This window comes from Petaurus breviceps, unplaced genomic scaffold (genome assembly GCF_028583685.1).
Source record: "Petaurus breviceps papuanus isolate PSGF00001 unplaced genomic scaffold, PetGlider_PUasm1.0 90919, whole genome shotgun sequence".
NCBI classification, from domain to species: domain Eukaryota; kingdom Metazoa; phylum Chordata; class Mammalia; order Diprotodontia; family Petauridae; genus Petaurus; species Petaurus breviceps.
The window spans coordinates 48985294-49057382 of NW_027187378.1; the positions used below are offsets into that span (position 1 = coordinate 48985294).

Consider the following 72089-nt stretch of genomic DNA (forward strand, 5'->3'; position numbering starts at 1 on the left):
TAGGTGGAATAGAGCTTATTTCCTCACCAAATCCTAGTTCCCCTGGGTCCCATGAGAAACTCAATTTATGATTTTCTAGCAAATTAGTTCTCCTTGATGACTTATCTCCAAAATTAGATAAGGCTTGTGATGCTCATAATTGATTAGCTATATACACTGGGCATATGGCTCTATCTCAGAGATTAGGACCTGCTTTATATGAAGGTGATGAAACTATCATTCATTAAACAATTTGGAATTGTACTAAAAAAAAGTCCTTGAAATCAACATACCCTTTGTACTGTGACTAGAGGCACCACTGTACAGTGGTGTAGACCAAGGAGGCCAGAGGCAGAGGCTCTTCCTCCAAGGAGATGAACATATATGTACATACATACATATATGTATATATATGTATGAGAACTAGAAAGAGAATTAGAGGCCATGGATTGTGGTATAGCTGAATACACTGCAACATACAACTATAACAGAAATAACAACAACAAAACAGAAACCAAAGTAACATTTAAATATGAAAAACCATCAGTACATAGGACAGCATAAGGAATGGCAAGCAAAATCTTAGCTTTAGGGCTGGGAGGGCCGTTAGTGTTTATCTAGTCCAACTCCCTCCTTTTATAGATGGTAAGACTGAGGCCAAAGAGGTTAATCCTGGGCAATCCTAGAACCTTTCTGGCAGCTGGACCATAGGAATTATGTTTCTAGTTCTAAAAGTGACTCAGGAATTATGGTGATGGGTGCACTTTGGGGGATATATAGAACAGACTTGTATATAGGGGTCATTTTTGTCTCTGCAATTTACATTGGGGGAAGATGGAAGTAAATCTTGTTTGGACTTCTGGCCTTTGGAGGATTACAGGATTGCCACCGCATAAAGGCCTATTTTGAAACACTTTGAGGGCAAGACCCTGTCTGTTTAGTCTACTTCAGTTTCACGCCTATCTCTTTATTCTTGGAACAGAAACTGTTTTTTCTTCTTGGGACATCTCATTTTGGCCTTGTTGATGATTCCAGAGAAGGAACATTGGGAGGATTACAAGTTCATGTTACAGCATCTCTTAACCACTGTCCCTTCCTGGAAGCCCCGGGATTAATGTTCCATCTAGGGACTCTCTGAAATGCTTTCCAACTTGGGCTGCTGGAGGTTTGAGGTGGTGGGGGAGGAGGAGAGGGACAGAGGAGGAGAAAGATGTTGTCCACACTGGCCAGTTTCTCAGTACCCACACATCTTCCTTCAAATTCCTGCAGTTTACTTCTTAATCATCCATTTGGCATTTACCACAATACCATCCTGAATCATTACTTAACTGGTTCATACTTTATTTCTTTTCTTCTTAACTTTCTGAAAGGTACACACTGTGTTCCTAACAAAGTGCAATACAGGTGCTCAATTAAAAAAATTCTTGCATAAATGAATTCACTCATAATGTTACTAAAGTTTAGATTTAGACTAGATGTCCTTTGAGGTCTATGACAATAACTTATTTTTATATCTTGCTTTAAGATTTACAAAATATTTTGCATATGCTAACTCATTTCATCCTCACAACAATCCTGGGGGTAGGTGCTATTATTTAACAGATCTGCGTTGGACAGATGTGACTTTTCCAGGGTCATACAGCTGGTAAGTGTCTGTGGCAGGATTTGAACTTCTCAGTTTAGGGAGGTTTTAGTGGGGAGAGGAGATATGAGAGGTGTAAAAAGGGAAAGTTGAGAAAATCTTTTTGTGAGATGTGAGATAGGGAATCAGGGAAGAATAAAAAGATGGTCCTGTAGCAAGGAAGGTCACATTGAAATTAGATAATATGAATTTATATTGTACCCAGTCATCACGGTTTTGATTCTTTACCCATCTCTGTTCAGCCAGCACATGAGGAAGAGTAGGATGGCAGAACTAATTCAAGGCTAAGGATTGACAGGGGATGAGTGAAGTTTGGAAAAGGAGCCGGGGACTTGAGAGTAAAGGATAGGATAGAGTTGAATTGGCTAACTATAAGGTCAAGAATGGAGAAGCAGAGAAGTGAAGTAAGAGAAGGGATAATGGCCTGAAAGAGTACTAGGGAGCAGAGGGATTGGAGATCTCATCGAGAGCGAAGAATCCACTGAAGAAATGGTAAAGCATAAGGAAAGAGGAAATGATAAAAGACTTAGAGTCAGATGGAAACAGACAGAATTCTTGGGCTGTTATGTCCAAGGAAACTGATCACCTGGTGAATGCTTTATGATAATGAGCCTCTGAGATCTGGGATCGAAGCTGATTACGATCCTAAATAGCTGTATGACCACAGGCAAGTCACAACTTCTGTGTCTGTTTCTTCATTTATACAATGGGGGTGATAATTCCTGTAATGCACTGTCATAGAGACAGCATGGCAGAGTGGATCAAAACCTGGCCCCAAAGCCAGGAAGATCTAGGTTCAAATTCTGTATCTGACACATACTGGCTGTGGGACTCTGGGCAAGTCACTTTGATGGGGTGATGGGATGTGGTCCCATCATCCCATAAACTTAACTCTTAGTGCTCTAGGGACTTCCTTAAAATGGTAAGTTGCCAATTTGCATTGCTAGAAGGAGTTTCCTCATCTAGGAATTCTCTATATACCAATAAAATCATGGGTCTAATACCTATCACATCCCTGCCTCACAGGGTTGTTGTGAGAAAATGTAGGGGATGTGTTTTGTAAACTTTAAAGAGCTCGATGGTATAAATATCGGCTGTTACTATTAGCAACTAGACTGTTTTTTAGACAAAAGAAACCTGGTCTGTCACTAGGCCTACACTAAATTAGATTCAGTAAATATTTATTTAGTACCTACCATAGATACATAGATAGAGCTGACATAGAACCTCTTCTTTAAAAGGGGTCAGGGTGGGGAAGACAAGCACATAAATAAACATGATGTTAGGGTGTATGATATTTGCAAAGGGGAGGTCAGGAAAACTTAGGAAAAGTTGAAGGGAGACTTCATTACTTTCAATTGGGGGAAGGAAAAAGGAGGTCAGGTAAAACTTCACAGAATAAGCAATATCTAACTTGGACCTCAAAGGAAGTGAGGGGTTCTAATAGACAGAGACTGGGGTAGAAAGTCCATTATGGGGGATGACATAAATAAGTCGAGGGAGAGAGAGAGGGCAAGAAAGAGAGAGACAGACAGACAGACAGAGAGACAGAGACAGAGAGAGAGAGAGAGAGAGAGAGAGAGAGAGAGAGAGAGAGAGAGAACGCACAGGACCCATGAGACAGTGGAAATAACACTGGATTTGGAGCCATGAGATCCAGATTTTAATCTTGACCAAAAGGGGCATGACCTTTGGCAAGTCTCTTAAACTTTATGAGCATCAATTTCTTCTTCTGTAAAAGAACAGCCTAGTTGGTCCCATACTGTTCTAAATTCTCTGAGAATTAGGGATGAAGAATAGTTCAAGTTTTCTGCAACATAGGTAGATGATTATGTAGGTAGATAGCATAAGGTAAACTTGGAAAGGCAGGATGGAATCAAATTATAGTGGTCCTCAATTGTCAGGATCAAAAGTTTATGTTATTCAGTAGGCAATAGTGGATTACTTCTTGTTGGTCATCCTTTGTTTTCAAAGAGGACCGATGGCATCACAAGGGTGATATCTTGACTTTTGTGTGAATTGGATTTGAGTGAGGTGGAGCTAGGCAAAGTCATCAGACTCCTTCTCTCCTCCAAAGTCATTGAAGTCCAGTGACAAGACATAAGTCAAGATGACTGGTGATGACCCAGGATGTAGTGGGTAGGTAACTTTGGTCTTTCTAAATTTTGATCTTGGCTAGGTCTCAATTTGTCTAAGGTAACATTCAATGGCTAAGGACTAGGCAAGAAGTGAGAAAAACGTTGGTCCAATTTATCATCACAAAATTATCAATATGGTGGGAGAAGAACCTTAAACTTTCTGGCCAGAACAGAAAACAATTGCTATTTATACTCATTCTAAGCTATCAGCTCTTAAACAATGAGCCACAAAGGCTTAGGTTAGGGGTTATTATTGATCATTCAATGAGAACCAGAGTGATTTGGGTATAAAGGCTTAGTCAAGTGACTTCATTTTAAACACAATGGATTTTTTTTCAGAGCAATATTTCAAGAAATCATAAATGAAAATTGCAGAGGACAAAAAGCAAATTGTCCCAATTTTTTGAAAAAGAAAAAAAATGAATGCATAAACATAAACATTTTTTTTAAACCTAGGCCCCTGACCCCCAACTGTCTTAGAAAATATAAACAACCAAAATTATTCACACAAATGTCACACAAATTTCATGGAAACATCATGCCAATTACATAATAACTTACACGCTAACATTATGGAACCATCACACCATGCCAATATCACAGACATATTATGCCAACATCATGCAAGTTACATGCCAAAGCCACTCCAATGTCACACCAATAGCCATGCCAATATTAAAAATAATGCTAAAATCACAAAACATCATGATATTGTCATGCTAAAACATAACACCAATATTACACATCTTGCCAACACTACACCAATGCCATGCAAACATCATGCCAATGCCACACCAATACCGCAAATCACCATAGCAACACTCTGCTAATATAACACAAACATCATGCCAATGCCATGACAAAACATTACAAATCACACAAATATCATGCCAATATTGTGTCATCACATTACCGTCAAGATAACATGTGGAGAACACTATGTCAACGTCACACCAACGTCAAGCCAACACCACTTGATCGTCATGTCAACGTTATGGTAATAATCTCAAAACAACACACCAATATCATGCCAATGTCACACCAATATTAAAAGTCATGCCAATATCACACCAAAATACCATGCCGATGTTATGTGAATATCACACCAATTTTTTTGTAGAGTAAGCAGGAAGAGAGTAAGGTGTTAAGGTTATAAAAGGTTTTAAAGACAGTCAAACAGTGTATTTTATATTTGATCATAGAATAGAAAGCCAGTGGAGTTTATTTGAATAGAGGAGTTGACATGCTTGACTTGCACCTTAGGAAAATCACTTAGAGAGCTGAATTGAGAAAGGATTAGAATGGGGAGAGAGACTCGAGGCAGGGAGATCAACCAGCAGGCTATTGAGGTGAGGGCTTGCATCAGGTTGGTGAGAATATACTAGCAATGTTAAGGAGGCAGAATCCACAGAACTTGGTAACAAATTGTATTATGTGGGGTGAGAGAGAGGGAGGAGTCAAGGATGACACCACATTTGGGAACCTAGGTGACTGGGAGGATGGTGATACCCTTGACAATAACAGGGAAATCTGAGTTTAAGACATCTCCAGGACACCCAGGTCAAGCTATCTGACAGATATGTAGGACGGGAGGTTAGGAGAGAGGTGAGGACTGGGCAATAAAATCTGAGTGTCATCTGCATAGAAACCATGGAAATTGATAAGATTACCAAGTTACCTCCTTCATCTCCAGAGGCAGAAGAGGGCCCTTGACAGAGCCTTGAGGGATGTCTAAGGTTAGCAGGCATGACACAGATGAAGATCCAACAAAGGAAACAGAGAAGGCACATTCAGATGGGTAGGGGAATCAGGAGAGAACAGAATCAGGAAAAGCAACAGAGAAGAGAGTGTCAAGGAGAAGAGGGTGACAGTGTTAAAGGCTTCAGAGAGATTGAGAAGGATTAAGAAGGTATTGGATTTGCTACTTACTACCTAATTGATTTTAGACTAGTCACTTAATTTCTCTGGAGTCCAAATCCTATGGCTCTATGTATATGATAGAGGTTATACTGGGGCAGCTAGATGTTGCAATGGATAAATTACTGGGCGTAGGGTCAGGAATACCTGAGTTCATATCCACTCTTAGATACTTACTGGCTGTGTGACCCTCAATAGTTCACTTAACTTCTGTTTGCCTTAGTTTCCCCATCTGTAAAATGAGGCTAATAATAGAAACTACCTCTCAGGGTTGTTGTGATAATAATTACATTTGTTGTTGAGATAATAATTATAAAGCACTTAGCATAGTGCCTGGCACAAAGTAAGTGCTATATAAATGTTAGCTACTAATATTATTACTGATGCCTGCCTGCATTGACTATTCTATAAGACAGGACTGTTCGCACTTCACATCTTATTAGTCTGCTTCACATAATTAAAGATTACATTACTCTTCTAGGTAAATTCTTGAAATTGACTTAATTTTTAATAAATAAACAGCCTTTCCTCCAGATATCATTTTGCTTAAAATTTAGACTACATATCTGTAGTTACATATTTTGTCCACAAGATGGTGGTCATCTATATAAAGTAGAATTTAGTTTCTTAAGTTTTTTGTTTGTTTTTAATTTTTGGTAGAGGGAGGAAAGAGGCCTGAGCTTCTAGGGAAGTCAGGAAGATAAAAGTAGAAATTGATCAATCAACAGATTAAGACAGGGAGAAGTGAAAGACAGGCACATCTCCACTTGACACCAAGTGGTTTACAAAAACAAGTTCAGATAAAACTAGGGGAGGTGGGGAGAGGTAGGCAATTAATGTCATAGAAATATATATATATATATATATATGTATGTATGTATATTTTTAGAAATATAGATTTAGGGCGGCTAGATGGCACAGTGAGTAGAGTGCCAGCCCTGGAGTCAGGAGGACCTGAGTTCAGATTCGGCCTCAGACACTTAACACACACACACACACACACACACACACACACACATACACACACACACAAAACCTAGCTGTGTGACCTTGGGCAAGTTACTTAACCCCAATTGCCCTCCAAAAAGCAAAAAAAAAAAAATTAGAAATACAGATTTAGAGTTGGAAGGTACCATAGATGTCATACAGTCCAGCCATCTAGTTTTAAAGATCAAGAGGTAGCTCCTGTTTCTTGCTCATGTTCATATAACATCTAGTGCTCTTCCAAATCAGCTACTAAGGAAAAAAAATTAATAATAAATGAGTAATTTGCAGAATGACTTTGTAAATTAATTGGTTATTGTGTATAAATGATATTATTGAGAAATGAAGTTAAGTCAGGTTAATTTTATGTTGGAAAGGAAATGTAGCATAGTAAAAATAACCTTGGATTTGGAGTAGAGGGACAGGGGTTTAAATTCATTTGCCACTGAATGAGTAAAATTATAATCATTTTATAGCCAGAAGAAGCCTGAGAAATCATCTTATTCTGCCCCCTCTTTTTACAGAAGAAACTGAAATCCCAGACTAACAAGGGTAGTAAAAGGCAAAGAGGTAGGATTTGAACCTAGGTCCCATGATTCCAAATGACAAGAGGTAAAAAGTGAGAAGGGTAGCTGGGTGGTGCAGTAAATAGAGTTCTGGGCCTGAAGTCAAGAAGACCTGAGTTCAAATCTGGCCTCTGACACTATCAGTGTGATTTTGGGCAAGTCACTTAAGCCTGTTTGCTTCAGTTTCCTTATCTGTAAAATGAACTAGAGAAGGAAATGGCAAACCACTCCAGTATCTTTGCTAAGAAAACCCCAAATGGGGCCATAAAAAGTGGGACACAATTGAAAAACAACTGAACAACAAAAAGTGAGAACCTCATGTAGATAATTCTCAGGAGCTAAAGAAACATTTCATATTTTAATTTAAAGATATATTTTACAAAGCTCACTCAATTTATTCTCCATTCCAAGAGGGAAATAGTTTGCTACTGTCTTGATTGTGCCCCACTTGGACAAATCAAACCCCTAGAAACTGGAGTGTAGAATCTTTGAGTCTTGAATATAAAGTCCTCCCTTCTCAGACAGAATCTAGAACTTCAAATAGAATTTCTTATGAATTCTTCAACAATCCATTTTCTCAAGAAAAATTTGCATAGATATCCAGGAAGTTCATCCCTTCCCTTTCTCTGAGTCTTTGTATGATTTTACACTTTCAATATCATGAGTCTCAGCTTGGCACACAGCAGGATTTTAATCCCTGGCCTGACATTAGCTTGGAACACTGTGGCCTTGTCAAGTCAGTTAATCCATCTGGGTCCTAGTTTCTTTATCTACAAAGTAGAGATATTAATAACTGTCCTACATGCTTCATGGAGTTGTTTTGATTGTAAAGATTTTAGGATAAAATTTCCAGAGAGCACACGGCTCCCTGGACATGCTGTGAAGCTACCATGCAGAGGCCAAATCTAATGGCAAACACTAACTTTGACTTAATCTATCACCCCCAAGGCCATCCCTAATGTTGTATCACTGCCTTACACCAAGGTATTCACAGGGCAAGATTCCCATGCCACTAAAGAGACATTATTAATGCCAGAACTAAGTTTCAAATGTTGTTGATGCGGATGTTCATACTTTCTGTGGAGAGATTATTCTCAATACCAGGAAAAAAAGTTTCATCCTTTATACTTGTTAATTATGACCAGGTTCCACCTTGATCATACTCCTTTCACTAGAGATTACTAACTGGGGATATGTATACACTCACTGGACTATGTTCTGATAAACATTAAGCAACTTTATAATACTAAAAAAAAAAAGTTATATAACAAATACAGTACTTTAATGAAAACTAATTGCTTTATTTATTATGTGCATATGCATGGTACATACTATGAATTACTTCTTTTCATATTGAATAGACAGTATGGGAAAGGTTTGCTGAAATATAGATATGAGAACAAAAAAAGTTTGGGAACCTCTTTTCTACATAGATAATAAAGGTGAAAGCACTTTGAAAAAAAATAGTAATTGCCACAAGATGTGAGGTATATGTGATGATAATTTCAAGATTTATAATTTCTTTAATGGGGTACCCTTAACAGTGTAGCTAGTAAACAGCATTACTTTGCAATAGCGCCTCTGATGGAATTGTGATGCTGGTTCAATTGTTCATTTATAACATTGTTTTCATGAGACTAACTTTATACTTATAATAATAGCTAGCATTTATATAGTATTTTAAGGTTTGTGAAACGACTTCCTTAGCGAAATCTCAGTAGATAGTTTCACAAGGTGCTGTGGCCAAAAAAACAAAAAACAATAGAGGCCACCTCGTGGCTAACTAACCCTTCGGAGATTAGACCTCTCTTCACTTTGCTAGGCTAGTCCTTGGACAAAGGGCACAGAGTCTATCAGCAGGGTCCTACTGAAAGCCTCACAAGCCTAGAAGAATTGGACAATTGAAAATCCAGAATAATTTTCATGCCATGTTAAGATGGGACATCAGAAAATGACTTTAATGAAAAATTATTAATAATAAGATATTGAAGTAGCATTATTTTTTTCTTTCTCCAGGTGGAAGATGATTTGGTGATTATGAGCAGATTCCAGGAACACTTACTGAGTAAAGGGAGACAATTAATACATTCAGCTCCCTACTCTCATGATGTCCTATGATTTGTGCTCCCATCAGCTCCCTACATCAGAGAATATGGAGATAATTGTAGAGGGGAAGCATATAATTCTTTTTTAAATAAATAATTTATTTTTTGTTTTCAACATTCACTTTTATAAGATTTTGAGTTCCAAATGATTCCCTCTCCTTCTTCTCCTCCCTCCCCAACACTGCATGCAATCTGATACAGGCTATACATGTACAATCATAATAAATATATTTCCACATTAGTTATGTTGTGAAAGAAGAATCAGAAGCATATAAATTCTTAAAGCTAAAAGGGACTATTTTATAGATGGAAAAAAATGTTGCCTCAAGAGGTTAAGAAGCTTGTAAAAGGTTACACGACTTGTTAGTGGCAGAGTTAGGCTAGGACTCAGGTATTCTGACTCCCAAACTAGTCCTCTATACTATTAAGTACTTGTCTCGTTATCAGACGTCTTGTCTATATAGAGTCCACTCCATGAGAAGGACAAAAGTAGTCAAGGAGTTGCCAGATAGCAAAGATTTTGGATTATCTTATTTTGATTTGTGTATATATTTTGCCTTTATGTATCTTCTATGGTAAATTTTGAAACTAAAGATGGCTTCTCCTTCTTACCCAACATATTTCAACAGCGCCTCCTTCTGCTGTCAGCTAGTATTTGCTCAGGGAAAGAAAACTAATTTAATACTGCAGAATCATAAAATCTCAGAGACCCTAGAACTCAACTAGTTGCCCCTTACCTGGATGGGAAGCTCCTCTATAAAATCCCCAAGTGGTTATCTAGTCTCCGCTTAAAACCCTCCATTAATGGAAAGTCATCTAAGGGAGAATACGCCACCATTGGACATTCTAAATGTGGTGAAGTTATTCCTCAAATTGAGCCCAAATCAACAGCTTTCCAACTTCCATCCACTATTTCTGGTTTGCCTGCTAGAGTCAAGAAGGACATATCTAATCTCTTACTTAATAAATATTTTTTTCAAATTAATTAAATTCTATATGAAAGAACTTCAGTTGTTAGAAGACATGTTATCATCCCCCAATCACCACACTTTTTCTCAAGGTTAAACTCACCTAGTCCCTTTGATCAGTCTTTTGATGACATGATCTCTGGGCTTCTTATACTTCTGATTACCCTTCTCTGGATATGTGCCAATTTGCCGATGGCATGTTCCTTATAATTCCATACAGACTTCTTTTAATATGATATAGCTATAACAGAAATGTTTCCAAAGCCAAAGATAAAGGCAGTGCTATATATTGGAAAGAGACCTGGCTTCTAACTGCAGATCTGCTATTAACTAAAAATTACCTTCAGCAAGTCATTTAACCTTTCTGGTCCTCAATAAAATGATGAGGTTGGACGAGATTGCCTCTAAGATTCCTCTAAGCCTTAAAAGTCCATAAGAAAGAAATTATTTTTTGGATTACGTTGTCTGACCTACAGCTTCCTTCTATTTGTATGGATAATTGAGAGTTTACTATAATTGCATAATGTCAGTCTCCAAGGAGATCATCCTTGGTTAATCAATATTTGGCTAATCAACACCATCAAATACCTATTAATGTCCATGGATACATAGCACTATCTAGGATCCTATACAAAGGCTTTTCTTTTTAAAGACTATAACTGGTCATAGGCAAGTTAAATACAATCAACACATCTGTTTCTTATCCAATTGCTCTTAATCGCCAAAGTCCGAGTCTGACTTCTTGATTCATTTGACAATAAGGGTATTCAGATTCTCCTCACACCATCCTAAGAAAGGACAAATATCCAGAAGGAGCAGAATGTTGATTATATTCCTTTTCCGGGATGGGGGTGGACAAGAAGTGGAGAAGACTAGGGGAGAGTGGGAGGGGGTAAAATGTTTCAGGCTGATAAAATGTGAATACTTATTTGCAAGGCTAACAATTTATTACCTAACTTTTTCTCTGGTTTACAAAGCTGATTTGCGATGTGTGTGGGCAGCAAAGGAAGCTTCCAATTCTTTATATTTCCACAACAACCACACTGTGAGGAGCATGCAGGTGGTAATAGATTAATAAATGCCTTTTGATTTGAGTTGAATGTGTAGTCCACAGTTTTGGGGATCATGATGACCACGAATTTGTTCAGTGCTGTTCTTAAAGTAGTATGACACAATGCATAGATATAAGTGGGAAGTCTTCCTACCCTACTCAGTTCTGGGATAACAGTATGTTTCTATGGAATTTTAAGGTTTAGAAAGCACTTTTCTTACAAATGTTGTGATTCTCGTTTTACAAATATGGAGACCGAGGCTCACAGAGTGATTTACCCAGACCATATGACTTAGGGTTGGGATACAAATCTAGATCTCTCTTAATTCCATACCCAGCACCCTTTATACTTTATCATTTTCTTTTTCAAAAAAGGTGGCATATTGACTTCTTACATAGAATCATTGACTATCAAGAGATTGAAAGAATCTTAGGAGGCATCTACTTCAATATCTGATAAAGAATCCTTTCTACAGTATTGCCATCTGCTGGTCATTCAGCTAGGAAAACTTCACCTGGAACCAGATGGAAGAGGGAATCCCCAATCTCTTAAGGTAATCACATTTACTCTTGGACAACTCTAATTATTTGGAAGTTTTGCCCTATAATTTGGACAGCTAGGTGGCACAGTGGATAGAGTGCTGGACCTGAAGCCAGGAAGACCTGAGTTCAAATCTGACCTCAGAAACTTATTAGCAGTGTGATCCTGGGCAAGTCACTTAATATTTTTTAGTTTAAATTTATTGTACTTAAAAGACATCTTGCAAATATATTCTTACCACAATTTACTCAACCACTCCATAATTAGTGGGTATCCACTTAAAATGTTTACATTTCTTTATCACTACAAAAAGAGCAACTATAAATATATTTTTTGTACATATAGGACCTTTCTCTTTTTCCTTTGATCTATTTGGAGGTAGTAGTGATATTGCTGGGTCAAAAGGTATGCACAATTTAGTAACTTTGGGGGCATAGTTTCAAATAGCTTTCAAAGGTAGCTATAGGAATTCTCAGCACCACCAAAAATGAATTAATGTACCTGTTTTCTAATTGCTCCTCCAATATTTTTCCTTTCCCTTATAAATCTGAGTCAGGTCCTTATACATCTTAGAAAGGAGGCTTTTACTAGAAAACTGTTGGGGCATCTACATGGCACAGAGAATAGAGAACCAGCCCTGGAATCAGGACCTGAGTTCAAATCTGGCCTCAGACACTTGACACTTACCATCTGTGTGACTTTGGACAAGTTATTTAATCCTAACTGCCTTGCCTTCCCCCCTCCAAAAAAAAAGAAAAGAAGAAAGAAAACTAGAGATTCCCCTTTCCCCTTGCCCCCAGTTAACAACAATTTCCCTACTAATTAGCATTTATGTGGCATTCTAAAATTTGAAAAGTGCTTTAAATATGTTGCTTTATTGGATCCTCACAACAACCGTGTGAGGTAGAGGCTATCATTGTTGCCATATTACAGAAGGAGAAACTGAAGCTAGGAAACATTAACTAACTTGCCCATGGTCACAGAGCTTGTAAATATTAGAGGCAGGATTTGAACTCTGAGCTTTCCAACTCTTAAGTCAAACATTCTATCTACCGTACAACCTACCTGCCTCTTAGCTGCAAAAACTTTTTCAAATCGTCCATTTTATCTTATGTGATCCTCTCTAGTCCTTTTTGGTCATGAACTCTTCCCCTAGTCATAGATCTAAAAAGTAATCCCATTTTCTCCTTACCTTGTAACTCTCTTATTTCCTGCTTATTGACTCTAAAGAAAATCCATCTCAGCTTGGAGAAGAATTGGGCTAAATCCTTACTTGACCCTGGCACCCAGGGATATATGAGTTCCTGTTTTCAAGCTTCTGAGGCCTGTGAATGATTGGCTAATTTACAGGAAGCCCTATAGAGACTCAGCAGAACTGAGGATTGTTACTAGATTTTATAATTTTGTAAAGTTTTTTTGTTTGTTTGGGTTTTTTGCTTTTTGGAGGGCAATTGGGGTTAAGTAACTTGCCCAAGGTTACACGACTAGTATTTTTGTGTGGTTGTTAAGTGTCTCAGGCCAGAACTGAACTTGGGTTCTCCTGACTCCGGGGCCGAAGCTCTACTCATTGCGCCACCTAGCTGCCCCTGTTGTAAAGTATTTTAATATCACATCTACTTGGATTTTCCACTATGATGCAATTTCATCCATTTGGAACAAAAACAAGAATGAGGAAATAAACATAAAAGACACTTGAAGTCTTGTACAACATTTTTGGAATCTCATATTTAAAATCCACACATTAAACTCACTTTATTCATAAATCTCTTGGACCAATCTTCACAGCCTGCTTACTCTCACTTTATATACCATTCTAATAAACCTGTTTATCACGTGTGTGAAGCCCAGTAGAATAGAAACCCAAATAAAAAGTGGAAGAAAAGCAGGCACAATGACAGTGAAATGCTAACAGTAATAAACATTTGTTAAGGATCAACTGTATGCAGAGAACATTAGGCTATATATATATGAGAGATACCAAGTTCAGACACAGACTCTGTCATTAAGGACTTTACAGTTAATATTTGAGTGATAGGATTTCAACACACAAAGGTAAGATAGGTAATAATAACTGTATGAGAAGTGCAAATGAAGTACCATGTGAGTCAAGTACCATGAAAGTCAAGTCATTATTGTTTGGGGAGTTGGGGGATCAGAGAAAATATCATGGAAAAGGTGCCATTTGACTTGCTCTATAAAGGCCAGATACATATTCACCAGGGAAAGATGGATCAGGAAAGCATTTAAGGTGTAGAAAACAGCATGGGTAAGGGTACAGAAGCATAGGAGTTTGTAGTATATTCAAAGGACATAAAGTTGTCCAGTCTGGCTGGATTGTAGAGTGCATGAAGGTGGAACATAAGACTGGAAAAGAAGGGTAGTTTTTGCTCATGGAAAGCCTTGAATACCTTGTCTTTACTTGGTAAGGAAATAGAATCACATAATCACAGTAGAATGACATAACTATATATATGTAGAAGAAATATTTATTTTGGTAGTTTTAGATCCTGAAAAGGATATAGAAAAGGGAGAAAATAGAAAAAACTATAAAAAGCAGATACAAGAAGTAAAAAAAGCACAGTGGTTTGGGACCAGTTAGTAAGGGAATAAATACCTAAGAAGTTATACCTACCACACCTCAGTATGCTCTAGGAGTAGCTAATTCTCTAATAGCACTAGAAAATAACTGGTGGTCATTATGATGACCCCGAGTCATCAAGAAAATATGCTTCTGTTCATGAAGTCAAAGAACTGTGTAATATGTTTAAATGTTTACTTTGAAATTATTACTTCAATATTTCTCTTTGTTTTTCATGTATGCCTTTCCCTAATTTCTTTCATGTTTTGACTCTCACATTTAGAAGTTTCCCTTTCCACTTTAAAAAATCATTTTCCTAATGCTATTCATATCCAGAGAAAGAACTATGGAGTCTGAATGCAGATCAAAGCACATATATTTTCACTTTTTTTTTCTTTCTTGTGGTTTTCCCCTTCTGATTCTTCTTTCTCAATATAACTAATGTGGAAATACATTTAACATGATTGTACATGTGTAACCTATATCAGATTGCTTGCTGTCTTGGAGAGGGAGGAGTGGAAAGAGGGGGAAAAATTTGGAACTCAAAATTTTATAAAAATGCATGTTGAAAACTATCTTTACATGTAATTGGAAAAAATACTACTAAGTGGGGGAAAAAAACATTTTCCTTCCAAAAAGTCAAATTCCTTCTCTTCTAATGAAGTTTTCCATATTAAGTAAGATCAATCAATCAATAAACATTTGTAAAGAGTCTATTTGGGGGGATGGAGCCAAGATAGCAGCATAGAAGCAGGAAAACTCCCTGCACTCCCCCCATATCCACCTCAAATACCTATAAAAAATGACTTTAAACAAACTTTATGGCTACAGAACCCACAAAGTAACAGAGAGAAACAAATCTCCTGCTAAAGATGGCCCAGTAGGCTGACAGTAAGGGTTCATTGTAGCCCACTGGGAACAGAGCCTAGGCCCACCTGAGCCCACGGTTTTAGCCTAAGTGCAGCTAGAGGGATGTCAGGAGAGTAGATCACCAGCAGCTGTGGTGGTTTCCAGAATTATCAACCCATAAATGCCAAAGACAAAGTGAGAGGTCAGTGTAGACTTTGGGAACAGGAGATCTGAGAGTGCAGTCTAGCCTCTGCCCCCGGAAGGAGAAGCAGCTGAGGCATGGTGGCCACAGCAGCATGGCTGCTTTGGAGCTCATGGCCTGCAGATTGTAGGGGAACCAAGCAACCAGTCTGAGGGGTAATTGCTCTTGCTTTAATCTTCTTGGATCTGGATTGCTGTCTAGGGTGGAGGTCCTAGGGTATGTGACCAGGTGCCAGAGCCAGTGGAGGCTTCAGAGAGGACAGCCAACTAATAGCTCCAGCAGCTGTGAAAACCCCAGCAATTTGGGACAAAGCTCTCCTCTCTGGAAGCAGAGTTCTACTGTGGCTATAAGCTTAAAAGTCAAGTAATTGAGTGGCAACATGAACAAGCAAAGGAAGCAAAGAAAGCACAGCAATCTGACTTTACGCTCCTATTTTTGGGGCAAAAATCATCAAAGCATGGAACAGGAGGAAGACACCAAAGTCAGAACTCCTGTACCAAAAGCTTCCAAGAAAAATATGAATTGGTTACAGGCCATAGAAGAGCTTAAGAAGGATTTTGAAAACCAACTAAAAGAAGTAGAGGAAAAATTGAGAAGAGAAATGAGAATGATTCAAGAAAATCATGAAAAGTGAGTCAACAACCTGACTGAAGAAAATAACACCTTAAAAAATAGACTAACTTAAATGGCAAAAGAGGCTCAAAAAGCCAATGAGGAGAAGAATGCCTTAAAAAGTCGAATTTGCCTGATGGAAAAAGAATCTCAAAAACTCACTGAAGAGAATAATTCCTTCAGAATTAGGTTGGAGAAAATGGAAGCTAGTGACTTTATGAGAAATGAAAATACTATTAAACAGATCCAAACAAATGAACAAATAGAAGGCGATGTGAAATATCTCACTGGGAAAACCACTGACCTGGAAAATAGATCCAGGAGAGATCATTTAAAAATTATTGGACTACCTGAAAGCCATGATCAAAAAAAGAGCCTAGAAATCATCCTTCAAGAAATTCACAAGGAGGGGTGGCCAGATAGCACAGCAAGTAAGAGCACCGGCCCCAGTGTTGATCGAATCCAGGCTCAGGCACTTAGCACCCACCCAGAAACACCTGGCCGTGTAACCTTGAGCAAGTTACTTAACCCCAATTGCTTTTAAAAAAAAAAGAAATTCAAAAGGAAAATTGCCCTGATGTTTTAGAACCAGAGGGCAAAATAGAGGATGAAAGAATCTAGCAATCACCTCTTTAAAAAGATCCCAAAAAGAAAACTCCTAGGAATATTATAGCCAGGTTCCAGAGTTCCCAGATCAGGGAGAAAATATTACCAGCAGCCAAGAAGAAACAATTTGAATATTGTGGAAACACAATCAGGATAACATAGAATCTGGCAGACTTCTACAATGAAGGATCAAAGGGCTTGGAATATGATATTCCAGAGTTCAAAGGAGCTGGGATTAAAACCAAGAATCACCTACCCAGCAAAACTGAGTGTCATGTTTCAGGAGAAAATATGGTCATTCAATGAAATAGAGGACTTTCAAGCATTCTTGATGAAAAAAACAGAGTTGAATAGAAAATTTGACATTCAGATACAAGAAGCAAGAGAAAGTAAACAGGGAAAAGAAATCATAAGTAACTTATCAGAGTTGAACTATTTACATTCCTACATGGAAAAATGACAATTGTAACTTATGAAACTTTTCTCAGTATGAGAATATTTGAAGGGAATATATATATATATATATATACATACATACATACATACGTCTATATAGGAGGGTATATGGGAGTAGGAATACATGTGTATGTGTATATATGTGTACAGGTATACATAGACAGAGGGCATAGGACCAATTGAATAGGAAGGCATGATACTTAAAAGGTAAAATTGAGAGGTGAGAGAGGAATATAATGACAGGAGATGGGGAGAGACAGAATGGGGTCAATTATCTCATATAGAAGAGGTAAGGGAAAACTGTTACAATGGAGGGGAAGAACAGGAAGGCAAAAGGGAATGGGTCAACCTTAATCTCATTGAATTTGGCTTAGGGAGAGAATGACATATACATTAAATAGGGTATCTCACCCTATATGAGAGTAGGAGGGAAGAGAATGAGAGGGGGGATGATGGAGGGGAAGGCAGTTTGGGGGGGAGGGAAGTTATAAGCACACATTTTTGAAAAGAGACAGGGTCAAAGTAGAGAACAGAACAAGTGGGGGGTGGGATAGGATGGAAGGAAATATAGTCTTTCACAATATATCCACTATGGAAATGTTTTGTGTAGCTACACGTGTACAACCTCTATTGAATTGCCTGTCTTTCCAGTAAGGGTGTGTGATGAGAGAGGAAGGGAAAGAATCTGGAATTCAAAGTTTTCAAATCAAATGTTTAAAATATATATATATATATATATATATATATATATATATATATATATATATATATTTTTTTTTTTTACATGAAACTGGAAAATAAGATATACAGGCACTGGGGTATAGTGATCCATCTTGCCCTACTAGAAAGTTGGAGGGGGGATGTGGGAAGATATAGGAGAGAGAAGATTGGGGAAGGGGGTATACAATGGGATCACTGCTTTGGGGTGGTGGGTAGGGGAAAGATGGGGAGAAAATTTGTAACTCAAAATCTTATGGAAATGAATGATGTAAACAAAAAATAAACATAACATTTCATTTTTTTTAAAAAAGCCTCTTTGGAAAACCTTTCAGTTATCTGGAAAACTTGGGTATCCAGAATGTTGTATTCATCCAAGTCTTTGCTTTAATATTGGGAGCCCATTTGCCTAGATATTATCCCAATGTTAGAATAGTGATTATCTTGTATGATTGTATATAGGGTTTAACAATACAATTAATTTTCACTGTAAGTTTATTTTGTTGATGTGTTGTAGTAGTAGTAGTAGTAGTAATAGTAGTAGTAGTAGTAGTGGTGGTGTTATTAGCTAGCATTTACATAGAGGGCAGCTGGGTGATACAGTGAATAGAGAACCAGGCCTGGAGTCAGGAAGATCTAAGTTCTAATTCAGTTTCAGACACTTACTGTGTGACTCTGGGCAAGTCACTTAACCTTTCTTTGCTTTAGTAGCTCATCTAAAAAATGGGGACCCACTGGAGAAGTAAATGGCAAACCACTCTAGCATCATTGCCAAGAGAACCCCATGTACAAGTCCATGGTATCATGAAGAGTTGCACACAACTGAATAACTAAACAACAGCAACATAAAGGTTTATTTGTACATCTTTTAGTTCTTGGAGAGCAGCTCTAGTGGAAAGATATTGCTGGTACTCTGGACAGGCTGTTGGCTTCAGAGTTAAGAGATCTAAGTTCAGAAGATCTCAGGATCATCCACTTAGAGCTGGAAAGGATTTTCAAGATCATCCAGTCCCCCTTTTATTTCACTAAAAAAGGAAAACAAGGCCTAGAGAGGTCAGTAAATGAGGACTGTTCCATTAATTATGCAGCACTGGGTACATTACTTTAACTGCCTGCATTAACCTCAGCTTTCCTCATCTATGACAGGATGGTCCTAAAAATCAAATAAGAAAACAATGTCTAGAGTAAGGTAACCGATGGTGAGAGGACCATACCTTATAAGGATTGTTTAAAGACCCTGGGAATGTTTAATCAAGAAAAGATAAGACTTAGGAGGAACATGACAGATATCTTTTAGTTTCAGAAATAAAAATAATAATAATTTAGAAAATAATGCTAATAATAACAATAACACCAACTATGTACCAGGCACTATGCTAAACATTTTACAAATATGATTTCATTTGATCTTCACAACAACTTTGGGAGGTAGTGCTATTATTATTCTTCCCCTCTTTATTTTTAATTTATTAATTCTTTATTATTATTATTCCCCCATCCAACTTTCCAGATAAAGAAACTCAGATAGGGGTGGCTAGGTGGTGCAGTGAGTAAAAGCGCCAGCCCTGGAGTTGGGAGGACCTGAGTTCGGTTATGGCCTGAGACACTTAACACCCACACAAAAATACTAGCCATGTAACCTTGGGCAAATTACTTAACCCCAATTGCCCTCCAAAAGGCCAAAAAAAAAAAAAAAAGAAACTCAGACAGGGATTCATTGACTTGCTCAGGAACTAATAAGTGTCTGGGACTAGACTTGAACTCAGGTCTTCCTGACTCCAGGCCTAACACTCTATCCATTGTGTCACATAGAAGAAGAATTAGATTTGTTCTGCTTAGTCCAGGAGAAGAACTAGGAACTAATGTTGGAAATTACAGAGAAGCCGTACTTAGGCTCAATATTAGGAAAAGCTTCCTAATAATCAGCACTTTCCAAAACGAAACAATTTATTGTTGTTCAGTCATTTCAGTCACATGTGACTTGTTGTGACCCCATTTGGGGTTTTCTTAGCAGATATTGGAGTTTGACATTTTCTTCTCCAGCTAATTTTACAGATGAGGAAACTGAGGCAAACAGGGTTAAGTGACTTGCCTAAAGTCACACATCTAAGTGAGGCCAGATTTGAATTCAGGTAGATGAGTCTTCTTGACTCCAGGCCTAACACTCTACCCATCCAATGGTTAGAACTTAGTTAAGTCTATTGGGAGTGGAGGTGGGGATGACTTAGAATCAGGTAGTGTATATGTGTCTTGGGGAAAGGTAGGAAAGAAAAAAGGAAAAAAATACTCTAATCAATTTTACCTTCTCCTAAATTTATAGGTTGAAAACTTGTCTCTGAAACTAGCAAGAATGCTTATTTTTAAGGGGGAATGTCGCCACCTGCTGTAAATGTTGCATTACTGCAGCTAGCAGAAATCTAAAGCCTAGAATCTCAAACTTCATTTCTGGATTATAGACCAAATTTCTTTGGACAAGAAAAAGACCCTGTGAACCACCTGCTTTCTTTGCCACTATAACCCACCCCCCCCTTCCAATCTTCAAATCCATTAAAAAAACAAAAACGGCTCAGGAGAAACCAAGTTCTATTGATTTGAGTGCTTGGGACAATTAGATATAAGGGTCTCTTGCTCACTGATTGGGGAAACTCAGCCCCCCTGGCTAGTATTTCAAAGTTGAGTGGTGTAGCTCCTTCAGGTTACTTAGGACATTGCTCTTTTAATCACTGGAGGATTTTGAAAATCAAATAAGAGGGGCGGCCAGGTAGCACAGAGAGTAAGAGCACCGGCCCCAGTGTTAGGATGACCTAGGGATCGAATCCAGGCTCAGACACTTAGCACCACACCCAGAAATAACTGGCCGTGTAATCTTGAGCAAGTTACTTAACCCCAATTGCTAAAAGAAAAAGAAAAAAAGAAAATCAAATAAGAGAGAAGGATTAAAAGAATGTTGTGTAATAGGAGGTCTGGATTTATTAAGTTTTCCAGTTAGCAACCATCTTTTTGGTTGTGAAATGTTCATTTTATACTTTATAATAATTTCCTCCCAATTCAGATTTAATGCTGGACTTCTTTAAAAAACAAAACCCAACGTAGTTATTAAGTGGCCTGCATTTTGGACCCAGCTGAACACCATCTGGGGAATCCAGAAGCAATGTCAGTTTCTAATATAGTTGCAATCAAGTTAGGGCAACAAGCATTTAAGAAATTACTATGTGCACGGTACCATGCTTAGTGCTACCAATACAAAGAAAGGAAAAAATATCCCCTCTCTCCAATGAGCTTAGATTTTAATGGGGCAGATAACATGTAAATAATGATGTACATAGAAGATATATTATTACAGGGCAAATTGGAGGGGGGCAGCTAGATGGTGCAGTGGATAGAGCAGTGGGTCTGGAGTTAGAAAGACTCATCTTCTTGAGTTCAAATCTGGCCTCAGACACTTCCTAGCTGTGTGACCTTAGGCAAGTCACCTAAATCTGTTTGCTTTGGTTTCCACATTGATAAAATGAACTGGAGAAGGAAATGGCAAACTACTCTATATCTTTGACAAGAAAACCCCAAATGGGATCACAAATTGTTGAACGTGATTGAACAACAGCAAGACAATTGAAGGGTGCTTTCAGAAGGAAAGCACCGCCTCAAAGGTAGCATTTTAATTGAGATCTGAAAGAAGCCAGGGAATCTAGGAGAGGGAGTATTATAGGACTAGAGAACGGTGAGTGAATAAGTACACAAGGTGAGATTTTGAAACAATTCATCACTCCCATCCAAGACCACTCATATGAAATATTTCCCTAACACTTGTAAATAATCAGTGAAAGCCAATAAGGGAAAAAAAACTAACATTTTACTCGACAAATACTAAAAAAGATTTTAGAATACCCATGAACTAAAACATGGACTTAAATTCCATTTTGTTCTATTCTACAATCTTTTATAAATTACTACTTAGGTGTTTACTAAGCACACTGAGAAAGGAAAGAGATGATGAGATCTTAAATAAAGGTGGTAGTTTTGTGAGCAGAGGTTGTTGTGTTTATCCCTCATTTTCTTTTGCTTTTTGCTTTTTGGTGGGCAATTGGGGTTAAGTGACTTGCCCAAGGTCACATGGCTAGTTTTTATGTTAAGTGTCTGAGGCCGGATTTGAACTCAGGTCCTCCTGATTCCAGGGCCGGTGCTCTATTCACTGTGCCACCTAGCCACCCCGTCCTTCATTTTCAAAGACGACCATGGCCTCATAGAAATGATGAAATGACTTGCAGCTGACTTTGATTTGAGTAAGGGAGGGCTGTGCAAGATCACCAGCCTCACTTTCTCCTCCAGATCCATCTGGATCCAGGAACCAGATATTGATCAGGATGACTGGAGATGATTCAGGATGCAGTGGGAGACCCTGGCCCTTTTAGGCTAAGGCCTTTTCAAGTACTCACTTAGATTGAGTGAGCCATTCAGTGAATAGGCCTCTTTAAGAAGTGAGTCAAGGGATGGCCCCTTTAATTAGAAAAAGAAAAAAAATATCAAACTGGGATGGGAAGACCCTCAAGGTTGCTTTTCTTCTCTTGCTCCTTCTCCCTATATCTCTTCTTCTCCAACTCCTCTCCAAAGGAAGGTAAATCTTGATGACCAGAAGCTGCCTGCTTAACTTGGGGTTTACTGACTAGATTCCTTCCTTCCCTCCTTCCCTCCTTCCTTCCTTCCTTCCTTCCTTCCTTCCTTCCTTCCTTCCTTCCTTCCTTCCTTCCTTCCTTCCTTCCCTTCCTCCCTCCCTCCTTCCTTTCACAAAACCTTAAACCTAGTTTGCTCTGAAGTTCATAGATTGCACCACAATTGGTCCCTGCCCAAGCTCCATTTAAGAGCTGTATTTTGGGTCCTCCTGGCTTAGAGTGAATGTCAATGCTAACTTTTCCTTTAGAACATCAACCCTAAGGGTCTTCCCTTCCCAGCTCAATTTTTTTTTCTTTTTTTCTAATGAAAGGGGCCATCAAAAGGCAAATACTGAAGGTTGGATCTATCTGGAAGACAAGATTATACTATATAGGTAGGACTATAGAAATGTAGGGCGGGAAATAGGGATAGTGAGGGTGAATGCGGAGAAGGAGAGTAGATCTGAGCTAAAGCAGAAGGTTGCTGGCCTTTTTGACTTATGGCACTTACCCCTGGGAGAAGGGGAGTAGAGGACAGAAGGCTCTTATATCAGCCTCTGTATAAGAGGTAGGGTGGTATAGTGGATAAAGAATTGGACTTAAATCCAGGAAGATGTGGGTTTAATTTCTGCTTCAAACACATGCTGTCTTATAACTCTGACTTGACCTTTTCTCTCAGTTCTCTAAGCATCTCTCTTAGACTCTAAGTTGCAGAGAAGGTTCCCACCTTTATTAATAGAGGAAGTTTGTTCATCTAGGGAGTTCTCTATGCAAATGAAATCCACAGGTCTAGTCTATATCCACTATCCTCTGAGTAATTATATCAGTTAGGCAAAACCAGCATCCATATAGAGTATTTATCCATTTCACAACAAGAGCTTGTCCTGATGAAAAATCTTTTTTACAATTTATGTGAAAATTCTGTGAAATCCCTTTCACAAATTGTGAAAAGAGTGCACAATTATTTAACTTTTTTTCTCCCCTTTTAGGGTGTTTCCTTCTGATACAATAATCTTTCCACATCAGGAAAACTGTGATTTGTGTATTGAAACTGGCCTAATTGACCTAGGTCATAATCAAGCTCCCTTCCTATTTAAAATGGGCAAAAAAAGAACAAAGGAGTTTCTCCTCAGATATTTTCACACTACTAGAGACATACATTATACATTTAAATACCTTAGAGTATTACTACAGAAAAACTCATAGAAGATGTGAAGAAGGAAGAGGAACAAAAGATAACCATGAATGTAGAAGCCACTTTGAATCTTCAATTTCATTCCAGTCTATGATCTTTTGAAGTCACACCAGTGATGTTAATTTGTTCTGGAATCTTCCAAAATAAGGTGGTTCATAGCCTCCAAAGATATACTCCCAATAGGTCATAGCATGATATCAAAGTAGGTATGACTTGGCCCCAAAGGGTAACCAATTAGAGAGTAAGAAGATGGGCTGCATCCCTCTTTTCCCCCCAGATATCCAGTTGTAGGGTCTTTTTCCAATTCCACTCTATCTCCTCTGACTAAGCTCCTAACCCAGGCCTGTACAACATGTGGCCCAACAAAGGATTTAGGGTGGCCCATGAAAAATGTAGAGAATGTAAAAGAAAGTAAAGATGTAATAAGTACTTTGTCCATACCCTGCTTAGCCTGCCTTCCACTAGTCACTATCTTGCCCATCAATAAACTTGGTTGCCACTGAGCAGTCTCTACTGTTTGTCATGTGACCCAAGCCAACCAACCATGGTTGTCTGTCTCTACTCTGAGAGGAGTGAAAGTCATATCTTTTTGCTGTGTTTTTGGTCTACTGGCATTGAACGGGGACAAAGTGAGTGTAGCCATGACCCAACTAAACTGATGCCCACTATGTAATGACCTACAACAATGTGAGGGCTTCTTCCCCTCCCTCATGTACATCATAAAACTAATAAAAATGGAAATTGAAAAGATGAAGTAATATTTGATCAAAGTGAGTCAGCAGGGAGCTACTAGAATTTACTGAGAAGGGGAGCTATTACTTAATATCTTATGTAGCAGGCCAAGCCACCCTCCAAGTTACGTGAGTGTCTGGAGCTCTCTCCAAGGTCAGACACTCAGTTCAGAATTCTTCGCATGTGAACAGTTGCTATGGTGATTGTTTGGTTCTAACATTGAAATTTGGGGGTGATTTTATAAAAGGGGTGATAAAAAGAAATGAAAGATCGAATCAGAACATAGAATTTTAATCCAGAGTTGACGAATAGATACTTGTTTACTTACACAAGAGACAAAATATTGTGTCCTTGTGTACTGAGAAGTAATAGCCATTCTGAATGAATACAATCTTCCTCACCATTTCAAATCAAAACATCCTGACTTAAGCAAATTGGACACCAATGAAAAATAAATTAAAGCATCCAAATTGTTGAAAAATTTCAGTGGAGAGCAACAGTTTTCAAGAAAATAAACTCAGAAAATGAGACAGTTGCTAAGGTTAGTTTTCAGATTTCTAAAGAAATTGATTTCAAATATGATTCTGGAGTATGATAAACTGCTGACAAGAAATGTAATACATTCTATTAACTAAATGTAAACAGGAAGAAAACCTGGAAAATGTATTAAAACACAATTGTACCACTTAGCAAAGTAATTTTTAAAACATTAATGTTATTTCATGAGAAATAAAAATCTTAAATAATAAGTGTAATTTAATTGATATTGATTGAAATTTCCCTTTTTAAAAAAATATGGTTTATTTGCAAAATGGCTTAATCATTAATTATACCTTTACTTGGAAAGTGAGCTGCTGAAAACCTATCTGCAGCCTGAAGAAGTTTAGCCTATTTTAATTTTGACTCTTACCTACTGCCAAGTTGTGCAGATCTGTTCTAACCTCTCTTCTTCTGCTCTGGGCTTAGCTTTCTCACTAGCATACCCACACCCTACAGCCCATCACCTCAGATGAGGCAGACACCTTCTCGTGGCCTCTGTGTTACCAGGACTGTTCTGCTACACAAGATGATAATAAGTATTAGCCCCTCTTCTCAATAAATTCTAATGGCTCCCTGCTGGCTTTTTGATCAAATATTATTTCATGTTTTCAATTTCCATTTTTATTAGTTTTTACAATGTACATGATTATTATCTGTGTATTTACCTGTATATATTTATAAATATAGTAGGGTATAAGTAAAAAAAAGTACTAATGGGGTAATCAAAAATGTCTGGACACCACTGATCTAGAAGGTTTCCAGCATCAACGAATCTTTGGCATTACCATTAAGCATAATTTACAATCATTTCCCAGTTCATAGTTGAAGGCCATTAACTGTGGACTACAAGCTTGTATTTCCCTCAGGTCTGCATGCTCACTTTCTTCATTGATAGCTCCTTATGCTAACATGAGGGTGTAGTTATCCCGGTTTCCAAGAAACTCTGTTTACTCAAGCCACCAATGTCAATTTTTCATTCTTCTAAAATGTGTTTGATCATTTATATGTGGTAATTTAAACTAAAAGTAGCATGGATTAGCATGCTTTTCTTAGTGAACTGGAATATTGTTTGTGGTTGTTATATTTGCTAAGCTCTCTAAAACCCTCAAATGAAATTCACTATGTGAGTATGATTGAAATCTCTTTCTATTAGCTTAGGTAGTAGTTGTAAATATATGTAAATATGTATATACACACACATATATATATAAAACAAACATATAATATTGTAAAATATGAGATTCATTTCTCTCCATATATTCTATAATATAATAATAACATTATTATAAGTTTATCTTCTCTTGCATCTTTGAAAGGTTCTTTTAAAATAGGTTTGAAAAGTTAGGTCTATGCCATCTAAAAGATGGCAATTAGGTAGCACAGTGGATAGAGTATCTGGGCTTGGAATCAGGAAGACCCACCTTGATGAGTTAAAATCTGACCTTAGATACTTATTAACTGTGTGACCTGGGAAAATGACCTAACCATGTTTGCCTCAATTCCTTATCTAGAAAATAAAATGGAAAGGGAAAGAACAAACCACTGCAGAATCTTTGCCAAGAAAACTCCCAAATGGAGTCTCCCAAATGGAGTCATGAAGAGTCTGACATGACTGAAACAATTGAACAGCAACAAAACATGGCATCTCATAAAAGGCATCTCTTTTCTCAGAATTCCTAATTAAATTTCTTATGGTAGTTTGTTTCCCCTAAAAGAATGAAGGGGAATTTAATATTTGAGGTAGAGGGAGGAAGGAATCTCTCTCCAAATAGTTAATTGCAGTTTATTAATGTTATAAGCTATACAATTTCAGGCTCTCAAATGCTTCAGAAAATAATCTCTGACTATGCAAGCTTCTGTTTTGATATTCTAAAAATAAAGTTGCCAATTGTCTCAGTTCTGTGTTTCCTTTACATTTACCAGATGTATTGTGTATTTTAAAGTCTTCAACTCAAAGAATAATCTAATAAGATAAATTTAATAGAAAATTACTTTTCAGAAATTGAGAACATGGTCTCCAGTCCTCTTACCATGCTAGTGATCCTTCTTCTAGATGTACTCTAGCTTCTCAATGTCCCTCATAAGCCTAGAATAAAATACTCTAGCTGTCATCTGACCAAGATGGTATCTACTGTGTCTGTCACCATTCTTATTCTGATCACTACGCAATGCTTTTCTTTTTTTAAGTATAAATCATGTTAGCTTTTTTGACTCTCATGTCACCCTGTTAACTAATAGACGCTTGCAATCTTCTGATAACTCAGATCCTCAACTCCAAATCTCGTCAAGTTTCTACCATACCAGCTATTGCAATGTATACCCTCTATCTTAGCAGTACATCATAGAGGCAGTTTAGTGCATTAGAAAGAATGCTGCCTTTGGTATCTCGGAGTTTAAATCATGTTTCTCTTTACTTGCTTACATGCATGATCTGAATTTTTGTCTTCTTCAGAACACAGTGTAATGCCCAGAACAGGTCTTCAATTAATCCTTATTAGATAAATAAATGCCATCCCTGCGTCTATTTTTCCTAGTATTTGTATCTTTCATTGTCTATGCTTTCCTGTCTCTCCTTTCCTCCCTTGTCTTCTCTCTTTAAGCAAAGTTTCTATATATGTAAATTATCTGGCCCTTACCTCTCTGTTTTCCTCTTCCCTTCCTACTGCCACTCTTTCAATTTAACTGCCCATACTGTGAAAATGGATGGCAATCAGCAAGCATTTATTAGACACCTACTCTTGTAGGATGTAGCATGTAGTCCAGAGCTAATGACCTTCAAAAACACCTGACCCTTCGAAATAGCCCTCGTCCTCAAGAAACTTATATTCCAACAGGGAAAACAGACACATACATATATAAGTATGTGCAAAATAGATAAATGTAGGTGAAAGGCCATTTTCTAGAGGGGGAGGTAATAATAATAGTGGCTAGTAATTATACAGAACTTTTAAGGTTTGCAAAGCACTTAAAAAATATTATCTCATTTTAATCTCACAACACCCTGGAAGGTAAGTATTACTATTATTCCCATTTTACAGATAAGGAAACTGAAGCAGATACCAAGTTAAATGCATTAGCCCTTGGGGAGATCAGGAAAGGTTTCTTATAGAATGCTGTGCTTGAGCTGAGATATAAAGGAAACTAGGGATCGAGAGAGATCAGAATGAAGACGTTTATACTTTTGATGCACCACTTAGTTTTATACTGCTTGTTATAAACATTTTAAAGGGCTCATCTGTGTATTTACATTTCCACTATAACCTGAAGTCAAAGCTGCTTTTTTGCTGGGCATATTAAATTGTTCTCTCCTCCTTTTATGGGCCTTGGTAGAAAAAGGGGTCCACATCCTTTTTCTTAATTTTTATTTGTTTTCATTCTGGAGAGAGTGTTAGAGATAATTTTACATACATACATATATGATATATAATATATATCAGAACATCAAAATAAGATTTTTAAAAATGAAACTGTCTACATTTCATACTTCATGATTCAATAAAAAATATATAATAAATGCTATGTTACTTTCAAAATTGTCATGATTGTGATTCCTTCTGAACTTCCTTCTGTTTTTTTTTCTGTATATTGTTTTTAAAGTATGGTATTTTCTACAAATATCAGAAGCCACATTGAAGAGCTTTGCTTTTTTTTTTTTTGGTATCTAAATGAAGCAACTGTAATTTCACATTTGTGAAGCATTCATAGACTCAGAGCTGGAAGAGGCATTAAAGATCATCTATAAATCATCTAATTTTATAGATGAAGAAACTGAAACCTAGAGAGAAGAAAACTTCCCAGGGTCAGGTGGGTAGTAAATAGAAAACCTAGAATTCAAAGTACATCACCTCACTGAAAATTCGGTGGTCTTTCTACTACTCTGTTAGGTCACCTGTTCACCAAAATGGGTGATTTCTTCCATCCTGTCAGGACATGGGACTCCTACTGGCTTTCATCTCTCATGCATTCATTTATTTAATAAGCATTGATTTGAAGGCCTGTTCTGGGCATTATACTGTGCTCAGAGGAAGCAAAAATTCAGGAGATCATACATATCACAAGAAAGAGAAAAGATGATTTAAACTCCGGTCTTCTAGACACAAAGGCAACATTTTTTTCCAATGCACTAAATTACATCTGTGATGTACTGGCAAGATAGAGGTTGGTATGGCAGAAAGTTGACTGGATTTGGAGTCAAGGATCATAAGATTCAAATTGTACATTATGAATTTGGTGCTGTGGACTGGGGTTTAAATTACGTTGTTCTAGCTTTGTGACATCTGAGCAAGCACCTTTCTCCTCTCTGTGCCTCAGTTTGTCCACCAGTAAAAGGATGGACCTACTAACCCTGAAAAAAAAATGTACTTGTGTCTACCCTTAGCTCTAGCCCTCACAGCTTATGCTCCTGGCCTCCTCTGCCGGTGGGCAGATGGCTGACCAGCTGTGACTGACCTATACAATCTCAAAGGGCCTTCAAAGTCGGAGGCTTTTCTACTTGGTTCCTTCCTTCCAGTCTCCAGCTTTCCAAGAAGCACGGCATGCCGGATTCCTGCTCCCCAGGGAGTCTGGGGGCTGAGGAGTGTGTGTGTGTGTGTTGGCAGGGATGGGGGGAGGGCGGTGTATGTAAGGAGCTCCCTGCCCCCAATGCTCTAAGGCATCCCCGTGCGCCTGCCCAGGTGAGCACACACGTGCCCACCTGAGCCCTCTCAGGTGAGGATATTCAACTCCCTCCCCGCCTTCGGGTCAAATGCGCTTGGAGCAGGCAGGTTGGGGCCTGGACCCGCAGTCTTTCTAGGTCATGGACGCAGACCAGCTGCTGTCCCCGCCTTGCCCTTCACCTTTCCAAGCCACTCCCTGTGCTGAGATGCTGGAGGAGGTGCTGAGGGAGCAGTTTGGGACCCGGCCCCAGTTAGCAGCCATCAGCCGGATGAAGAGGCAGCCATCCGGCACCTACACCTCCACGGAGGACTTGAAGGAGGTGCTGGAGAGGCGGCAGGTGGCCAACGCCAAGGAACGGGAGCGGGTGAGGGCTCTCCCGCTGGACGCCACAAGTCACCTCCTCCTCAGCCCTTCCCCGTCACCTCCTTGCCCCCAAGAATCAAGTCGTCAGTTTCTCACTTCCTTTACCCGCCCTCGGTAGAGTCTAGGAAATAGAAGGGGGGTTGACTTCCTGGCGCCCTGCCCTTTCCACTTGCACTTTAGGTAGCTTAGAAGGTCCAGAACTGTCTGAAACTAAGCTTTTCATTTCTATGACCAGCCTAGCCCTTCGATACCCAGAGCACCAGCTTCAGATACCTCAGAAAGAGTCATGGACACTGCCCCACCTTCCCTCATAGTCCTTGATTTTGCTAGTTGCTCACACGTAGCTAAGGGTCCGGCGAGTCTGGGACAACTCTCACGTTGGCAATCTGAGAGCGCTCAGAAGTAGCTCCCAAAAACTGATATTTCTCAGAAGTATTGATAGATACTCTGTTTCTCTGGCTACCCGCCCTGTCATCCCTAGTTCTGAAGAACCACTGTTACCATTGCTGGAGTATTTTGTTAGCTAGTTTAGGAAGAGTGGGAGGGAGAAGGGTGTGGGTGTGCAAACGTTTCCCAGAATTTCCTTGGAAATAGTTTACTGTGTGGGCTTTTTTTTTTTTTTTTAAGAGTTTCTCAGCCCACAGAGACTTTCACTTAATGCTTACTCTGGCTGCTAGTGTTCTGATAGCCTTCTGGGTGTGTTTCCGCCATAACTCCCCTTTCCTCTCTAATTCACCCCCACAGCAAACACTCAATGAAATTGAATAGAGTAGGCTATTATATTTCCTTTTATGGAAATAAGTAATCCTATGGCAGCAATCCTACCACATCTTATGGGGGCAAATGAGAATGGACATTTTTTTTTAACCAAGTTGTTTCCTTAACCTGTCTGGAGTACCTGGTCTGAAAACAAGAAGGACCCCCTAAGTAAGGTTTGGCAATGGGATACAATATTATCCCAAGGTCGAAATCCTTGGGGAACTAGCATGGTCATGCTCAGTCACTTAGAAGTTTTATATCGTACTCCAGGGGCCATGTCATTTTCTTGCATCTGTTTGAACAACTTATCTGGAAATGGTCATATTAACTTTCAAACAGCACTTACAGATAAGTTATCTGGGTTAGACATTAAGAGTTATGAGGGCTTGGGTGGCCTCTGCTACAAATGGGTTTGACACCCAGATGCTTACTCAATCTGCTTCCCTGGGTTGTTTTTTTTTTTAAACATTCATTTTAATTAGTACCTAGAGATACTCCATTCCCACCCCACTTTGGAAAGGAGAAAGAATGAGGTGAGAGGAAGAAAACCAAAAAAAAAAAGATTCCCTTCTTTCCTGGGGATAGGTCCACTAAGGAGAGCATAATAATTACTGGATATCAAAAATAAACATTTATTAAGTGCCTACTATGTGTCAAATATTGTGCTAAGTGCTGGGAATACAAAAAGAGGCAAAAGCTAGTCCCTGACTTCAAGGAGCTTACAATTGTCTCTGAAGCTATGGGGGGGGGGGGGGGGGGAAGAAAAACTTAATTTTCAACAAACTGGGTTTTTTCTCCTTAGGGTTGCTGTGGTTCCATCTGTATGGATAACTCCAAGTGTGGAAATTCCTTCTAGCCAAAGCATATGGGAAAATGTAACCTAGAAATTACCTATGGTACTTAGAGGTCCAATAACTTGCCTGTGATAAAACAGCCAGAGGGAGGACTTAAGCCCAAATTTTTCTGACTAAGACTGGCTCCCTAAGATTTGTGTCAAACTGCTGTTCTCAACTAGAACTTAAGTTATAAATGTTTTTAGGGGAAAATGTAAAAGAAAAGAAGTTGAAGGATCAGCTTGGAATATTAGAAAAGGTGAATTTTTTAAAGATCCATCTATGGATTTTCTAGTGCTAGAACAGGATTCTCTGATTCAAAATATGGGTCCCTGTTTTTGTGGTCTGAAATAGATGTCTTACCACACTGTCATGGGTTATTTAAGAAAACCTTTAAAATATCTCCTATCTGTTGTGGTCTGGGGGGCTGGGAACCCAGAAATGAAAGTGTACAGAGGGGTCTACCTTGAAAGAATTCAACCACTCAAGCCTTCCAGTCAAAGTTGAGTTTATTGTCATGCCAATAGGATTGGGGAGATTCTAAGAAACTACAAAATTTAATAGGGGTAAGATTGGTGTACAAGAAAAGACAGAAGATCTGGATGGGACTGAGGAGTAGTAAATAGCCTGAGGTAGGCAAGGTGCAGACAGTGAAAGGAGTTGAGTGGTCAGAGCTACAGTGAAAGAGCAGTCAAAAGGATTACTGAGTATCTAGGTAGGTGTGTGGGGAAAGTTCAGGGGCTGTGTTGCATTCAAAGCCATGGTCTTTTCCTTTTAGGGGTCTATGGAGAATCCCATAACCCTATCACTTTCCTCTGACTTGGTATTTACCAAGTATACCTTTGGTCTATGATTTGATATCCTGAGTGGACCTTCTGACCAAGAGAGTAATATCAATATTCTGAGTACTTTTCAACCCTTGGTTCCAATTCCTGTGATTTTCCCCCCAATAGTATATAATTTATTTGAGGCCTATATCTTTATGCTTCCAATCAGGATTAATTGTTAAATGAGCTGCTAAGACTTGCTTTAAACTTTTTATTTTGGTTTATTTACCATTCTAATAGACTCTGAAGGCAAAGTATTGAAAATACTCAAGCTCCAAGTGTTGGGTTTTTTTTTCCCTTTCCCCCACAGATCTCACATAATGCTTTATTTAATACCTCTCTGAAATATTCTAAAAGTAAGTCCAGATTCAAATTTCAAAAAGGTTTTGCTGTCACATATACATGTGAAAGACAGGAATGTGACTAGGCTAGTATGAGAGACAATGACTTTGTACATAACCCTCTCTACTCCCATCCCTGCATTAAGCTTTGCCTCTATGCTTACTAATACAAATGAGAGAGAGAGAGAGAGAGAGAGAGAGAGAGAGAGAGAGAGAGAGTAGAGTGAGTTTTGGAATTGAGAAAATTCAGGACCCTGAACCTTACATCTTATGACAATTGTTAGACAAATAGTCCCTTTCTGTGTTACGATTTAACATACTCTTGCCTTCAGAAAGTAAAAATGAGGTATATGGAAGCTTTGCTGTAGATTAGAATGATGTTGCTCACTAGGAAGTTCAATTTAAAGAGAAACATGAGGATCTGGGCACTGGATTAGCTAGGAATGTATCTGTCACTTCTTATAAAAGAGTAAATATCTCCTGTTAGCGATGAGAAGCTGCCTAGTCAAGACTATGAAAATTGAGTAAAACCACTCATTCCACTAAGGAAAAAGTCAGGAAGTTGTCTCCCAGCCCCCTCTCCCCCTCCCTGCCTCACCACTCACCAAAGACAGACTCTTGCTGAACCATGGTTGAGTGAAGGACTGCTGATTTTCTAAAATGTGTGTGTATTTGTGTATATATGTGTGTGTGTGTATGAAACCTTGGGGCTTTAACCTAAAAGAGTATAACAGAGCTCATTCTTTTCTTTTTTTTTTCCTTCTAATTAATTAATTTATTTTTAGTTTACAGCATTCAGTTCCACAATCCCTCAAGTTCCAAATTTTCTCTCCCTCCCTCTCCTTTCCTCTTCCACCTGCCATGGCAGTATGCAATCTGATATAGGTTTTACAAATACCTTCACACTAAACATTAGTCAAGTTGTAAAGAAGAATTCTAACCAAACTCATTCTTTTCTTAAAGATAACTTACTAGCCAAAGACTTCAAGCTGAACAAAAAAAGCTCAGAGAAGAGAAACTATAGTTACATACCCAGCAGGTCTTTTAGTTTCTGGCAGATATGAAGTGACAAATGAAGATTATATGTCAAGAGGGGCACCTGACAGTGTAGGCCATACTCCTAGTGGGAAAGGATGATATCATGAGAAAATGTCAATGACTTTGCCTCATGGAAGGTATGAATTGCCCTCCCATATATGTATTCCATACTCATTCCTACATGAAAACATGTGTTGCCTACATGTGTCCGTTCTTCCCACTGGTGTGTATAGCTCCAGGGTTATGGAAGAGATGTTTTATTTTTCCTTTTATTTCTGTATGTCTATTTTCTATTTGTCATTAAATGACATACCTTAGGTTAATCATGTGCCCTAAATTGACTCTTTAAAGTAAACATATCTATGAGGAATACCTTGAACCATGAGTAGCCTTGTCTGAGGGACCTACTATTCAAGCTGAGGGGTACCCCTAGGTAATACATATAGTATTGCTACCTGTTTGTGGTTTATATTCCCATTTTAGTTTGCAAGTTCCATGAGCTCAGCTCCATTGTCTTCTCTCAACTTTGTATTTCAGCTAGAAGATTCTATACATAGTAAATACTTAATGTCTGAATTTTGTTTTCTAGATAAAAAATCTAAATCGTGGATTTTCCAAATTGAAGGCCATTGTGCCACTCCTTCCCAAAGACAGGAAACCCAATAAAGTTGACATTCTTAAAACTGCAACTGAATATATACGCCTTCTACGTGAGATCTTAGAAGATACCAAAGACTTTGAGTTAAAGGTATGACAATCTCAAAATGACAAAGACTTCATTGTCTTTTTTTCTCCCTCATTTTACTTCTAAGCTATGTTTCTTTTTAAAAATTACTTGATATAATCTATTTGCGGATCACCTCCTTTTATCTCCTGCTTGCCTTCCTGTCACTCTCTTCACACCCAGGGCTAGATGGGAACAGGGGTTCATACCAGGATAAAGATAAGCAAAGCACAATCTATGATGGGTAGGATTTTAGGGGAAATAGGAAATTTTTTTATCCCTTAATTTTCCATTAGGAGAAACAGACCCAGAAACAGTAAGTGATTTTTACTTGAGGCTATGGACCTACTTAATGGCAGAGATAGGACTAGAAGGGAAGCTAGTGGTGTTGTGGACAGAGTGCTAGGCTTGGAATCAGGAGTTCAAATCTGGCCTCAGATACTCACTAGCTGTGTGGCTCTGGCCAAGTCACTTAACTTCCTCAGTTTCCTCATCTGTAAAATGAGCTGGAGAAGGAAATGGCAAACCTTTCCAGTATCTTTGCCAGAAAGCCCCAAAATGGGGTCATGAAGAGTCAGACATGACTGAACAACCAATTTTTTTTTTTTTGCATTTTTGGTACTATCCATAAATAAAGCCAGATTTAAATATGTGAATTTTTCTTTAAATGAGTGGTGAAAAATGCAAAATTTGTCTTAAGGGTTTTTTTTTTTTTTTCAAAATTAGACTCAGCTGGGAATGAATAGCATCTCTAGTTCCTAGCCCACTCCTTCATGGTACAGTCTAGGAAGGAATACTGGCTTTGGAGTCAAAGCTTGAATTTGCGTTTTTTGTAACTTATACTCATTGTTCCTGATTCTGCCTTATGGGGCCAGACAGAAAAAGTCTAAACCCTCTTCCACACAGCAGCCCTTCACATGCTTAAACAGAGTTGCCAGATCCCCCACTTGGGTCTTCTCTCCTTCCAGGTTTTTTACCCATTCCTTATATCCCATATGTCCTTTCATCATCCTGGTTACCCTCTTCTAAATACTCTTTACTTTATTATTGTGCCTCTTAAACTAGGCTGCCCAGCACCGAAAACAATAATACTAATGTTTGATTAGTTAAAGCACAGCAGGAATAATGCCACGCTGCTCTTGGAAACTGATACTCTTAGTGCAGCCCAAGACCACATTAGCTTTTGCGGTTGCCATATCACAACACTGATTCATAATGAGGTTCCAATCCGCTAAAACATCTAGATGATTCCCCCCTAGACACACAGTAACTAACCATGCCTCTACCGCCCTGTATTATAAAAGTATATTAGTAGAAGACTTTGTATTTTGTTCCAAATTATTTTAATTTTATCAGATTCAGCCTTAAATTCTAGCCTATCCAGATCTTTCTGGACCCTGTAATCTAATGAATCAGCTTTCCAGCTAGACGTTGTCATCTAATTCTGAGAATAGTATCACAGAGGCAGTTAGGTGGAGCAGTGGGTGAAATGCTGGGTTTCAGGAAGATCTGAGTTCAAATTCAGCCTCAGACGCCAGCTGTGTGATGGGGCAAATCACTGTTGCCTCAGTTTCCTCATCTGTAAAGTGGGGATAATAAATCGTGAGGATAAAATGAGATATTTTAAAAATGCTTTGCAAACCTTAAGGTACTACATAAATGCCAAATATTATTGCTGTTGTTATTTATTGGTCATTAATTTAAAATTAAATGTGAGCTGGAGGAAGTATTGCTAGCTCTACTCTTGAACTGGTGAAAATTCAGAATTGAGGAAGAGCCATTAGCTGGCTCCAGATCTGGACTTCACTAGTGTCATATAATAGCTTAGTGAGGCCTTCCTCAGCCTTTACACAGTGGCACAGTCTTTTCCTAATCTCCAGTTCATAGCAGCAGAGAAACCCAAGAGAGCTAGGTAACTGCTCAGTCCTAGGGACAATTCTCTTGGCTCCTCCATGCCAAAAGGAACCAAAATCACTGTATCAATAAACAGCCCAGCACTCAATTGCCTTTTTAAAAAATAATTCTTCAATATTTCCACACTAGCATAGTAAACTGAGGGGCTGATGTGAGTTGGCATGTTTGTTGGGCCAAGTAAAATTGAAAGAGCAGTTTCTCCTGTCCCCTTCTTCTTCTTTGCTCACATACACGCATTGACAGATTCCATAGTCTTCCTTGGTGTTTTGATTTGCTTGTTGTTAAGGACCTTACACCTTATCTGTGGAAAAAAAAGCCTATTTAGGAGGCTGTCCATGTGTCCATGGTCCACATGCTGAATGATAAAGGCCTGAAATAAGTTTGTGGTAGGGAAAAAAGGGCAAGGGGGGAATTAAAGAGTGTCCTGCATTTGGAGTTAAAGGACCTGGGTCCAAATGCTTGCCTGAAATGACAAAGTATGTTATATCCCTTCTTTAGGCACCCTCAGAGGTGGAGAACCTGCAGCCTCAAGGTCATAGATGGCTCTCTAGGTCCTCAAGTATGACTGTTTGACAGAATCCAAACTTCACAGAACAAATCCCCTTAATAAAAGGGTTTGTTCTGCAAAACTTGGACTCAATCAAATGGCTGTACCCAAGTACCTAGAAGGCCACATGTGGCCTTGAGACCACAGGTTCCCCACCCCTAGCAGCCTATGAAATATTCTATAGAAGCTTGCAGCAGGATTTTTACTTTCTATCAACTACAGTCTTTCCTTTGTACTACTATAACTAATGACTTACTTCTACTGTCAAACAAGTTGATCCTTTTAAAGTATGTAGCAGATTTTGTTGTGTTGTTTTTCAGTCATGTTTGACTTTCATGACCCCCTTGCGGGAATTTCTTTTGTCTTTTTTTTTTTTGGAGGGTGGAAGGCAGGGCAGTTGGGGTTAAGTGACTTGCCCAAAGTCACACAGCTAGTAGGTGTTAAGTGTCTGAGGCCCAATTTGAAATCAGGTCCTCCTGACTCCAAGGCTGGTGCTTTATTCACTGCGCTACCTAGCTGCCCCACTTGTGGGAATTTCTTTTTTTTTTTTTTTTTAAAGCAATTGGGTTAAGTAACTTGCCCAAGATTACATGGCCAGTTTTTTGTGTGGGTGTTAAATATCTGAGGCTGGAACCGATCTTGGGTCCTCCCTACTCTGGGGCCCGGCGCTCTTACTCACTGCGGGAATTTCTAGACATACAGAAGTGTTTTGCCATTTCCTTCTCCAGTTCATTTTACAGATGAGAAATTGAAGCAAACAAGTTTAAGTGACTTACCCAGAGTCACACAGCTAGGAAGTGTCTGAGGACAGATTTGAACTCATGGAAGAGGAGTCTTCCTGACTTCCAGCCCAGTGCTCTATCTACTTTGCCATCTAGGAGTCCACATAGCAGATACTGTTGGGTCTATTTTAGGGTAGGGAGGAGGGAAGAGTCTTTTTAAGTAATCCACTTGGTGTACTTTAATTGTGCTTTAGGTCTGAAGAGGAGCATGGATTTGGTTGATTTTGTAGCCAGTAGACATGACCAAAAAGTAACCTGTCTTGTATCATTTCCTGATTCTTCGGTCAATCTTTCCTTTGCAAACCTGGTATTTTTCCTATCTTGAGCCATATTTGTTTCAGTGGATATTTATTGACCATTTACATTGTGTAAGTCCTTTTGTAAGGGTTGTAAGGTTGGGGTTTAAAAATGACTGTATCTGCTTACATGCTGTATTGTCCCCTTCCCAACAATGGAATATCAATTCCCTGAGGGAAGGGACTGGTTTTCATTGTCTGTAACCCCAGTGCCTTTCTCATAGTAGACATTTTACTAGTAAGCTATTGGATTGGAAGGAGTTGTCCTTGCCCTAGGTGTTTATAGTCCAGTAGAAGATAGTATAAAGAAGTAGCAGATGATATAGTTGGCTACATGTAATGGAACTGGATTATGGCAGACTTTGAATGCCAGCTGGATGTGTTAGCATCTGATTGTGGAGGAAATATTAAAAGTTTTCTAAGAAGGACCAAAGCATTTCAACAAAGATAATTTCTGTTGCATTATTTTAATTTGAACTGCACATTTCCATAGGGTTGGAATCAATTACCATATTTTAAATAATTATAACTTTAAATAGTAAGAATTCAGATAAATGAACATTTCAGAGGGTTCATTATTTGCACTAATTGGGACCTATCTGTATGGTAGTTGAGATAAAATAGATATGAAAACTTTAATGTGACACAAAAAGAGATTACAATAAAATAAGATTTTACAGGAATTGAGCAGAGAAAGAGGGTTTTTATGTTTGTTAGGGAAAGCTTCATTGAAGAGGTAGGTCTTAAAGGCTATTATTACTCATAAACTGCAGCTCTGATTGTGCATTCTTTCCTGAAAACAAACAAAAACTTCCAGTGGGTCTTATTGTCCAAACTCTTTGGGATCCATTACATTTTGTGCATCCTATTTTTTTTTTGGACCAGGCACATGATTTCATGAGTATATGGAGCTCCTGATGAGAAATTTCCTGTGCTAATGCAGATCAATTGATAAACATTTATTGCCCACTTCCTATGTGGAAGACACTGCCCTAAGCACTGAGGATACAACTATGAAAAAAGATAGCCCTTGTTCTCAAGGAGCTTATAATCTAATGGGGGAATACAACAAACACAAGGAAGCTGAAAAGTGGGGTGGAGTGGTGTTGGACTTGGAAGCATGGTGGAAAAAGTCAGAAGTCCCAAAATAGATTAGCAGCTCCATTTTGGGCCCTTTTCTCTTTTCATTCTGCATTATCTTCCTTGATATCAGTTTCCATGGATTCAATTATCTCAATGAAGGCGATTCCCCAATTTATATATCCAGCTTTGGCCTCTCTTCTGAGCTCTAATCCCACATCACTAACTGCCTTTTGGCCATCTCAAACCAGATATTCCAAAAGCATCTAGAACTTATGTCCAAAATAACTCATTATATTTGCTTTCCCTAGCATCTCTATTACTCTTAAGGGAAGCATCATCCCCCATTTTAGTTGCCTAGGATCAAAATCTTGCTGTTATCCTTGACTCCTCACATTCACTCCACATATCCAGTCCATTGCCAAATCTTTTCATTTGTACCTTCACGATGTCTCTTGTATGTGCCCTCTTCTCTCCATTCACACAGTCACTGTTCTAGTTCATGTCCTCATCACCTCTCGCTAGACTATTGGAATAGCTTCCTGACAGGTCCCTTTGCCTCAAGGCTCTTCCTTACTCCAAGCTACTATCTACTCAGCTGCATGATTGTGATTGTTCTGAAGCCCAAGTCTGACCCTGTCACCATCTCCCCTTCACCCTCAGTTATCACTCCAGGATCAAATATAAATTCCTCTTTGGGGACACTTATTGTGCTTCATAATCTGGCCTCTCCTTGCTTTTCTTCTGTTTTATTTTCCATATTCTCTGTGGTCTAGCTCCACTGGTCTTCTCTCTGTTCCTCAAACATTTTCCATCTTTGTGCCTTTGCACTGCATGTTCTCCATTCCTGGAGTGCTCTGCCCCCTTACTCTCAGTTCTGGCCTTCTTAAAGACAAGAGGCCCTTTCCAGTCCTTTGCCCCCACACCTCAATTCCCAGCTACTAGAGACCTTCCCTTTGGGATTACCTTCTCTCCACTCTGGATGTCTCTCATGTGTACTTATTTATATGTTTTCTCCCCCATTAGACTGTGAACTTCTTGAGGGCAAGACTCTTTTTGCCTTTCTTTGTATCTTTAGCACTTACCACAATGCCCAGTACATAGTACTGATAATTGGTTGTTGACTAACTATACATCTTGTAGTATCAAAAAGTTGCCCGAGGTTAAGTGCCTTGTCTATGGTCACCAAGCAAGTAGACATGTCACAAATAGGACTTGAAACCCAAGTCTTCATGAATCTCTAGACAACACTGTCCACTATACCATGCTACTATTTCTGAAATAGTCATGCCTTGACTTATTCCTTTTTCTAGAAATTCTCATTCATCTTTGTCTAAACCTCAGACATCCTTTATAGACCAGAAGCCTTTAATGAAGCCTTCCCTTAGCTAAAGCCTCTGAGCTTTCCCAGGTAGGAATAGTCCCTAATGTCCCATGATAGTTTCCATTCTATTTTACTTGATCTTTCTAAATAGACAAACATTTAACAATGTTCAAAGATAACTAGGTGGCACAGTGGAAGACCTGAGTTCAGATCTGGCCTCAGACACTTACTAGTTGTATGTCCCTGGGCAAGTCACTTAACTCTGCCTCAGTTTCCTCATCTGTAAAATCAGCTGGAGAAGGAAATGGCAAACATTCCAGTATCTTTGTGGAAAAAAACCCTGGGCAAGTCACTTTACTCTGTCTCAGTTTCTTCATTTGTAAAATCAGCTGGAGAAGGAAATGTTAAATCATTCCAGTATCTTTGTGGAAATAATCCCAAATGGGGTCACAAAGAGTCAGACACAACTGAAATGAATCAACAACAAAACAATTATGTTCAAGGCATTGTGCTAGTGAAATAAAAAGACCAATTCCCGACCTCAAAGAGTATACGTTCTTTTAAGGGGACATATTATACACACAGTAAAATATACTACAAGGTAATTTTGAAGGGGGGAGAATACTAGTGCAACTGGGAGGATCATGGGGGGACAATCTGTGTGAGGAAGAAGATGTGAATGATCAATTCAAGAAATAGCTTGAGGACTAGTTTAACTGGAAAGTGAAGATTGTGCAAAGGAATGTGGAATAGGCAGGAAAAGCAGGTTGTATAAAAATTGTCAAAGGTCTTACCAGTCTAAGGCATTTGTAATTCATCCTCCAGGGAGGGACAGTTTTTGAGTGAGGCTAGGGAAGAGACATGGCTAGATTTGTTTCTTAAGGAAATCGACTTTCATAGAACTGGCAAGAGAAGTTCAAGAGGGAGACCAATTAGGATGCAATTATGTAGGTCCAGCTGAGAGATGATGGTGGCCATGTGAATGAAGCAAAGGTAGGAGTATACAATTGATTTGATACAGGGGATGAAGTAGAGAGGAGAGGTCAACATGATGATTGGGTATATGAGAGGATGATGGTACACTAAGAAAAGATAGGAAATGTTCTTATCTAGGAAAAAATCCTCTTGATTGTATTATGGTGGTTTTTGTACCTATCATCTCCCTTATCACATTATAAGTCTAGTAGTGGTAACGAAGATGATCTGGAGAAACAGATTGAAACAAGTAGTTATAAGCTTAATGAGGTTAAGTGAGAATTTTTTCACATTTTTTAGTCTAGGCAAGAGGTAAAGAGGAAGTGAACTAGGATTTTTGCAGTGGGAGTAGAAAGGAAGGACGGGTTGGGGAAAGATTACAAAGTAGACTTGATAGAATACATGTGTAATATACATGTAATAATACATGTGTAAAGAGAAGGAAGAATAAAAAGAAAACTGGACATTGGTGACCTGAAGAAGATAAGAGAAAGAGTTGGGGGTGTGAATAAGACAAGTTTGGTTCTAAACATGTTAAGCTTGAGATGCTGCTGAACGTTCTTCTGGAGGTGACTGGTAAGCAGTGTGTCTGGAGCTTGCAAGAAAAGAAAGAATTAGTTTTTTTATGCTATTGTAGCCATTTCTTTGTGAGAGGGCAACAGCCTAAACAAGGACACATATGGAAATGTGATAGGAGAAATTGAAGAGAAAGTTCAAAGAAATAAAAGAAAATTACATGAGAATTGCTGGGATGGGGGAGAGAGAGGGAGGGGAGGACAAATCAAAGATAACAACTTTTCCAGAGTAGAAAAAAATGGCATTACAGCTGACAGATGGAGGAAGTTGGGAGAGAGAGCCAGTTTTGAGAGTGGGTGGAGGTGATAGTTTCAATTTCAAACATGTTTAGTTTGAAGTTATAGGAAATTATTTTAGAGGATACTTGGAGATTTGGAAATTGTCTATATTGAGATGATTTCTGATAGCATAAGAATGGATCCATCTCTCTGAAGGAGAAACCATGAAAAACACAAAAGAATTACTCTTTGGGAAATATCTTATGGGGCAAGAAAATTCAATTCAATGCAAAAGCATTTATGTTAATTATATGCAATATACCATATAAAGATAAGCAAGACAAGTTTTTTTTTTTCCCCTAAAGAAGCTGGGAAAGAGAAATGCATGGAGTTTGTAGTCAGAGAACCTGCATTGAAATAAATACTGGCTCTGCTTACCATCTACATGGCTTTGAATGAGTTCATTTTAAGTCTTCTAGCCAGAGAATAGAGAATTTCCTAGGCAGAAGTCTTGAAACATAACCCTCCCTACCCCACAATGGAAAAGGGAGAATTTCTTAGGCAATACCAACCCAAGGGTTTGGTATGAATTTCCAAAATCGAGGGTTCAAAGATCCAGTCTTCTATCAAAAGGAAAATTTCCTGAGTTAAATTCCTTTTGCCAAGAGAGAAAAGTATTCTTATACACATGATTCCCAGACTGCAGGAGCAGAGGTAAGGAACTTGGGTCATAATATAGAGGAGCAGTACAAGTAGACTTTTCATTCTTCTGTTATATTTTTATATTAATTATTATATCACATTAATATAGTTACAGTGAATTGTTTGGACAGTGCGGATCTGGTGGGAAGTGGGCTACCTATCTAGCAGCCCCAAGTGTGTGATCCTTGCAGGAGTGTTAAAGCCATCAGAGATTCTCTGGCTGAAAGCAGGGCACACTGGAATGTTGCCATATTGCCTGCCAGTCACCCCAAGTCAGCCTTACTGAGGGGAGTCTAAAATGTGGGGCAGTGATATGAGTTTGGAGGATTTTACAAATCCTCCAAAAGAAAGTAGAAAGTAGAATCATGTGAATGAGAAGACTATGAACTTTTTACATGGACTATTGTGAGTCCTCTTATATTCTTTGCATTTTCTTTGGGATATGGAATAAAGGTTGTCCTGTATCTAAGGAAGTGTAATAAAGGGTACAAGTAACTTGGTGGATAGGAGAACTGTTTCTCTTGCCTCCTCTCTACTGCTTAAAGTTAAAGGAATATGTAGTTTTAAGTTTAACTGAGAGATAAGGCAAGTCACATTAGATGGCCTTTATCATCCTGAAAATGTCCTGCATTTTTAGACCATGTGCTTATATAGAATCTGAAGAACCCCTTTACACACATTTGAAAATACTTAGGCATACTGCTTTATATTCTGAGATTTCCCAGAAATAACTCTGAGTAGGGGCATGAGCCAAAAAGTTGTATGTGATATTGGATCCAGTCAATGTAAGTATGGAGTTTCAGGCATGGACTCCAAAAAGGAGGGACACAGATGGAGAAGTTCCATGAGTCCAAAAAGGTAGAATAGATCACTTCTGGCCAAAGGGCTCATGGAAGACTTTGTGAAAGAGATAACTTTAAAGGATAAACAGGATTTGGTCAGGTGAAGACAGAAACAAAAGTACTCAAGAGGATGGGGGAAATTATTTTAACAAAAAGGATGATGTGAATAAAGGCATTTTTTAAAAAAGGAAAACAAAGTTGAGGAAATTCTGAGTAGTCCATTTTTGGCTACAATATGGAGTATTTAATAGGAGACTAATATGAGATAATAAGTCTGGGAAGGTAGCTAGTAGCCAAATTATGAAGGGACTTGAGTGTTAATGTAAAGAGTTGGATATTTTTGTTGAGTATGAGGGAGTTAATGGAAAGTTTTTGATCAGCAAAAGTGATCAAATGGCCAGAATGCTATGTGCATTAGGAAAATTAAGCTGTTACCAGTGAAGAAGATATATTAGCAGGGCAGAAAAGACTGGCAAAAGGGAGACAGGCTGGTGTTGCAACAGTGCAGATTAGAGGTAAAGAGAAACTGATTTAGGAGGGTGGCAGCCAGACTCGAAAAGAAGGCATGAATTGGAAAATTAGGTGGTCAATGGACTTGATGCATTCCTATATTTCAAGAGTAATTAATTGGAAATGATCATACTGTTTAAAATATGGATGGTAAGATAATGGAAAGGTTTAGGTAGAAAAGATAAATGAAGAATTTGGTTTGGGACATGTTGAAATGTTTTAGAGCATGAGGTGTAGTAGAGGGGACATCAAGTAAAGATATCTATAAGTGAAAGGAAAAGCAAGTCTGCAACTTGAAAGAACATTTGGGGATAGTGATACAGACTTATAAACTGTCTTCATATAGGTGAGGTATTAGAATGGATAAGATCACCTAAGAGGTTAGAGTAGAAATGAAAATGAGAATGCAATCAAGGACTAGGCTTACTTAGAGAGTGGGAGGAAGAAAAGGAAGCAAAGGAGATAAGAAGGAACTATTAGAGAGAGAGAGAGCATGACCCAAGAGAATGTGTTAAAAGAAGCCAAGTGGAGAAAAAATATCAAGAAGGAGAGGGGGTGGCCAATGGTGTCAAATGTTGCAAAGATATCAAAGAGAATGACAACTATGAAAAGACAATGGATATCACAAGGTGATAATTGGTGACCCCAGAAAGGTTTCTATAGAATTGAAACAGAAGCCAGATTATGCAATACATGTAAACTATTTATTTTCCTACAAATTTGATAGTGAAAGTATAGATGGGTAGGTGTGGGGAGGGTGGTTATAGAATGAAAAGGGGCGACCTTTTTTGGATGAGGAAGCCAAAGGAGAAGAGGTTAAAATTCTAAGAGAAAATTTCAATGAGTGCTGAGCAAGTTTCCAAAGAAGTAAAAGGCAGTGTAATCAAGGGTACAGGTAACTTGGTGGAGAGGAGAACTGTTTCTCTTGCCTCCTCTCTACTGCCTAACGTTAAAGGAATATGTAGTTTTAAGTTTTACTCAGAGATAAGGCAAATCACATTAGATGGCCTTTATCATCCTGAAAAAGTCAATTATATTTGATGAGGGGAAAAAAGTAGAGTTGATTTGAACTGAATAGATGTATGTAGGTTATGTAGCAAGGGGATAAGATATGGAGATTGTGATGGAAGTTTATAAAAATAATCATTTACCTTTCCCTTGTATAAGTCCAGAATAAATAGTAAGCCTAATCAATACAGTTTTACAAGTTTTCCAAAAGCCAGAATTGGCAGTCTAGGAAAACGAGTATTTCCTTGGCTGAGTACAATTGACAGAAGATAAAAGGAATGAAGTGTTCTAGGATGTAAGTATATAGTCCCTAAGGTGTCAACAAGGACAAAGTATTGAAATTTAGAAGATAATAATAGCATTCACTGAACTTAGCACCTAGTTAACAACAACAACAAGAAGTTAAAATGGGAAATTTCCAGCTAGTGGTTTCTTCTTATCACCCTTCCTGACAGTAACCTTCTTAATGGTGGCTTCCAAGTCTCTCGAGTTTCCCCCCTCTCCTCAAAACTAACATACTACAGGCACCAAAATTGGTAGTTTAACTTCAGTCTTGGGTTAGTGCAAAGGCTGACCATGCTAGTCAGGCTTGGTTGGAGAGACAAGTGAAGCCAGAACAGGTTAATAGACTGAGAAAATAAATAAGATGGGGATTGATGAGCCACTGTTCATAATAGAGATAAAAAAAAATAGGTTGATAGGAGCATGAGATTTAGAGCTAGAAGGGACCTCTGATATGTTTGGTACAGGAAGTCAGTTTTCTTTGACTCTTCTTTCTCTGTCATCCCTGCATCCAGCTAGCTGTGTTATTCTGCCTCAACAGCAACTCTTCTCTGCTTTTCATTCATATGGCTACCACCCTGATTGACACCTTCATCATATTTACTTAGGCTGTTGAAATGTCCTCCTAAGTGGTCTCCTTGTCTCTAGTCTTTTCCTACAATTGCCAAAATGATTCTTCTAACATACAGAACTGACCATGTCATTTCCCTGCTTAGTCCCTCACTCAGATGAACTCCCTAGTCTGTCATTTAAGAATGCCTATAATCTAAATCCAATTTACCTTTTATAGCTTTATTTCCCATTAATCACTTTGAGACCTGATAAGCTGCATCCGAATGGACCACTAGTTGCTCCTAGTCAGTATCTTTTTTTTAATTCAATTTTTAATTTATTAATTTGTTTCCTTTTAGTTTACAGGATTCAATTCCACAATTCCTTGAATTTCACATTTTGCCCCCCTCCTTCCCCTCCCCGCCATGGCATCTTATAATCAAGTATAGGATCTGTAAATACTTTCACATTATACAATGGTCAGGTTATAAGGATGGATTATACCAGCTGGAATGAAAAATGGTAAAGAGGACATAAAATCAAATAAGAGAACTAAAAAGATCAGGTATTTTGCTTCCACCTGGATATAAATTTAGTTCTTTCTAGTTCTTTCTCTGGATGCACGTTTTTCTCTCCATCATGCATCTTTTGGGGTTGACTTATATCCCTGCATTGTTGAGAAGAGTCCAGTCTATCAAAGTTGGTCATCACACATACGTTGTGTCTGTAATTGTGTACAAATTCCTCCTGGTTCTACTCTTCTCACTCAGCATCAGTTCTTTTAAGCCTCTCCAGGTAAATATGAAGACCGCCTGCTCCCCGTTTCTTATAGCGCAATAATATTCCATAACATGCATATACCACAACTTGTTCAGCCATTCCCCAATTGATGGACACCCCCTTAATTTCCAATTCTTTGCCACAACAAAAAGAGCTGCTATAAACATTTTTGTACATATGGGTCTTTCTCCCATTTCTATGATCTCTTTGGGATATAACCCTAGGAGTGGTATTGCTGGATCAAAGAGTATGAAAGTATTTATAGCCCTTTGGGCATAGTTCCAGATTGCTTTCCAGAAAGGCTGGATCAGTTCACAACTCCACCAACAATGCATTAGTGTTCTAGTTTTCCCACATCCTCTCCAGCATTTGTCATTTTCCTGTTTTGTCATCTTAGCCAATCTAACTGGTGAGATTTGGTACCTCAGAGTTGTTTTGATTTGCATTTCTCTAATCAATAGTGAATTAGAGCATTTCTTAATGTGCTTATAGATAGCTTTAATTTCTATCTCTGAAAACTGCCTGTTCATATCCTTTGACCATTTATCAATTGGGGAATGACTTGTATTCTTATAAATTTGACTCAGTTCTCTGTATATTTTAGAGATGAGTCCTTTGTCAGAGACATAGGTTGTAAAGATTCTTTCCCAATTTCCCACCTCCCTCCTAATCTTGGTTACATTGGCTTTATTTGTACAGAAACTTTTCAATTTCATGTAGTCAAAATTATCCATTTTACATTTTATAATGTTCTCTAATTCCTGTTTAGTCATAAAGTCATTCCCTCTCCACAAGTCTGATAGGTAAACTATTCCTTGTTTTAGCAGACTGCTTACAGTATCAACCTTTATACCTAGATCATGAACCCATTTAGACTTGATTTTGGTATATGGTGTTAGATAATGGTCTATGTCCCATTTCTGCCATACTATATTCCAGTTTTCCCAGCAGTTTTTGTCAAATAGTGAGTTCTTATCCCCAAAACCAGGGTCTGGGGGTGTATCAAACAATACATTACTGTAGTCGTTGACTTCTGAATCTCGTGTGCCTAATCTATTCCATTGATCCACTCCTCTATTCCTAAGCCAGTACCAAGCAATTTTGATTACTGCTGCTTTATAGTACAGATTGAAATCTGGTAAAGCTAGTCTACCTTCCCTAGCATTTTTTTTTCATTAATTCCCTTGATATTCTGGACCGTTTATTCTTCCAGATGAATTTTGTTACTATTTTTTCTAACTCTATAAAGTAGTTTTTTGGTAAATTAATTGGTATGGCACTAAATATATAATTTAATTTAGATAAAATTGTCATTTTTATTATATTAGCTCGACCCAGCCATGAGCAATTGATATTTTTCCAATTAGTTAGATCTGACTTTATTTGTGTGAAAAGTGTTTTGTAGTTATGATCATACAGGTCTTGGGTTTGTTTTGGCATGTAGATTCCCAAATATTTTATAATGTCTACAGTAACTTTAAATGGGATTTCTCTTTCTACTTCTTGCTGTTGAGTTTCATTGGAAATATATAGGAATGCCGAGGATTTATGTGGGTTTATTTTATATCCTGCAACTTTGCCAAATTTATTTATTGTCTCAAGCAGTTTTTTTTACTTGATTCTCTAGGATTCTCTAAGTATATCATCATATCATCTGCGAAGAGTGATAGCTTGGTCTCTTCTTTGCCTAACTTGATTCCTTTGATTTCTTTTTCTTCTCTAATTGCTACTGCTAACATTTCTAGTACCAGATTGAATAAGAGGGGTGATAGTGGACACCCTTGTTTCACCCCTGATCTTATGGGAAATGCTTCCAGCTTCTCCCCATTGCATATAATACTTGCTGATGGCTTTAAATAGATGCTACCTATTATTTTAAGGAAGGCTCCATTTATTCCTATACTTTCTAATGTTTTTAATAGGAATGGATGTTGTATTTTGTCAAAAGCCTTTTCTGCATCTATTGAGATGATCATGTGGTTTCTGCTAGTTTTATTGTTGATATGCTCAATTATACTGATGGTTTTCCTAATATTAAACCATCCTTGCATTCCTGGAATAAATCCTACCTGATCAAAGTGTATTATTCTTGAGATAAGTTGCTGTCGTCTTTTGGCTAGTATTTTATTTAGAATTTTTGCATCTATATTCATGAGGGAGATTGGTCTATAATTTTCTTTCTCTGTTTTATCTCTTCCTGATTTAGGTATCAGTACCATATTTGTGTCATAAAAAGAATTTGGTAGGACTCCTTCTTCACTAATTTTCCCAAATAATTTGTAGAGTATTGGAATCAATTGTTCTTTAAATGTTTGATAGAATTCACTAGTGAATCCATCTGGCCCTGGAGATTTTTTCCTAGGGAGGTGACTGATGGCTTGTTCAATTTCTTTTTCTGAGATGGGATTATTTAAGTAATTTACTTCCTCTTCAGTTAATCTGGGCAACTTGTATGTTTCTAAATATTCATCCATTTCCCTAAGATTGTCAAATTTATGTGCATACAATTGGGAAAAATAATTCCTAATTATTGTTTTGATTTCCTCTTCATTGGAGGTAGATTCCCCCTTTTCATTTTTGATACTCATAATTTGGTTTTCTTCTTTCTTTTTTTTAATCATATTGACTAAGGGTCTATCAATTTTGTTGGTTTTTTCATAAAACCAGCTCTTGGTTTTATTTATTAGTTCAATAGTTTTCTTAATTTCGATTTTATTAATCTCTCCTTTAGTCTTCAATATTTCTAGTTTAGTATTTAATTGGGGATTTTGAATTTGTTCTTTTTCTAGGTTTTTTAATTGCATGCCCAATTCATTGAGCTCCCTTTTCTCTAATTTAATCACGTATGCACTCAGGGATATAAAACTTCCCCTAAGAACTGCCTTTAATGCATCCCACAGATTTTGGTATGTTGTCTCATTATTATCATTCTCTTGAATGAAATTACTGATTGTTTCTATAATTTCTTGTTTGACCCACTCATTCTTTAGGATCAAACTGTTTAATTTCCAGTTAGTTTTTAGTCTGTCTTTCCCTGGCCCTTTATTGCATATAATTTTTATTGCATCATGATCTGAGAATGATGCATTTAATATTTCTGCCTTACTGCATAGAATTGTGAGGTTTTTATGCCCTAGAACATGGTCAATTTTTGAATATGTGCCATGAACTGCTGAGAAGAAAGTATATTCCTTTTTATCCCCATTCAGCTTTCTCCAGAGATCTATCATACCTATCCTTTCTAAAATCCTGTTCAGCTCCTTAACTTCTTTCTTGTTTATTTTGAGATTGGATTTATCAAGTTCAGATAGGGGGAGATTAAGGTCTCCCACTAGTATAGTTTTGCTATCTATTTCTTCCTCTAATTCCTTTACCTCCACCTCTAGGAATTTGGATGCTACACCACTTGGTGCATATATGTTAAGTAGTGATATTGCTTCATTCTCGATGGTGCCTTTTAACAGGATATAGTTTCCTTCCTTATCTCTTTTAATTAGGTCAATTTTTGCATTTGCTTTATCTGAGATAAGGATTGCTACCCCTGCTTTTTTTACTTTAGCTGAGGCATGATATATTTTACTCCAACCTTTTACCTTTACCTTGTGTGTATCCCTCTGTTTCAAATGTGTTTCTTGTAAACAGCATATTGTAGGATTATGATTTCTAATCCATTCTGCTATCCGTCTCCGTTTTATAGGAGAGTTCATTCCATTCACATTTACAGTTATGATTGTTATCTGTTTCTTTCCCCTCATCCTATTCCTGCCCCTGTTAATGTTCGTATTTTCCCTCCCCTCTCCCTTCCTCCCCTTAATAGTTTTCCTTTTGACCACCGCCTCCCTCAGTGTTCCCTTTTCGGCCCCCCTCCCTTTTCCTCCCCTTTTCCCCTTACTACTTCCCTCCCTACAAATCACTCCCACCCCCCTTTTGTAACCCTTTCCCCCTCCTACTGCCTGTAGGATATTGTTATACTTAATGAGGTATGCTATTTTTTCTTCGCATCAAGAATGACAGGAACAGATCTCATGCGAAGCTCCTCTCCCTCCCCTCTTTCCCTCTAAAATGATGTGTGTTCTCCTTGTTTACCTTTCTAAGTCACTGTTGCTTCTCGTAATTGGAGGTTGAATTTTCCATTGAGTTCTGGCTTTTTTATCAAGAAGGTCTGGGACTCTGTTATATCATTGAATGACCATCTCTTTGCCTGGAAGAATATGCTCAGTCTCGCTGGGTATGTGATCCTTGGTTGTAATCCGAGCTGTTTCGCCTTCCTGAAAATTGTATTCCACTGCCTCCAATCTTTCAGTGTGGAGGCTGACAAATCCTGCGCAATCCTCACTGTGGACCCTCGATATTTGAATTGTTTCTTTCTGGCCGCTTGAAGCATTTTCTCTTTTATCTGGTAGTTCTGGAGTTTGGCCACAACATTTCGAGGATTTTTCAGTTTGGGATCTCTTACAGCAGGTGTCCGGTGGATTCTGTCAATTTCTATTTTCCCCTCAGGTTCTAGTATCTCAGGGCAGTTTTCCTTAACGAGCTCTTGGAGAATGTTGTCCAGGCTCATTTTTTCATCATAATTTTCTGGTAGGCCTATGATTCTCAGATTATCTCTCCTGGATCTGTTTTCCAGGTCAGTTATTTTTTCTTTGAGGTATTTTACCTCTTTTTCTAATTTTTCATTTTTGTTGTTTTGCTTGGCTAATTCTTGGTTCCTCATAGAGTTATTTGTTTAATTCTGGTTTTTAGCAAATCATTTTCCTTGGTTAATTTTTGAAGCTCCTTTTCCATATCATACACTTTTCTTTTTAGAGAGATGTTTTCCTCATTATAATGTTTTTCGAATTCTGCTATTTTCATTTTGAGCGAATTATTCATTTTGTCTTCTATCTCTCTCATTTTGCTTTCAAAGTTCCTTTTGATCTCATCTAGGAGAGCCTTCTGTGCTTGGGATCCATTCCCTGTTGAAGTCTCAGCTGTGGGTGTGGAGTCCACAGTGTCTCCCTCTGAGGTTGGTTCCTCCCTCTGAGAATAGTAGGACTCTAGAGTCTTTGTCTTTGTAGTCTGCTTTTCTACCCATTTTGAGGCAGTGTCCTAGCCACGCCCTTCCTCTAGGATCCCAAGCCTTTACTGTAGAGGGTTTTGCCCTGGGGCAAGAGTTACTATATTTTCAGGGTCAGAGGGGGGGTTTGGAGCAAGTGGGGTTCACTCTGCCATCCTTGTCTTTGGAGGTCCTGAAAGGGGCTTGTTCTTTCCAGTCCCAGCCCTTTGGTGATAGGCCTGGTAGTGGACCTTATGGTTGGTGGGAAGACTTGCCCTCCGAGTTTATCAGGCCCCTTCCAGGCCTGCGTCCACCACGCCTTCCCGCACAGGCCGCTGCGCCGTCGCCCGCTATTATTCCTTATTAGAACTTGTCCTTCACATCTATGTATTGATAAATCTGGAAACGGCCACAGCTGCTGCTGATCTGGAGTCCCTCTGGCTGGAGGCTGGTCAGGCCTGCCCTGGGGCTAAAGCCTCGGGTGGGGCTGGGCTCGGCTCCCAGAGCGTTGAGCTGGCCGATTCCTGCCAGCCTGCCAGGCTGTTCTCAGCGGGAGGTTAGCTTCTCTGTGTCATTTTGTGGGTTCTGCAGCTCCAAAGTTTGTTTAGAGTCCCTTTTTTACATGGATTGGGGAGGGTGGAAGCCGGAGCCGCAGGAGGGTCGTGCTTCTACTCTGCCATCTTGGCTCCGCCTCCTCACTATCTTTAATCTCTTTCCTACATAAACTTGTACAAGCTACTCTCCCCAAATCTAGAATGGACTGCTTCCTCATCTCTACCTTTAAAAATCCTTCTCTTCCTTTAAGGCAAAGCTTATTTGCCACCTCTTCCATGAAGCCTTTTTGCACCTTCACAGAGATTTGCTCCCTCTCTTCCCCTCTCCTTCTCTGCCTGTAAGCTTTGGTTTTTTTTTTTTTTTACTTGTCTGAGTATATATGTTATTCTCCCAATAGAATATAAGTTCCTTAAAGGCAAAGATTATTTTGTCTTTGCATCCTCGGTGCCTTAGGAGGTCGTTAATGAATACTTATTAAATTGAGTTGGGTTATACCACATGACCTCTGAGATCCCTTTGAGGATATGAAACTTCAAAATCTGTCATTGTACTTCTAGATTTCAAGAAAGAGAGAAATAGGATGATGGCATGAAATGCAATTAATTTTTTTGAAAGGATGGCAGATTGGAGTATATTTGAAGGCAAAAAGGAAGAGCTGGTAAAGAGGGAGAATTTGGGCCTGCTGGAAAAGGAGAAAAGTCAAGTTTGAACTTAACAACTGGAGATTTTATGATTAAAAATACTCAGACCATTTACCAGAACCCTTGAATTTAGGTCTCTGTCATTTTTTTGCTCTAATCAGAATCATAGTAACATTGATTCTACAGTGAAGTTGGATAATTATACTGAATAAATTATATGGTTTGGCTCTGACACAGGATAACTACCTACATGTGGGTAGGCAGCTGTATTTTAATTTTCTTTGATTCAGGCTAAATCTTAAGTAGAAGGGCTCTCATGGTCTGTGGCAAACCTTTAAAAAATAATGTTATCTGTCCCACACAGTGTTGAACTTAATGCAGTAGCAGATGTCTAGAAAAATGTTCCTAGTTTGCAGAGCTGCCAGTGTAAGTGTCCTTATACTTTTGTTTATATCCCCTAGTATCACCAAGCCTTTAAATATTCTCCTTAAAATCTTTAATCCAAAGGCAACATAATGAAACCCATCTATTAAAAACTAATCAAACAAAAAGCATTTATTAAGTGCTTGTTATGTTTGATACTGTGCTAGGTCTAATAGACACAAAATAAAATAAAAAAATAAAGTCTTTGCCCTTGAGGCACTTACACTCTAAGAGGAGACACAATATATGTACATAAATAAGTATATAATGGAAAGAAAATGGAAGATGTGCATGTATATACACTGTATATATCTATTGTAAATATTTCTATGTATATATATGCATATGTGTATATATGTATTATATACACATATATAAGACTGACCATTTCAAATGAGAGCAATTTGCTGAAAACTGATAATCTCTTTGTGGAATAAAATCTTTCAAAGTGTTTAGGAGAAATGTAGACTTCTGAAGATGAGTTAGAGAACTGTCTTTCAGATGAACGTACTGAAAGACTCTATTTGAAGGTCAAGCAATGAGTGAGGTAATGATGGCTTCAGCATATTGTCCATTAGATCATTTTCATGTGACCATTTTTAGATTTTTAAATGTCACAACTGACAATTATAGCTCAAATAACTGTTTGGGGACTTGGGGGACTGTTGGGTTCATACTTGACAGGTAGATTTTTTTTTTTTATTTTGCCTCATAAAGATGAGTCACTGTCTAAAATGAGTCACTCATTTTGAGGCAGTGGAAGATCTAAGAGCCACAGGAGAAGCTATAAGGAGAGAGAAGTAGTAGGGAGTGTAAGCTGAGCACTGGGGGAGTCACAAGAAGCCAAGGACAGAAGACAGATGGTTTTCAGCTGAGCTTTCCTATTCTTCAGTTGCTTTGCTGGGAGTATGTTGATTAGAAAAAAGGACTGCTTTGTTGACTGGCTAGATAAAGGTTGAAGCAGCTGCCCAAAGCAAATAGCAATAGAATTGAATCCTGCTCAGCAGCTTTGTGAAGAACCTTTGGTGCCTTATTGCTCTTGTGAGAGAAGGTGTCTGTGCGGCCTGGGCTCTTTGATTTTGAGGAGGGGAAAGGGAGAATAACAAACTTAGTGTCTATTTTGCTCAGCTTGGAGCTTATTGGACAAATATATGCTGATATTTGCAAATCTGAGGAGCATGGCTGTTCTTTGACTTGAGTAACTAACTTGTAACTGAAAGAACAAAACATTTTTCTCAGCATCCAATTAAGGGGATCCAGGGATAAAAAGAGCTTGTCACTGCTTCATTTACTTAAAAGCTGAAGAGGAATGGCGTTGTTCAGCAGTAGAGTGGTGAGGAACTGAGGAGTATCAGTGTGATGTAGATAAAGACACATGTATCAGAAGTAGCTTCACATGGGTGCAGATTATTCCTAGGGTAACAAGAGCATAAGACCTAACATCCAGAGTTGTGAGTTGACTTAGGCTGATGGGTTTTCTGTACTTTTGTGACTTTGCTAAGTTTTCATATGTTCCCACTCTTTCATGGACTGTGTGCCTTGATGGGACATGACCCAGGTTTATGAACAGGCAGTGCTTTGATCTTGCTTTTGCCTTTTTTTTAAATAAATGTTATGATTATTCTTTTCTCTTGTCATTTAGTATGTAAATGTTTTCTGTTTGAGTTAAAGTTCTCTTGGTGACTGATTTCATGTAAATGGGAAGCACACCAACGGGGGCTCAGAAGCTATAACAACAGCTAGTAGAAGTGTATTCTCTACTCTTCTCCCCCAATACATACACACATACATCAGGGTTACCCCAGGAATCTGAGCGGTTGTGTCAGTATAGTATACCTCTTCCCATCCCCTCCCCCCTCAGAACTCTGAATTACCCACATAAGTATAGGCTAAAACAAGTCAGTTTAGAGAATAAGAAACAGGGTGTCAATTTGATGTATACAAACATAATGCACATGTATATTATCTACTTCTCATACACATCTATATGAAAATATTAGTATCTTTGTATATCTATGTATGTTTCTTCAAGTAGGTTTTATATTCTTTGAGGGCAGTGGTTGTCTCTATTCCCCCTCTCCCAGTCCCCAGCTCAGTCTATACAAAAGAAATGCTTAAAATATGCCCAGTTAAGAAAATAAACAGATTATTTAGCCATTAGTTTTAATTCTATGGAGATCAGAATATAAACTAAGGAACTAAGGTTTTTATCTAGTATTATTCCAGCCTATATCAGTTAGTCTCTCTCATCAGAAAGAGAACCTTGCAGTTACTCCAGGTGTCAGTTTTCCCATCTTTAAAAGAAGGATGCTTGACATTTGTAAGTCTACATGATGTTCCTTGAGGTGGTGGTTTTTGTTTGTTTAAAACACACATGCCCTACCTTCCTCCCCCACATTTTGGAATTCTTTAAATATGTTATTCTATAAGAAACAATGCTGGGTTTTTAAGACTATTCCTACAGATAAGACATCATGAAGTAACAAGATAGCCAGTCTTTCTTTAAAAGGCAAACTTATGCCCTTCCCATCTGGTACAATTTCAGACAAATGGGACATACTCTACTCTTCCAAATCCCCTGGAACAAGGTTAATTTTTAAATGCTGGTACCCAGTCTGCCTGTACATCTTGTCCCAACCACAGCAACAAAAAAGAAAAATGGCATTTTTGCTAATAGCTGTCTGACCTTGGAAAGGTCATTAAACTGCTCTAGGTCTGTCTTTCCTCATCTAGCTCTAACTTTCAAAGCTCTAATGTTCGGGAAATTCATGGCATTAATTAATAATTAGCAACCAGGTCTCTTCTGATTCTGAGTCTAGTACTCTCCCTTGAAACCATAGCCCACAGAGGGAAAAGTGAGGGGCACCAAAGAAAATTTTATCTCCTTCACAATTTTGTCATTTCTTTTTTTCCTCTTTCAAATTTTAAATTGTGCTTCAATTCTTTCTTTCCTAGGGTATTCAGGCAAACTGCTAACTGTTGCTGTATCCTAAAGACATCTCTGTGCTAAGTAAACAAGTAAGTGACCATTTAACACCAAAATATTTACTTAGGTTTGCAGATGATTTCCAAGTAGTCAGCACTATGTAGCTGCTCAATGGTAAATCTCATCCTTCTCTTCCTTACCATCTTCACCATCCGTGTTAACTTATAAAGTATTAGAGCATGGAATCAACAGTATGGGAGTCAGTCTTTATGAAGGGAATTGCAGGGCTGATTGATTGACTTCACTGTTTACTTATCCCAGTATTTATTTTAGAATTCTTGGGCTGTGGACCTCAGTTTCCTCATCCTCAAAACAGTGGTGTTGAATTAGATGAGCTCCAAGTTTCTGCAGTTCTATCTTTCACATAACAACTTTTGTTTCTAATGTTTTGATATCCCTAGTTGGGCGCATTAGTGAATAGTAGTGTAACATTGCTAACAAGCCTGGTCAAAACTTATCATTGATTTTTTCACTCTCTCTTTCAGACTGCTCAGAACTTGAATGTGTACAGTGCTCTTCAGCTAAGAGATCAATAAAATCTTTTTGTTTATTTTGATACTCTGATCTATCATTTCAGTGTTTTGGGTTGCAAAATAGAACCCTTTGGCACTTTCCCAACTTCTGAGATTTGTCATTTATGAGTTTCTATAAGTCTTCAATAAAGATGTATCCAAATACATGGGAAGTCTTCCTATGGATCTTTTAATATTGTAAGGGTATTGGTGTAGCATTTGGACTGTTTATCTGTTGTCCCTTATTCTTGCTACCCTCTAGCCATCTTCCTACCATGACTATTCACCTTGAACTGGGCTTTTCAGCTCTCACCCATGGGCTCCTGATTGGTGAGAATTCAGTTTTTTGTTCTGCAGCTACATTTACCATCCCTTCCACATCTTAGTCAAAAACTGCCCTCCTTGGCTATTACTGTTATGTTCCTTCATTAAACTGTGAACTGAACAGGAGCAGAGATTTGATTAGTCTTTACATTTTTATCCCCAGTGTTTAGCATAGTCCTTGGAAGATAAGTGCTTAATCAATTTTTTTTTTTCATAGATGAAGGACTGATTTCCTCTTCCAGTCATACATGTCTTTTGTGTAACTTCTTACAGCAAAGTCATCTTGTATAATATGCTGCATCCTTTGGATAATTTATACTTTTAGTCTTCTGATGCCATATGACTGTGAATCATAGCATCCCAGGATTCACAGCCATATGGTATCACAACACATTATGGAAAGTATAATGTTGACTTTTCTCCAGTATAACAATGGATAGAGGGAAGAAGGAGCAAAGGTAAGGTAAGGATCATTCCTTGAGTTTGGTGGAGTGATGATGGAGGAAAGGTGAGACTGCTCAAATCTACATTTTGTTTTCTGTGTCAAAGAGAATTGTTTTGCTTAGTTTGGGGACTGGAAAGAACAGAACAAAGATGGTTAATAGGGGCTTGAAACCCAAGATATAGATCACAATATAAGGCCTCAGTAACCTATGTCAGTTCAAGTCACTAAGCCCAGATGAATTATATCTTAGGTACATGAAAGAACCAGAGCAGAAGCCCTCACTGTTGGGATTCAGCTCTAGAGTGAACCCATTTCTTATTTTCTTCCACCCTCAAGTTTCACAGAGAAGATCTTTCTGGAACTTTGAGCTATGGTGATCATCTACATAATTCTTCCTTAAAGAAGACTCAGGCAGTTGACTAAATCACTAATACTGGTAATGTCAGAGTGGCAGGAATGAATCAGTAAGATCTATCCTTTCTCAGAAAACTATATAGACTGTGGTAAAAACTGAAATTTAAAAGGTAACCCAACTGGAGCCAATTTGAAACCTCAGAATCTGAAGAGGAGGAAAATTTTAAAGCTATATAACTATGATAGTTCCAAGTCCCAGATGTTCTGCGGATCTATAAAAGAACAATTCACAGAAGCAAGGGTACCTTATAGAAGGAAGGGGGGAAAGGTCTGTGTACTGACACCCCCACACACACACACACACACATCTCCATGATGTGTGTGGCTGAGAGTGCCTCATTTGTTGAGGCAATTCTGTTAGGACTTTACCTCCCACAAGCTTTTGAGTGAGTTTCTCATTGTGGAGATATCACACAACAAAGACTTTTTATCATGTAACGTGTGTTTTGTTTTGTTTTGTTTTTTTGTTTTCTTCTTTTTTTTAGCATGCAGCATTTAAAAATGGCTTGTGATTTTTCTTTTATGAGTAAGGGTCCAAAGGGGGTCTTGTATATTCAGAAATGATTGGTGAAAAGACAAGAGGCTTCAATAAAATAAGCTAGTGGTGTGATTGCTTAGCATTGGTAGCAGTGATCTTTGAGAAAAGATACTTTGGAAGAAGGATTTTTTGTTCTAGCAAAATTCTAAAATATATCATTAAAGGGAGGGGTTAGTGTAATGGGAATGCAAATTTGGAAGATCTTCCCTGCCCCTAGGCTAAAGTGCACCTGAAGCCTGTGGTGGGAGGCTTGTTTTTCAGTAGATACTTTTTGATTGGCCAGTGGGTCCAAAAGGTTGTTACATTCTCTGAGCCAGGAGAAGGCTATATAAGCCCTGATGTGTAGCTTTGTTTTGGGGGCTCACTTTGAGAAGTGTTCTGTTATTTGATCTGTATTCTGGGAAGCCGTTGTCCAGGGCCCCCCCGGCTTTGAAAAACCCAGATGCTGATTTGGTATGGATGTAATGGTTGGACAGTTTGGAAATCTGTCTACTTGATCTGTTTCTGTCTTGATAATTCTGCCTGTATGCTTTGAAGTTCGGGGTGCTGACCTGTTTCCCCTGAACAAGGTAAACGATATATGTCTGACTGATTAAAGTAAGCTTGTTAACCCATTTGGAGTTGTTTTCCTTTATCAAAGCAGATCCAAGAACCTGTGTGAGCAGCCACCCTAGGGACGTCAGGGTGCTTGCTGCTACAGTTAGTGAATAGCTAAAAAAAGGAAGTAGTGATCACAAGGAGTCAATACAATCTTCACCAAGAAAAGGCCCTATGATCTGCTACATTCTCTTTTGACGTGGGGCTAAGATCAGTGAAATGCAATGGATGTAAAGTTAACCTTTTAGCAAAGCATTTGACAATCTTCCCTCTATTTGGGTGACTTTCCCCTAAAAGTAATCATTAATGGCTTCATATCACTTTAGAAAAGGAAGGTCCCCTTGTCTTTCCCTTGTCTTTTGCTATTTAACACTTTTATCAGTTACGTGAATGAAGGCACAAGTTAACATTTATGAATATGTAAAAACTAGGTGGCACTAGATAGGGTGCTAGGCCTGGAGTCTGGAAGATAGGAGTTCAGATACTTGCTAGCTGTGTGACTCTAGGCAAGTCACTTAACCTCTGTTTGCCTCAGTTTTCTCAACTGTAAAATGGAGACAAATAGCACTGACCTCTAAGTGTGGTCGTGAGAATCAAATGAGATAACATGTATAAAGTTCTTAGCATAGTCCCTGTCACAAAGCAAGAGTTATATAAATGTTTTCTCTTATTATCATAAAATTCTAAAATGATCCAAAACGTTCTCCTTCTTACTATGAGAGAGACACCATAGAGTACAATAATAGCACATGCCAAGAGACTAGCCCCAGAGAGGCAAATTAGAACTGTCATCACTTACTCCTTTCCCTTTCCTGATACTCTGCCTGGACTTATTACTGGTGGTTAACATAGTCCCATCCCTTCATGATTTCTCCATACAAGTGATTCTGAATGGAACTTTGGCTCCATGAGTAACAATTTAAATTCTAAATCTATTCATTTCTCAATCTTTACATCTTCTGGGAGTTATTGAATCTAGGTTTCCATCAGATGTCACTGTATCTCCAGCACCCTTTCAAACACTGGCTGCACTTTTTTCTCATACTCCTGGAACACAAGGCACATGTTCCTTGCTTCCCCATTTCTACTTCCAGGCACTCCCTCTTCCACTATTATTCAGAAACCTTGAGGTTCAATGAAATCCAAATTTATCTATCAACCCCCCAATCATGGTGATTGTTAACCATTGACCCCTAAGTCATTCATTCTCCTTCAGTGAGGTTAGTGCCTACCTCACAGGGTTTTTTTCCCACCCTCTTGTCTTCGTACTAGAAGACCTCAATATACACATTGATGTTTGCTCAAATAACAACTTTCTAATCTATCTATTCAGATCCTATGATTCAACTTTTCCACCCTACCTAACCTATATAGAGAGGTGGTCATACCTTGATCTAGTCAATGTCTTCTAGTCCTCTACTTTCATGTTCATGAACTCAAATTCTTTTATGTGAACATATTTTATTGTTTCATCTTTCTCTCTGTTTTAAGACCTCTAACACTGTTCTTTGTCCTCATTGTCACCTCTATTGTGACTTTAACCCTGCAATACTTTCCTGGATAATCACTCCTATGCTGGCAACACTTTCCTCTCTTTCCAATCTCAACCCCTTGGTGAACCCAGTTCAACTCTACACTCTCCTTTTCTCTTGAATCCCTTGTCCTGTAAATGATCATACATTGCTTAACTCCAGCCTTGGATTATGTCCTCCATCCACCTCATTCACTCCTATACACATACGGCTGAATGGAGTTGGAAAAAGTCATAAAACTGATAATTGGACCCACCACATTTGTTGAATCTATTTTTTCAACTAGGCCTTCACTGCAGACAGGCAATTATACTTCTTCCTAATTGTTTCTTTATCCTTTTCACATCAGTGGCTGTCCCAAATCCTCTTTACTCAAGCCATTGACAGTGCCCCCTCTGAAACCTCTCAGATGAGGATCTCACTTCATCCAAAAGAAAATTTCTGAGAGCTCTTTCTTCTCCCCTTCTCTTCCCATATCCCTCTGATATTATCTGCCATATATCATATTCTACTACAGTCTCTGATGAAGAGGTGATCCTTTTTCTGGCCAAGGTCAATCCTTCCATATTCATCCTTCATCCTACCCCTTCCACATTTTCCTCTACTACTGATTCTACTCTCTAATCTTCAATCACTCTCTCTGTTCCCATATATTTTAAGGATGGGAGCATGCTTTAAAAGACTCAAGTTTTCCTGTCATCCCTGCTAGTTATTATACTATATCTCTCCTTACCTTCTCAGCTAAACTTCTTGAAAAAAATTATCCACACGTGGTGTTTTCACTTATCTTTCTTTGCATATTTTATAAACCTTCTGACCTCAAAATTTAACTGAAATTCCCTTCTTCAAAGTTACCAATAAGATTGCCATATCTAATGGCCTTCTATCAATTCTTACTCTTCTCAACCTTTCTGTATCATTTGACACTGGTGGGAACCTTCTTCTCCTAGATATTGACACCTTTGTTTTCCTCTGAAGTGTTTTCATGACACTAATTTACAGGCTGTGACCACTAACTATGGGCACGTCTACCAAGGCTCTCTCGTGAGTCTACTTTTCTTTCTCTATACTCTCATTTGGTGATCTCATCAGCTGCCATAGGCTCAGTTTTTATAAGCTGATGATTCCCAGATCCATATATCTAACCTTAATTTCTCTCTTGAGTTACAGTTCTGTGTCACCAAATATACATTAGACTGCTCAAACTGGATGTCTGCTAAGTCTATCAATATGTTTAAAAGAACTCATTGACTCCTCTCTCCCCCCAGTCTTCCTCTTTTCTGATTGTCCCTCTTACTGGGAGCATCATCATCCTTCTAGTCAGAGAAGAGAAAGGAAATAAACATTGATGAACTGTCTACTCTATGTCTTAAATGCTTTATAGACATCTGTTGATTCTCACAACAACCATAGGAAGTTTATTGTTATTATCCCCATTTTACAGTTAAGAAAACTGAGGCAGACACAGGTTAAGTGACTTGCTCAGGGTTACACAACTAGTAATACCTATCTGAGGTTAGGCCCAGTGCTTTATCTACTATACCACTTTGTTGCCTAGTCACAACCTTAGGATCAACCTTGACTCTTATCTCTCTTCCCACTTATCCATCCAGTTGCCAGATCTCATTTGTTTCTCTAGAACATCTCTCTCGTGATTCCCCATCACTCCACTAATGGAGCCCTCACCCTAGTTCATGCCCTGATCAGCTCTCGTTGGACTACTGCCATAGTCTCTGCCACACTGCCCACAGTTCATGTCTGACCATATCATCCCCCTATTCAGTAAATCCCAGCAGCTCCATGTTTCCTTCAGTTCAAACATAAAGTCCTTTGTTAGGCATTTAAAGCCTTCAAGACCCGGACTCTTTCTATCTTTCCAGTCTTCTTATACTCTACACCCTTCCAAACACTCTTCTGGACGTGTAAGCTGGTAGTTGTGCTGTTCACTTCACTGGTAAGTGCACACAACTAGAGTATTTTGTACTATTTGGGGGCCACTACATTTTAGCAAGAACGTTGACAAGTTAGAGTGTCCAGAAGAAGTTATGCAGAATGGAGGCGAGACTTAAGACATGTCATAGGAGGACATGTTACTTGAAGGAACTGGGGATATTTAGCTAGAAGAAGAGAAGATTTAAGAGGGAACAATATTGCTATGATCATGTAGTTGGAAAGCTTCCATGGGGAGATGGGTTATGCTTGGTACTTAAGAATAGAACAAGGAAGTTTTATTGAAGTTGCAGACAAATAGGTTTAGGGTCAGTGGAAGGAAGAAACCACCTTACAATTAGACCTATTGAAAAATAGAATAAATAGCATTGGGAGTTAATTGGCAAGCAGGAGTTAAGTGACTGGCTCAAAGCCACACAACTAGTGAGTATCTGAAGCTGGATTTGGACTAGGGTTTTCTTGATTCCAAAACCCAATGTCTTATCCGCTGCACCACCTAGCTGCCTATAAAGGAAAAGACTCAATCTATGTCTCAAGAGGGTACAACTAAGGTTTCCCAGGACAGTGTTATTTCTGTTAAATAATACTGGCTCACTCCAGGAGGGGCATACAAGTAATTATAATGGAAAAAAATGAGGTTAGTAGTGTTTATATTAGTACCCTCAAGCTTTTCTGCCAGGCCATGTTTTACCTCCTTATTGGAGATTTTCAAACAAAGGAAGATCACTTATTAGGAATGATGTAGATCAGTGATATTGAAATGAAATAGAGATGGGAAACTAAATCATACATGAAGATCCCTGCTCTAGATGTCATTTTAGATAGCTATGCATTTATCTTCTATTGTACTTTTATTTATTTTGTTAAATATTTCCCAATTATATTTTATTTTGGCCCCAACTTTAATAGAGAATGTTGGCCTTTGGCCTAGGTGCTTGATACCTTTGGTGTAGATAACATTCCCATTCTAATACAGGTTAGACTAGATGACTTTTGAGATCTCTTGCAGATCTAATATGATATAATTCTATAATACTCTACCTACATTTAAGGATAGCAACTAAATAATTGTAAAAATAATCATTCAAGCTTGCTCAAACAGAGGGGGCTATACAAAATACAGTGACAAAATGGAATAAATTAAAAGATTCCCAGGAAAACATTTCTCTCCCCATTTGTTTTTAGAGGAGACAAGATTTTAGGTTTTATGTATTTATTTATGCTATTTGACACTTTCCTAATGTTAGACCAGATGGCTTTCAACTAGGGTCTTGGCAAAGGGTGTAGAACCCTAAAATTATTGATGAAAAGAGGAGAAATCCAGGGCAGCATAATTGTACTGAACATCTTGAAGGGATAAAATGTTGTCTGGCAGAGGTGGTTGGGGGTACTAATAAAGCACAACTAATCTCATTTTTTTCATTATAATTATTTGTATCTCAATTATATGCCCCTCCTGGAGTGGGTCAGTATTATTTAATAGAAATGGCACTGGGGTGGGAGAACTTAGTTCTAATCTCCCGAGATGTGGATGAAGTTCTTTCCCTTTATGGACAACTAGGTAGCACAGTGGATAAGAATGTTGGGCTTGGAATCAGGAAGCCCTGTGTTCAAATCCAGATTCAGATACCTGTGTGACCGTGGACACTGCTTCCCTCAGTTTCCTTGTTTATAAAATGTGGATAACTATAGCACCTACTTCCTAGGGTTGTTGTTGGATCAAATGATATATTTGTTAATGGTTTGGCATATAGTAGGTTCTATATTAATTATTAGTTATTATTTTTCTCATCTCTAAAATGGAAGGGTTAAATTGAACATTTTCTAAGTTTGCTTTCAACACAACATTCTGGGAGCCTATTATTCTACATATAAGTTCTGTAGGGGCAAAGACTGTTGTTATTTTAATCTCACCTGGTGCCTAGAATAGGGCTTTGTGGAGAGCAAACCTTATTGTCACCAGACCCAAGTGATCTATTTATTCAGGGAATGAAAGAAATGGCAGATGTGACATCTTGAATCACTGTCAGTAAGGAAAAGTTATGGGGAATAATAAGTGCCACAGTACTAGAAAGTGTAAATGCCCTGGTTTATTTAATTTATTTTTTAGGGATATGGAGAAAAAGGACTAAAAATTTAAGGATCAGCATTCAATCCATTTTAACTTACTAAGCATTTATTAAATAGAAAAAAAAGATAAAGGGCAGTTTCTGCTCTCGAGGAACTTATAATCTAATGAGGAAGACAGCATACTATGTACATACAAACTATTTTTATGATAAATTGTAAATAATCAACAAAAAGATGCCCTTACAATAACAAGGAATTGGGAAAAGGCTTCTTACAGAAGTAGGATTTTAGCTGAGACTTGATGGAAACCGGGGAAACCAGAAATCAGAGATGACTAGGGAGAACATTTCATGTGAGAGACATTATGAAGGCAAAAGCAGCAGGCCTTGGCAACAGTTTGGATACAGGGGGTGAAAGAGTGAGGAGTCTAGGGGGATACCTAAGTTGTAAGTGTGGGGGACTGAGGATGGTAGTGTCTTGACAGTAATGTGGAAGTTTAGAAATGGGGAGGAAATGGGAAGAAAATAGTGAGTTCAATTTCGGACATGTTGAGTTTAAGATGTCTACTGGATATCTGATTTAAAATGTCCAGTAGGCAGCTGGGGGTATGAGACCAGAGGTCATCAGAGAGGCTAGGGCTGGATAAGTAGATTTGATAATCATCAGTATAGAGATGATAATGAAATCCATAAGAGCTGATGGAGTCATCAAATGAAATATTAAAAAGATAGAAGAATACCCAGGAGAAAAGGGACACTGATGATTAGTGGGCATGACCTGGATGAAAATACAGCAAAGGAGACTTAGAGGAAGTGCACAGTTAGGAAGGGAACCAGGAGATAAGGGTGCCAAGGAGAAAAAGATGATAGACAGTCAAAGGCTGCAGAGGTAAAAAAAAGATGACCATCAAGAAAGGGCATGGGATTTGTTAATTAAGAGGTTGTGAGTACCTTTGGAGAAATTTTGTTTTGTTTGAATGGTTAGGTCGGAAGGCAGACTGTAGAGAGTTAAGAAGAAAAGGAATTGAAGGCATCTGTTATAAATGGTCTTCTCAAAGACTCTAGCCACAAAATGTAGAATACATAGGAAGATGGTAGAGATATGACAGGTTAAATGTGGGGGGAGGTTTGAGGATTGGGGAGACATGGTCATGTTTGTAGGCAGCAGGGAATCAGACAGTAGACAGGGAAAGACAGAAGATAAGGGAGAAAGTGTGATGATGGAGATAGTGCCACTATCTCACTACTATTTAATAACATAATGGAGTTTGGTGACTTTTCCATCACTATTGGAGAAGACAGGGTAGAAAAGAATCACTTGTGTATGAGGTTAGCCCTACTTAGCAAGGTGAAGGGCCACCTCTTCATGTGAGATGGGGGTTGAAGGAGGAGATAGTGGCAGGAAACTGAGTGAGATGGTGGGAATGAGGTGAACTGAAACGGTCAAAGATGATTCCTAGATTGTGAAACTAGATGCAGCACATGGTTGCATTCAGAACATGTTATACCAGAATAACTTCATTTTAGGGGACTTCTGTAGATAGCTTATCTAGATTTCAGCAAAGCATTTGACAGTTTCTTGTCCTATTCTTATGAATAAGATGGAGATAAATGGGGGTAGAATGATAGTTATATGGTTTTGGAACTGTTTAAGCACAATAAAAAAAAGTCATTAATGTTTCAGTGTCCCAGTATTGAGTACATTGCTGTAGAGGTGGTTGAATTAGTTTGGAAGGAAGTCTCTAGTGGTGTGACTCAGGAATCTGTACTTAGTTCTCTGCTATTTAACACTATAATCAGTTGTTTTGTTCAAGGCACGAATGTCATGCTTATCAAATTTTCTGATGACAAAAACTTTTGGTGGATGAATGGCTAATATATCCAATGGAAAAGGCAGAACACAACATGATTTTGATATGTATAACATTTGGTTAAATCTAGTAATATTAAATTTAATAGACATAAATACAAAATCTTATACTTGGATTCATAAAATCAACTTCACAGATGCAAGATGGGGGAGATACAACTAGATAACAGGTTGTCTGAATAAAAGCTGGAGCTCAATATGTATCAATGTTGTGATTATGGTAGCCAAGAAATGAAATATGACTGCATTAATAATTATGCAATAATATGCATTAATAATAATGATAACAATAAATAGTGAGCATTTATATAGCATTTTAAAGTTTCCAAAGAATTTTACATTGCCATTCCCAAAGAAGTTTACATTTTATCCTCACGACAACTCTATGAAGTACATGCTATTATTATCCCCCTTTCACAGATGAGCAAACTGAAGCCAAATGAGGTTGTGACATGCTCAGGGTTACATAGCTAATATTCCTGGGGCACGGTAAGAATTCAGGTCTTGCTGACTTCAAGTCCAGAATCTGATCCACTGTACCACATGGCTTCTTAGATGTACCATTTAGGGGAGCAGTACCCAGACTGAAGGAAGTAAGATAGTCCATACGTATTCTGTCCTGATCAGACCACATGTGTAATATTATGAGGCGCTTCTGGGTGCCAAATTTTAGGAAGCATGTTGATAAGTTGATGAGGAAGACAAATAGGATGGTAAAGGGCCTCAAGACCATGTCATGTCAGGAAGAGTTGAAGGAACTGATGACATTTAGTCTGAAGAAGCAAAGACATGGAGATGTGATGACTGTCTTTAGTTATTTCAGAGCCTATTATGGGGAAGAGGGATTAAACCTTTTCTGGCTGACCCTGGTAGAGAAGGAAATGGCAAGCTACTCCAGGATCTTTGCCAAAAAACAAACAAACAAAAACCTAAATGGTGGGGTTATGAAGAGTCTGACGTGACCGAAATGACTGAACAACAACAATTGACCCTGGACAGAACTGGGAGCAACAGGCAGGAGTTAGTTATGGTAAGGCAGATTTAGACTTGATATAAGGAAAATGTCTTCACAGAGAATCACTGGAAGGGCTGGTTTGCCTTGGAGATAGTGGGTTCCCTTTCACAAGAATTCTTCAAAGAAGAGTCAAATGACCACTTATTGCTATTATTGTAGAGAGAATTCTCAGGCAAAGACAAGATGAGATATCATTTGAGGCTCCTTCCATGTCTGAATTCTCTCTTTCTGGGAAGTGCTTTATGTTATTGTTTACTCATTTCAGTCGTGTCTGACTCTCAGTGAGCCCATTGGAGGTTTTCTTGGTAAAGATACTGGAGTGGCAGGGGCGGCCAGGTAGCACAGCGAGTAAGAGCACTGGCTCCAGTGTTGAGAAGACCTGGAGATCGAATCCCAGGCTCAGACACTTAGCACCCACCCAGAAACACCTGGCTGTGTAACCTTGAGCAAGTTACTTAACCCCAATTGCTTAGGGGCGGCCAGGTGGCTCAGCGAGTAAGTGTACCAGCTCCAGTGTCGGGATGACCTGGATCAAATCCGGGCTCAGATACTCAGCACCACACCCAGAAATAACTGGCCGTGTAACCTTGAGCAAGTTACTTAACCCCGATTGCTTAAAAAAAAAAAAAAGATACTGGAGTGGTTTGCCATTTCCTTCTCCACCTCATTTGACAGATGAGGAAACTGAGGCAAACTGTGTTAAGTGACTTGCCCAGGGTCACACAGCTAGGTAGTGTCTGAAGCTGGATTTGAACTCGAGAAAATGAGTCTTCTTGACTCCAGGCCTGGCACTCTATCCACTGTGCCACCTAACTGCCCTGAAGTGCTATATACTTATAAGCTATTACCAGGAACTTATCATTTCCTAACTTTTGTTTGCCTTGCCCTTCCACCTTCCCACTCCCCCTGCCCTTTGCAATTCACTTTCTCTTCCAGTTATTTGGATGTCAGAGGAATGTGTGCTAAATGGTATGGATGTTAGTAATTGTGTCATAGAAATAAGCCAAAAAGTGATGCATTTTAATCTTCATCAGACTCAGTAACTGTCACTGATATTCTTGACTTGGGGATGGATGGGGCTGGTGATCAATAACTTATTTTATGGGATTTTTCATGTAGTTCACCAGAAGCTAATTCATTCACCTCTGGAATGATGTAATCAGTCCTGGGCACCATATTTTAGGGAGGACGTCGACAAACTGAATTGTGACCAGAATTGACAATACAGCTGGAAACCATGTCATATGTGGATCATTTGAAGGAATTGGGGATTTTTTTTATCCAAGAGGAAACTTTGTGAAGTTGTTATAGCTGCCTTCAACAATCTGAAGGGCTATCTAGTTAAAGAGGGAATATATTTATTTTGTTTTTCCTGGAGAGAATAACTGGAACCAGTGATTGTCAGATTTAGAGATGGGGAAGGGAATAAGCATTTATTAAGCATCTGTTATGTGCTGAGCATTGTGCTAATAGATTGGAGGCTTAGGCTTGATGTACGGAAAAGGACAAGCATTTGGCAAACCTTAAAGTACTCCATAAAGATGAGCTGCTATTATCGTAATGTGAGCCTGCTTTTATCTTAGAACTCACCCAAACTCCATTACGTTATTAAATGGTAGTGACTTTTCCATCACTGTAAGTCCTTGGGCGGAGGCTGAATGGTCATTTTTAGGGATATTTTATAGGGAATTACTGCTGAGGTTGAAGTTTGATGAATTCCCTTAAGTCCCCTCCAACTTTGAAAATCTGTGACTTGGACAATGAAATTGCCATGTGCTTTCCTGGCCATTTGCAAATTTTTTTTGATAATTTTTTTTAACTTTAAACTTAAATACAAAATGAGAAAAAGTAAAAAAAAAAAAAGCATTGCCATGTACAGAGCAAACTATAAGAGAGGATTCAGTATGAAACAATAAATTTCCATTTCAAGAAGACGTACATAATAAATACAATACATTGTTTTCAAAGTTGCCCAGCTATTCTTTGCTTCCTTGTTGATTTTCTTTGTTCTCTGCCATGCACTTTTTGCTTTATTTTCCCTTTCTCCACTCCAAAGAAGGCTACAATTAAGCATGAATATATATATATATATATATAAACATACACACTTATACTCATATACATATATGTAAGATTATAGTATGCTTATTACCTCCTATCATCTGTATCTGTAAAGGTGGATAGCATCTTCCTTCAGAGGTCCAAGTCTTTCCATATTTTCTAGACCAACCAGCTCATCATTTCCTATGCCACAGCTATATTCCAATCCAATCATATCCTGTCTGAGAGATTGTCTATGAAAGTTTCCCCCATAAGGGGGACGGGGACGGGGACGGGGAGGGGGAGAGAGGAGGGGGTCCTAGATCTCATCCAGGAGGGAAATTCCCTTAAATCTCTAGTGTAGCAAGCTGGGGACAGTAACATGATGGAGACTGCCAGCTCCTTTCTCATCAGCTTCGTCCCAGAATCTTATTTTTCTCTTTAACAACCTGAAGTGGGGTTGACATCTTCCATCTTTTCTTTTGAAACTGGAGCCAAAAGCACCCCCAAAACAGTCTGAAGGGACTAAAGAGACTGTGTTCTCTCCCACCCTTTCCAATTCCACCCTGTTCCTCACTCAGCTGTGACTCACCAATCTCTACAAATGAGTCCTAATGGTCTTTGGGGACTCAAGTTACGTATAAAAAGCTAATATTTATGTCATGGTAAAAGGATGATTGAGTTGATTGCAGACTGGACTAGATGATCTGAAGGCCCCTGTCACTGTTAAGAATCCATGACTATTAGAGTACTTGTTTAAACGAGGAAAAGTAATAAGCTCTCTGGAGTTCTCTATTGGTAGTGTGGTGTAGGGCATTAAGCTGAAGACAGATCTGGGTTCCAGTCTCAGCCATTAAACTAGCTGTGTGACTCTGGGAAAATCACTTCTCTCTTTGTCACAGTCTTGTCATCTATAAAAGGAGGGAGATGACATAGATCATTTTTAGATTCCCAGCTTTGACAGTTTATAATTACAATGTAAGGCTTATTATTATATAGATAGATTATAGGTCAGGTCTTGTTTCCCCAAACATAATTCAATTCAACAAATGGTTAGCCAGGGCTTACTGTGTAGCCAGTCCTCAGTCAGGTGTTACAGGCATTAAAAAGAAATGGAGTTCCTGACTTCTAATCATCTCTACAAGTTAAGCAGAAATCACAGGTTTTGTTCCCTAAAACATAAATGAATTTCTACTTTATCTGGCTTCTCAGAACTTTTATTTTGATGTTATTTGTTATTTTTGTTTTTAGATGCCAGGATCCTTAATTTTGTTTAGTTGTTTCAGTTGTGTCTGATTCATCTTGACCCCATTTGGGGTTTTCTTGGCAAAGATACTGGAGTGGTTTGCCATTTCTTCCTCTGCTTATTTTATGGATGAAGAACTAAGGGAAACGGGGCTAAGTGACATGCCCAGACTGCATGGTTAATAATTGTCTGAGTTGAATTTGAATTCATGAAGATGAATCTGATTCCAAGCCTTGTACTCTATACACTATGCCACCTAGCTGCTCCAGACTGGATCTTTAAACAGTTTAATTAAAAGAAGTAGGGGTAGGATTAGGGTAAAGACTTTTTTTTTTAAAGTTATAAATTGTGGAACTATATTGCAACTGGGAAAAGAAATGCTGGTTCAATGGAAAGAATGTTGGACTTAAAATTCAAGGACCTACATTTGCATAAGTCTCTGCCACTGACTATCTGTAGAACCTTAAGAGAATAACTTCTCAGGACTTGATTCTTTGTCTATAACATGAGATTGGACTAGATGGCCTTTAATAAACCCCATTACAATTCTGTATCTTTGATCCTATGATCTTTTTAGAGAACAAGGTAAACTCATCAAGCATTAATGTCCTCATTCCAGGAAGCATGCCCTAAATAATTTTACTGAAGGGTGTGTCAGGTCTGGCTAAGGACAGAGTGATGCCTGACCTTGTGACTCAGTCATAGTTGCCCTTTGGTATTTTCTGTATCTACAGCTTCAGGCAGCTCAAAACCCTACTCAGTACTCAGGCTTTCCCATTAGACACAGGAAAAACCATTCCAGAAACACAAGACCCCTAATCCCAGCTGTACTGCTCTTCCACAAAGAGGTCTCTACTGTTTCTCTTATTCTTCTGTCAACATCTCATCTCTGCAGTCACAGTATAAGGCCAATTTAGAGGCATCCACCTACAGATTCTGGGCCT

General features: G+C 38.5%; 1 protein-coding gene across 2 annotated transcripts; it reads left to right on the plus strand.

The window, feature by feature from the left end:
- Positions 1–29625: 29625 nt before the first annotated feature.
- Positions 29626–57272, plus strand: FIGLA (folliculogenesis specific bHLH transcription factor). Of its 2 annotated transcripts, XM_069075953.1 has the most exons (4): positions 29626–30044; positions 34431–34589; positions 56563–56625; positions 57079–57272. In XM_069075953.1, the coding sequence occupies exons 1-3, from the start codon at positions 29820–29822 to the stop codon at positions 56581–56583; spliced, it is 405 nt and encodes a 134-aa protein (XP_068932054.1). In that variant the 5' UTR covers positions 29626–29819; the 3' UTR covers positions 56584–56625; positions 57079–57272. The 2 variants fall into 2 exon arrangements, 1 of the variants encoding a protein (XP_068932054.1); XR_011166046.1 differs by lacking the exons at positions 29626–30044; positions 34431–34589 and adding an exon at positions 41284–41501.
- The last annotated feature ends 14817 nt before the right edge of the window (positions 57273–72089 follow it).

What these genes read in the sequence shown, in the direction of transcription:
- FIGLA (XM_069075953.1), top strand. Translation starts at nt 29,820, where the DNA reads ATGGACGCAGACCAGCTGCTGTCCCCGCCTTGCCCTTCACCTTTCCAA. An exon ending in ACGCCAAGGAACGGGAGCGG is followed by an intron (nt 30,045 to 34,430) that starts GTGAGGGCTCTC and finishes TTTGTTTTCTAG; the next exon opens with ATAAAAAATCTAAATCGTGG. An exon ending in CCAAAGACTTTGAGTTAAAG is followed by an intron (nt 34,590 to 56,562) that starts GTATGACAATCT and finishes TTTCTTTCCTAG; the next exon opens with GGTATTCAGGCAAACTGCTA.